We start from the raw sequence: 72089 nt of genomic DNA, 5'->3' as shown, positions 1-72089 counted from the left end.
TTCACCGGGGTGAAATAAAACGACGCCAAAAAAAAAAAAAAACCCGAAAGTCTTTTCACTGTCTTCGAAACTGCCTTCTGATTAAAAACTTATATGCTTACATTATATATATATATATATATATATATATATATATATATATATATATATATATATATATATATATATATATATATATATATATATATATATAATACGTAAAATGATTTAAAATGTTTATGTTGTCAAACGTTATAAAACGCATTAAAAATCGTGTTATTTAATTGCATTATATTCTGGAAAATATTTTATTTTGTCGGCTAAACGTTTTCACCCTAATTCAATCCTTCCGAGTTCCTATAGATAAATTAACGAAATTAGGTATCAATCATTATCGGGGAAATAAGATCCCCACGGAGAACATTTGATGTCAGATATCGCCTCAGACCGACACTTCCGAAAGAAGGGGTGTAACGGAAGAATAGAAAGGGTGTCCCCACAGGAGGAGAGGATACGCCGGAAATAGGATTTAACCTCAGGGAAACTATTTTCCCATCCCCTCATTTGCGGTCATAAAGGGAAATGAAGAAATATATGAAAAGATTGAAAAGTGAAATAGTTATTATTAGAATTTCAAAATCATTGTTAAATGTATATATCCGTGATTGGGGCTATTCACTGGAAGCGTTTGTAAATTTCTTTACGAGTCAGTAGTATCAGTAATTTATTTATTTATTTTTTTACTTCAGTGCCTTTGCTCTTGACAATACCAATATCCCAGAAAAACAATTTGTAATAGTCTGCCACGTGAACTTCTCTTGGCATTCATTCTGTACGCGCCATCTATTGGAAAAAATATATAACTAAGTGAAAATTTTAAAGAGATGATTTTATTTCAATATTTTCAGAAAATACTTTATTCCAATAAATGCATTAAGTAAATGGTTTAGAAAAATAATTAAAATTAAAACTTTAGCTCAGATAGTTAAATTAAGTCAATCCCAAGTTACTTAAATTGTTAAATGAAATATTCAAAAAAAAAAAAAATGCAAAATATGATTAAAATATCAATGATTTGGAACAAATATTTAAAATAAAAATAGCATAAATATTTGTTATTCAAAAAATCGTGAATTATGCATTTCTAATATTACCTCCAATAGTTTTTCGTTTCCGCTTGTAATGTTGTCTAAAGCTTCATCCCCCGTTGCTATTGCTGTTATCGGAAGAATAAACACAAAAATTCAGTAAGAAAATAAACCTGCCGATGTTTCGTAAAAAATTAGGAAGTATAAATTTAAAGTAGCGATTCACATACAGTTTTCGGCACCATAGGTTGAGACACTCTGGTATAACAAACAGAGGAGGCAGCAAGACAAATCCGACAGGGGGGCAAGCACGATATTTCTAATTTGGCTTCAAAATAAATCATAATAATACATTTAATTAAAGAAAATCAAGTATTATTTAGATTTTTTTTTATTCAGATGCTACTCGTTTCTTTCATTGTTAAAACTGTATAAGTATTACATTTAACTAAAGAAAACCAAGTATTATTTACCTTCTTTTATTTTATTCAGATGCTAATCATTTCTTTCATTGTTAAAACTGTATAAGTATTACATTTAACTAAAGAAAACCAAGTATTATTTACCTTCTTTTATTTTATTCAAATGCTAATCATTTCTTTCATTGTTAAAACTGTATAAAGGTATTTGTAAAAATAAATGTTCTGTTTCTTTTACTGAACATCAAGAAATTTATACAAGTTATAAGCACACACAATAGTAAAAGAGAAGTACTTTAATTTGCAATACTTTATAATAAAATACAAATTTATATTGGAAACATATTAACGCATGTGTATAAAATGTATTCACATTGATAAGCTGATTTCCCTTAAAGTAAATAATACATGCATATTCATTTACATATTCCGCAGATTACAAGGTGATTTTAAAAGAATATCCCAAATTTGCTGGTCTGTTAATAGAAAACAATCTTCTTATTTATCGGAATTCAAAAAAAAAAAAAAAAAAAAAAAAAAAAATTCAAAACAGTTATAATGTGAGTCCGTCTGGAAACTGGAAGGATATAGAAAAAGTACGATAACTCATCTACACATTTCTGCATGCACAGTGTGAAGATTTGAAACAAAGCGGATATGATTGATTTGATTTTTTTCCGGGACTACAACAAACTGCAGGTGTTTGTTCCCCCGCAATCAAATGATGTTCATAAATTCAAAATATGCACATCTGCAGGCTTTCAAAGCATGATATTGGAGAAACTGAACGGGTATGGGATGAGTTATCGTATCGTCTTGATATTGTTCATACTTTTGGAGGTGCTTCTACTGAACATTTATAACTATATTGTTTAAATTTTCAACTGCTATTTATAATTTCTGATGAACAAGATTTTACTTTTCTTCAAAAGCACCGCAAATTTGGAATATTCATTTAAGTATAAGAACTGGCCTGTATTATAACAGTAAACATGCATTATGTACTGTGTCATAAAAAATAAAATTTCTAGAAGAGATTATCGAAATATATTAGCCTGAAATAATAAGGCTTTTTTTTTTGGCCTATGTTTTCTGAAACATTAACTTGCAAAAAAATCATTATAATAAGTCTTTCTCTTTAAGAAGTGGTGAAGTTCTCCCATTAACAAACGTTGAACATCAGAGTCGTATACTACATTCATTTTCTATGATATGCTTCGGCAAATGTATCCTTAAAGAAATGGAATGAATATATTATATTACAGAAGTCACATGTGTACGGTTTCTCTTTCGTATGAGTTCGGAAATGTACTCTTAAATTTGATATAAAAGAAAATCCGTATTTACACTCACATACATGCGATTTCAATTTCGTATCCGTCAGTAAATGTTTCTCAAAATCAGCATACCGCAGAAATACTTTATTGCAAGTGTCACATGTGTAGGGTTTCTCTTTCGTATGCGTCCACAGATGTGCGTTTAGATCAGAACGCTGAATAAATGGTTCACTGCAAATTTTGCATGCATATTATTTCTTTTCCAAATGGATTATTAAATGCAAGTTTAATCCACGCCGCTCAGAAAAAACTTTATTGCAAATTTCGCAAACATACGGTTTCTCTTCCATATGGATTCGTAAATGTCATTTTAAAGTATACACTGTAAAGGCTTTGCCACAAAAACTCCAAACGTGGAGTTTATCTTTCGTATGCGACAGCAAATGAGTTTTTAAATATGACTGCGGAGAATATGCCTTATTAAAAATTCACATGTTTACTTTTTCTCTCAAGTATGCGTACGTAAATGTCTTTTGAAACGCCAATTTTCCGAAAAGGGTTTGTTACAAAATTCACATATATATGGTTTCTCTCCCGTATGCGTACGTAAATGTCTGTTGCAACTCCCTTTATCTGAAAAGGGTTTATTACAAACGTCACAAGTATACGGTTTCTCTCCCGTATGCAGACGTAAATGTACTTTTAAACGCCCAATCAGGGAAAAAGCTTTATCGCAGAATTCGCAAGTAAACAGTTTCTCTTGTGTATGCGTCCGTAAATGTCTTTGGGTTATCCCTTTATCCGAAAAGGATTTGTTACAAAATTCACATATATATGGTTTTTCTCCCGTATGCGTTCGTAAATGTCTTTTCAAATTCCCCACATCCGAAAAGGGTTTGTTACAAAATTCACATGTATACGGTTTCCCTCCACTATGCGTCCATACATGTCTTTTGAAATTCCCCTTATAAGAAAAGGATTTATTACAAACATCACAAGTATGCGGTTTCTTTCCTGTATGCAGCCGCAAATGTACTTTTAAATTCTGGCTGTGGTAAAATGTTTTTTTACATAACTCGCATGTAAACAGTTTCTCTCCCGGATGCGTACGTAAATGTACTTTTAAATTCCTCCTATTCGAAAACAATTTATTACAAAATACACATGCATATGGTTTCTCCCCCGTATGCGTATATAAATGTCTTTGGAAAGTCACCTGATCCGAAAAGGATTTGTTACAAAACTCACATGTATACGGTTTCTTGCCAGTATGGGTACATAAATGTCTTTTGCAATTCGCCTTATCCGAAAAGGGTTTGTTACAAATGTCACATATGTATGGTTTCTCTTGCATATGCAGACGTAAATGTACTTTCAAATTCCTCTTATCTGAAAAGGAATTGTTACAAAATTCACATGTATACGGTTTCTCTCCCGTATGTGTACGTAAATGTCTTTTAAAACTATACTTATTCGAAAAGGATTTGTTACAAATTTCACATGCATATGGCTTCTCTCCCGTATGCGTCCGTAAATGTTTTATCAAACTCCCCTTAGTCGAAAAGTGTTTATTACAAGATTCACATTTATACGGTTTCTCACCGGTATGCGTACGTAAATGTCTTTTGCAATTCCATTTATCCGGAAAGGCTTTCTTGCAAAACTCGCACGTAAACGGTTTCTCTCCTGTATGCAGACGCAAATGTACTTTTAAATGCCCATTCTGGGTAAAGGCTTTCTTGCAAAACTGGCATTTAAACAGTTCCTCTTGTGTATGCATGCGTAAATGTCTTTTGAATTTGGAAATCATAGAAAAGACTTCGTTGCAGAAGTTGCAAGGGTAGGATTCCTCGTGATGATGTTGATTCATTTGGCGACTTCCGCACTTTCGAAGATGACATCATTCGCTAATTTGGCGGCGACTAACGATCCATCCGAACCTTCTCAATGCTTTTGACACGGATCTCTTCGTCGTTTCGGATGGTACATCCAGACTTGATTCCGCTCCTTAAAATGCAAGATGTCCCATGGAGCCAAACATGATATCGCAACATGACTCTTTGGAACGAATTCTTGCCAGGATGGTCGGTTGGTCATTTTGAACTTCCTCCATCGAACCAATCGACTATCAGGAAGGTCCAACAGTGCCCACTGGAGTCCACTTGAAAGCCAGGGATTCAACTTTGTCGGCAGAGCTCTCACGGGAATACGCCCACCCTTTCCCGGTCCATTCTCAACACTCGAGAATTGTCCGCCGTCCCCCACACAGGAACTTCTGAAGAGCGCATCTGTCTTTGCGGGAAGGGTCCTTTTGCGACGACGTAGCTTGACCAGATACACAGGCGATTCTTCGGCTTTTATTTGCATCACACCACTTTGCAAATCCACAACAAAGCCGAATTCTTGAAGGAAATTGGGGCCAAGACTGCAGAGATCAGCGATTCGAGCCACGTAGTCTTCATCCGTGTCATTATGCAAGGAGACACTAAGAGGTTGTCCCATCGACCTTCGGGATGAATCCAGTCCAAACAGGGTCTCTTTAACACCTGCATTCATAGGCATTGAGCACGGGTCGCCACTAACAGACCCGTCCAAACAGAGTTCATCTTCTCCATCCCCAAGTGTTTGCACCTTCGATTCCACTTCAGGGGACTCGTTCGGAGAAGCCTGTTTCAGCCCTGCAGATATTTGACAGTCTCCCTGTTCGTGCATCTCCTCATTGAACTTCGGTTCACCCTCCGGATGGCTAAGCTCCATTTCGGTGACACTGGTCTCCATTCGATCTTCAGTCTTTTCTTCCACTTGGCTCTCGCTGTTTCCTTCAATTTCTTCTGTGATATCATGGACGTCTTCGGTTTTGTTACTTTTATTTTCTAAAATTTCTATCTTGAATTCATTCATCAATTCCTCTTGTCCTTTCTTTATCCCTGCCATCATGGCAAATAACAATGCGAATTTTTCATCCATTTTTCTGGTTCAAGGCATACACAGGAAAGTCCAACTAACCCCACTTCTGACACCAAATGTTACAAAAATTTTCTATACAGCAAAATACCGTCAATCAATCGTAATAGCGCAGCACATTTAATTGCTATAGTTCCGCAGCTTTCTTGCTGTCTAATCCTCCAGTTTCTCTACGTGTCGGCGACTCCGACTCCTCTCACACCACTTGTGACGATACACACGACGACTCGGACGATCCACACAACAACAACTTCGTAGCTTCTGAGCGCCCGTCTTTTATAGTTCCGGGAGGCGGGGCTAGAATCTTCTGACCAATCAGGGCGTACCTGGCTGCATCTCGGTTGTTAGTGGATGGATCTTGAAAGTTCTCGAACTTTCCGGTACTATCCATTTAGTCACCAAACTCGCCAAATTTATCGCCAAGCCGCCAAATGCTCGCCAAGTCTGTCGCCAAGCTCTAAGTTCATTGATCTCAGCACGTACAGGACCGATCGTACAACGGTCTTTCTTACGATGACTCTATTCGTGCCGGGTAGCAATATTATAGGTTCGTAACAATATATATAATTGCAATTGAAAGCAGCTATATGGAATGACATATATTATTAACTTAATGACAAAAGGTATTTTACAACAAATAAAAGTAATGACAAAAGTTCTTAATGACAAAAGTTATTTTACAACAAATAAAAGTAATGAGGAAAATTCTTTTAAGATTATTTTATTCTTAAAAACTAAAATATATATATATATATATATATATATATATATATATAATTTACACAAGAAAATGAACACAAACGCATGTTTTTTCTTCCCAAATCTAACAATAATTTGTCAATATTAATGTCTAATAATATTAGAAGAAGGAGAAGAAAGAAGAGGCGCAAATGGAGGTAAAAAAGCTAGTCAATTAAATGTCCTTCAGTTTTAATGAAACCCTTTCTATACAAATTAGTCACAATAAAACTTAAAAGTATCTCCTTCTTGTTTTTTGCTTTTATTTCTTAATCTGAAAAATATAATACAGTAAGAAAAATAATCAACATAACTTTCATAGAAAAAAAATTGTTTCAGAAAAAAATCAGAAAAATATTAAAAAATAAACAAATAAATGCATGGACAATATACTTTTTATAATTTGAAACTGCACTTAATTGCAAATATATATTTGTTATTTTAAATATCTACCACATAACATTTATCCCATTAAGAATTAAAAAGCTTACAAAATAAGGTAGTAGTTGAGATATAATCCTTATTATTTGATCAAGGATTTTGTTCTTTGTACATGATCACAAAAGAACCTTCATTTTTTAAATCAATAAAGATGAGTCATTAAGAGAACTGGCTTCATTAATTTGTGATTATTATTTCCCTTGAATATAGTATTTAAATGGTAGAAGATAGAGAAAGATTAAAACATCTTTTACATTAAAAAAATATTGTAAATCAAAATCGATACATGTGGTGAGACTTAAAACATGGAGTAGTCCATAAAAATTATTTGCAAATCTTTATTCTAAAAACAAATAGTGTAATTCTTTACAGAAAAAATAAAATTAAATAGCTAATAATTTTTCTCCTAATTTTATTTTAGATTTAACATTATAAGATCTAATTATTGGTGAAATTTTTCAGAACACAATGGTTCCAGTTTCTAGTAAGGTAAAAGTCATAGAGCCAAACAACCACAAAAATATAGAGCAACTTGTAATTTACAGTTTCAAAGAGACTGGATTTTACTGCATTCCATTCCATGTATTACATATTTGATATAGCATGACAATAAGTTTTTTTCAATTGACAGATTTGTTTTAGTAGTTTTAAAAATAAAAACCAAATCTTTACTGGCATACATAACCATAAAAATAATAAAAATTCTGAAATCGTCTAAAACTAAAAACCTGACAGATAAATGAAAACTTTCAAAGTCATTGCAAGTTTTTAGAATTCAATTTAAATTTCAAAATGAATAAAAAAGCAAGACAAAAAATACAAAATACAGCAGAACCTTCAACAAAAATGCCCGTACAGAAATATCAGGTATAAGTCAATGATTGATCAAAAGTTGTAACTTTTTTAATATGGTAATCTATTTTAAAAAAAATTCTTATTATATTAGTTTGGAGAGTTTTAATAGGTTTAACTAGAATTTTTTCTACCTTGACATAACAGCTGGTCTCCAATACTGCTGCTTTACCTATCTTCATCATTTATCGAATGCGCTAGTCCTATTTTATTTCTTAATTAGTGAAAGAAATATCAAAATTATCAGAGTGTGAAACAATTTTTATTATACAATATTATGTAACATTTATCCCTAGGGAATGGGCTCATCCAAAAGTGGAGAGTGAAAGAACGATCATGTAATGCTAACAAACTTCAAAATTTGTTGAATAGGAACTAGTGTCTTGAGTGCATGCTCACATTAACTGGAGAAAATAAGTTATATTCACTATGTTGCTAAGTGTGGACTTAGAAATATGAGTGCAGATTCTAGTCAGGAGAGTATCATCAGGATGAATATTTTTTTCGTGTTTGGAAATCAAAAATGTTTAAATTACTTTATCATTTTCAGCTCATAAAAAAAAGTAAAGATTTTTTCAACATGTTTTATGAAGTTATTTAAAACAATATTTTATAGCTAAAAATGTTTTGTAATTCAAACTTTAAAAGTAGGAATGATTTTTGTTTTCTTAAATATTTCAAGCTTCAATGAAACTTCCTGAAAAAGGTCTTAGTACTATATTATGGCTGTAAGTTAGGAAAGTATGGTTATGTCCCCCTCCCTTATTTTTTAAAGTGAAATGAAGGTCAATCTTAATTAATTAATTTTATTTTAATTTTAGTGATAAATTACTTGAACCTATGAATTTAGTATAATAATTTTTTTCTTTCTTTAATTGAAGGATGAGCTAATAAAAAATTACAAATTCTAGACTTTATTTTTGTAACAATTTGGAGGGTGAATATAAAAATACAGTAATTACATTACAACTATCATCATAATCCTGGTTCATAAAAACCAGTATTATTTACATCATGTTTCCTAGTTTTTCTAAGAATTTAATAAATCTGCCACTTAAAGATTCCATGTATTAATCAATCTATTTTTCAATTAAATAATCAGATCTATTTTTGTAATATACGTGCATTCTGTACATAATACTTAAAACATAAAAAGTGAAAATTTGATCTGAAACTTTTTTTTTGAGGAAAGAATTGAAGGGAATATACTTCTACTGATTTCAATCATTTCTTAAATTTTATTTGGGTCTAATAAAATATTTTAAAAATAAAATAATAACAGTAATGAATTATAGTTTTGAAATTCAGTTCTGTCAATGAAAAAAGGCGATTTTTCTAATTAATTGTGATAAACTTGAGCTATTCAGCAGCTGCATTTTTTTTCTTGAGGTGTAAGGATTTCCTTTTAAAATATATACACTTTTTGTTCTTGCATGTCTTTTAAATTTAATGGATACTTAAGTTTTTTTTATGGTAACATCAGAGAAAGATTACTGAAAACAAAATAAATCATCAGTCTAAATTAATAAAAATAAAATTTATCTACAGAGACAATGATAAAATTTAATATTTTTTCCTAAAATTTCTTGGATTCTTAAAAATCAACAATATTTAGATAAAATTTAACATGATTACTTACTCAAAAGGAAGTTAATCACAGAGTTACTTTATTTTGGTCATATCATTGTGAAAGTAAGGCAAGTAACTAAGATAAAACAGAAAATCTACATTTTTTCACCACCATGATTGATTAGCATTTATTCAAAACAAAATTAATCAGTAATCCAAGGATAACTATTAATCATTCCTTCTTTTAAAAAAAAAATCAATAAATTACTTCCAACTTTTGTCCATCCAGGACTACTGGTATAGTTTCCGGCATTTTTCAGCATATTTTCTTTTTAATTCAAAAAGTAAATACTAATGTTTTTTTTAAAAATTTTATTCATAAACATTTTAGTTTAAATAAAATTTTATTTTTTGTGTTTGAAATTATGAATTGTAAATATAAATAATTTTATATTTTTATAATTATAAAAATCTGATAAAATATATTATGTTGTCATGCCAAAATGTTTCAAATGTGTTCTTACAGAAAAATTATAAGAGATTTCTTAAATCATCATATTCATTTACAAAATTTTAAGCAATAAATATTTTGATATTTTCACTTTAATTTTTTTTAATGCTAAATGAAAGGAAAAAGGTATTAAAATGTTAAAACTGAATGAGAATAATAAAACAGAAAAATTATAAGCAATAATGAAATTTTTATTACAGATATCAGAGCTAACTGATTACTCTATACAAAATATAAGATAAATTCTGCACATAATTATAAAAAACATTTTTCAAATATCAAAATCAGAACACATATTTTTAAATTATAAAATAAATTATTTTGTATATTATTTAATGCAGAATTTACAAAAGTTTTACAATGTATTGCTAGAAAAGACAAGAATCAAAACGGGGGAAAAAAATAATTCTGTAAAATATCAGAAAATCAGGCAAAATAAATATAATTGCCATTTCATACAAATTATAAAGCAAAACAAAAGCACGAGTACAAAAATTCAAACAATATAATTGAAGAGATTTGGAGGGAAAAAAATTGCAGAATAGCACTAGAACTCCAGATTGATTGAATGATTTTTAGCAACAAAGGCTGTCATCCGAATTGATGACAGAGAGTCCAAAATAAAATTTATAACCAAATTATCAAATATACATAAAACATAACATACATTGTATCTGTTATGGCGGCGGTAGGTTTAATTCATTGTTTTTTTGTTTTGTTTTTGAGACTCGTTAACCGGAGGACGCTAGAACCGTGAATTCCAAGAGATGAACGCATGAATCCATCACTATAAAAAACAAACTCTGTTTCACCCTAACTTGGCAGTAGTGTATATTCTAGGTATGCCGAATCGCAGTCGTCGTCAGGGGAACAGGGTTACTTTAAAGTACAAAGTTTGTAGAAATGCAGATCGCTGGCGAAACTTTATCTCTCAAATTTTTCGCCAAATAGTAAATATTTATTTACTTTATCATATTATCACTTTATCGGAGAATTAGTTGTTTCCTTATTTTCATTATTTTTTCAATATTATTGACACATTATTTTAATAAATCATTAAAGTTATTTCCTTTCGTTTCACCGTTTCTCAAAAGAAAACAATATATCTTTCAATATTCTGTAAAGCGTAGTTCGGCTAATGTTTTTCGAAAAGATATCTGCATCATCGTTCACATCTTTTAAAACTTTATCTAATGTTGAGATCTCATTTCTGCGAAAAAAAATGCATGGATTTTTCGTTAAATACAGAATAATGTAAAATCATCATATTTTACAAGACCTGAATGTTTATCTACTGAGCATGGTCGCTTCTTTGCAGGGTACTTAAAGGATGCCTTTATTTCTTTTTTCAAAAGGAAAACTGTTCATTGCGAAACATCTGTAAGATGCGAAACATCTGTAAGATGCGAAACTTTATCGACGATTTTATTGATAGAATCTTAAGGGTTTTCTCGGAGTCGAGAATAAACATTTAAGATGTTTCTGCGTGCTACACTTTTTGTTGGTTTCACTCGTCTTGAAGGTGTGCACAGCGTAGTCGATGATAACACTTTCTCTTTTTCAAACATTTTAGAAGTTAATAGAAATGAAGAATCGAATAAATATTCACCAAACAAAGCTAATAACTACTAATGCGATTAATAGTATCAAAAATATCAGCTGCTAAAAAAGCGAGAATAAAAAAGTACGAAAGATGATAAAGGTTGCGAACTGAATGAAGTTGAGTTGGCGGAGACGTAAAAGAAAAGCGCGCCAAATATTTGACCTTGAAGACCGGTTCTAGCCAAAGTGGAATTCATTATGTCAATCTTTTAGTTTTATTCGTTCGCTTTATTTACAAAATACTTAACATATAAGCACTTCTAACTTGAGAATAATTTTAAATACATATTGATAGAAAAAGGATTTCTGTAATTTATGATATTATTTGATAAATTTCTGCTCATTTTAACTATTTTAAAGTCGGAATTGATTGGGAACTCTTTCCCAACGCGGAGCGTCACATTTTCTACCTTTTACAATACTGCCAAGTTAGGGTGAAACAGAGTTTTTTTATAAAAGTTCAAAAGAGGAGGGAGGGGTGGAGTATTGGAGGACTGGTTTCATTGCGGTAGTTATAGAAATGGGGGAAAGACGCAATACATGTATGGTTGCTTGCTGAAAAGCTTTTCTGCGCCAAAAGGTGAAAACCTATTTGCACGTCAAGAATGAAGCACATTTTTGGAATGCTTAGGCTGGTTACATACACAGCGGATTTTTCCGAAGCGATTAATTCACCGTCGCCGCCATAACAACAGTAGTGTATTTTATATTAGAGCTTACACATTTGGCGGAAAAATAAAGGCGCGACCGATTTGTCGTTCGCGTATGCTGTGCAGACGTCAGCAGCCACTGGCGCCAATGGAACTTTGATCGGCGTAGTCCAAGTACTGGCGCACATAATCAAATGCAAGCTTACACACACGGCGTTTCTTTAACCTCTAGAGTTGATTTTCCACAGTGCGTGAAACATAATTTTTCTTTTAGAATCAATAGATTTTCATTTATTAGAAACATGAGAGGGTTAAATATCGATAATGGAATTTTAATTGCTTTAATCCAAGAAAGCCTGTTTTTAGGGTTTTTAAAGACAGAAACGTAGCGGTAAACATGAAATTTTTAAAAACTTTGATTCATAGGAAGTAAAAGTGAGAAACGATTTATGGGAAATCCTTTCTTTCTCATATTACTTACTAGAAAAAAGATGTTGTCCCTCCCCCCAACTAGGGATGACGAATATTTTACGAGCGGTTATTAAGTAACCAATATCAATAAGTCACAAATACCAGTAATCAATACTTTTCAAAGAGTGGTGTGATTTAAATCCTTGATACGATCTTGCTGGTGATATTTCGATTACAGATTTCGGATCACGATAGAAAGTAACAATCGTACGATATCACTGAAATTTACCGGAGCGGTGACTTCACTGGAATGTAACAATCGATACGATCTGTCCAATGGAAGCTCTCGAACATAACAGAAAAGGAGAAATCTGTGAACGGACCGGTTATTAGAATCATCGTATCACTGAATTGCATATCACTGAAATTTATCGGAGCGGTGTGAAGTCGCCGCTCCACATCATAAGAGTAACCGGTCTTACTGGTATTCGTATGTATTGATGCACTGTTCCATACAAATCGTTCTTAATTGCTTGTGGTTTGACTTTGCATATATTCCATTTACTGCTGGCGCCATCTATTGGTAGAATAAAGAACTAAAGTAAACAATTTAAAGAAATAATATTTATATTTAATTCAAATTTTTCAGAAAATGGTTTACTCCAATACAGAAATTAAATAAACAGTTTTGAAAAAATCAAATTTAAGAAGTAAGCTGAAATAGATAAATTAATTCAATCACACTTTACTTCAACTAGTAAATTAAGTATTAATTACAATTAATAAATTTTATACTTAATATCAAATAATAATTATAAATTAATAATATGATTGAAACAACAGATATTTGGAACAAATATTTAAAAGTAACAATAGCAAAATTATTTGTTATTCAAAAAATCGTGGATTATCATCTCTACCCCCAACTCTCTCGGGAAAAGTATGACGTATGTTTTATCGTCAGCCATAAAATTGCCATGAGGCGCATCATGACTCGGTATTCGCGGAATACAAGGAGTAGCTTTCAGCAACAAAGATGCGCCATCTTGTTGTGTGTGGAATAAAGATTTGTTTTTGATATAAAATGGAGAGTGGAGATAAAATGGAGATATTTTTTAAGGATGTAAGCATAGAAAAGCTGTGTGTAAAAAGCAGGCATTATTTTTCAGGAATGACGAGAACATCTAATGCTTCAGCAATGGCTAAATTTCATGCAGTGAAAATGAAATTGATACGATGGATTCGAAGCGCGATTTTTTGAGTAGAGGAAAAACCAACATTTGAGGTGTGTTTGAGTGTTTTGGATGCACCAGTAGCGTTAATAAAATGACCGAGAAAGAAATTCCGAATGCATTCATTAAAATAGTTATTAATTTCAAAGAAAGTAGATTTTTATCTTGAAATTTAAAATCTGTAAGGAAAATTTTTGAAGTGATTAGAGTATGTCAATGGTATTTCAGGCAAGGTGATGCGTTGACTGGAAAATATGTACAAATTCTTGGGAAAAAACGAAATAGAATTTTTATCTTTGATACTTAATCGAATTTTCCGATTATTATGGGAGTGCACTGTTAAAAGTGCTCTGCTATTTGCTTAGAGAAAAATTGGGAAGTCAATCGCTTGATTTTCTTTTTTCAAAAAGAATTTTCTGAGAAGCAATTTTCAGGAGGACAATATTCGGGGTCCATTTTGAGTGACCTAAAGCAATTCTTAGAGCTATTGTTTGGATAGTGTTGCATGTTTTAAACTGAGTCACAGAAAACTTGTTAATAACGGTGCAAACATAGTAAAATATAAAGACAATGCTATTATTTGTGATATTGATATTATCTTTAGTTCTGGGGCCATGTTTTTTGATGCAAATATCTTCAGACCATCTATCGTTTTGAGTACGTGATTTTTGAGGACTACTAAGTTTTCATTCTTTTTGTAAAATTGTATATCAAGAAATGTAATCCTTTCATTCCATTTTAAAGGGAATCTCGCGTCAAAAACCCACGCAGATAAGCTGCAATTTTTTTCTTGGACAATTCAGTGATTGCACTTTTCTTTGGAGTGGTTTCTAGTTTCCAGCAATTACACTACTTGTATATGTTTTCCAATGTGTTAAAAAATTATTTGTAATGATTTACCAATGACTCTAAATGATGACTCTAAAACACAAAGATATCAACCACAATGAAAATACATTCAACCCCTTTCTCTATGGTTTCCTAGAAGCCATGCATAAAGATAACGAATAGAATTGATGAAACAACATTGTTCTGAGTTAAGCCCCTGTTCCATTTTTTGATGCTAGAAAAAGACTGCCTCCAGCGAACCTGGAAATTTCTGGGTTGAAGGAAGTTGGACTGCCCTGTTGCCCGTTATAATTATTTAAAAATAAGGTTGTCAATATGGATAGAATCATATGCAGTTTTCATATCGGGATTCACAGCAACGAAGTATTATTTTTGTTCGAAGTATAAGCTTCTGTGATTGTTGCCTGAATATTGTAAATTGCAGTTGGGTTATCATTGAAGGGTAGGAAGCCATATAACCTATTGTGTAGTTCTTTGTTACAAATTGTATAGTAAGTAATACGTTGAGTGAGAATGCGTTCAAAGACTTTTCAAAAAACCGAGTTCCGATAGGAAGAAATTTGGTTTTCTCTAAATTAGATTTCGGAATCGAATAATTATAGAATGTTTCCATTGTTTTGGGATCTCATCAGAATCAAATTGACGTTGATATAGTTTCAGGGTAATTTGAATTGATCGTTATTGATATTTTTGAACCAATTGCCTGGGTTGTTGTCAGATACAGGAGTAGAGTTTTTAGTTTTGTAGTTTGCTTTCTTATGTTCCCAAATTTCGAATTTGCTGTTGGGGAAGGAATTTATTCCAAAGAAATCTAAGGGAATAGTCTCAAAGTTTGTATTTTGATTAGAAAAGTTCTTTGCAAATAGTTCACGTTGATGTACTGGATCGCAAATATAGCGATTGTTCAGTATAATAATTTTGTTGTATTTAGAGTTCAGATTTGTATGATTCAAAAGTTTATTTATAATTTTAAGAAACACTTTTGGATGATGAGATATTGAGAAATTTTTTCTTAATATACTGTTTTCCTCTTTTTTAATGTGAAAACGAAACACGCATATTTTTTATGTTTTATCCAATCTATCACAAAAGTGTTTCTGATTGCTTTTTTTTTTTCTCGAAAGATCTTACTGAGCTTTACATAATTAAGGCAAGACAGAATCCAAAAAACAATCAAAATTAGTACTATTGTTATGCCAAACTTGAAGGACCATCTGTATCCCATTGCATCGGAAAGTCGGTGGGTTAAGTTACAACTTTCGTTACTTTTTTTTTTTTTCTTTTTGCCCCTGAGGATTTGTTTAATTCACCATCATTAAACATGATAGCAACGTTTTGCAGTAACTTATCAATAGTTTTTTTTTTTTTTTTTGAAAAATTTCGGTAAGTATATTTGTTTGCTGTTCTAATTTCTCCATAATACTTTTATCTATAACTTCAATTTTCTTTTTTTTTTTTGGGGGGGGGGGTTACAGTTTTCTCGACATCACTCACAGATATATTTGGTTTGACTTCATTTGAATAATTTATTTTCGAAGATTGTTGGGAGAGGCGTCTGTTCTCTCCAGTCGTTAAGTTGTTTCGACACTTAAATTCAAGCGTTTGTCGCTCTGTGATGTAATGGGAACAAGATTGCCCATCGTATTTTCCCACATATGTGACGGATTTGTTTGTTGAAAATTCTAATTGGATGCAAGGAACTGTGACATTTCATGCATTGTTTTGGTTTATTTGTAACTTTCTAGATTTTTTGGTTTACAAACAAATCTTAATGGATTTTGGTAACGCGGTGTCGAGTATTGTAACGAGAACAGATTAAGAATCTCGAGTAGAGTTAGATTTAACAAATCTTCTTATTTCAATAATTTCTATTTCGTTATTACGTGTTAGTTACCCGGCCCATTCTTCAAGAGGAGGAATATCAAATATCAGGAATTCGTCAGACACATTTTCCTCAATGACACCGGTCGAAACGGGGATATAAAAATTTTTTTATCTAAGCTTAAGATTTGGGCAGCGCACGCGAGATCTGATGTTGTGAAAATAATTTTTCCTTGCCTTCTGAATTTTATATTCAAAATATTACTATGCCGCTTTATGTAATGTTCTATATAGGCTTGAATTAGAAATAGGTTTGTAGTATATCTTGTAAGAAACATCTCTGTTGTACATAATAATGTTGATTACTTCATATAGTCTTTGGAAAATTTTAATAATGAGTTCATTAGTGTATTTAGTGGAATTAAGGAAGTTTTCATTAGAAGTAGGTGCATGTTAGTGCTCATCAAAATCTGCATTATTGGGGCGATATTTCGAAAGGAAGAGTTCTAAACAGTAAAGGTCAAGTAACTCAATTTAACAGAGTGCAGAATTTGCAACTTTTGTATATATATACAAGAAATTAGAGCAGATAATCTCACCTAATATCCAGAAAATAAAAATAAAAAACAGAAGAAAAAATTAATTTGAAAAACTAAAATTTTGGAGCTCACAGCACGATGAGTTGAACAAAAGTTGAATTCTAATCTATTCATATTTTGGTGTAAAAACTGTGCAAAAAAAGAAAGAAAAAAAAAAAATGTTTGCTCCTATCGGTAGCTAAGGAACTGGACTGCGCTTCCAATAATAATAATGGCAATATAAAAGTAAAAGAGTGCTATCTCGTAAGATCTAATTAATTTCTATATATTCATCGTTTTAATATATTTTTCTTTATTTCTAAAAAAAAATCGTTTGTAAAATGTTGCTGCAAAATTCATTATTTAAGTATACTTTCCACATATCAAGAAATAAAATTCTTTATGGTAAATTTCGATGCCTTTTTTTTCACAAAGATTATGATGCCTGGTTTGTGCATTTAATTAATACGTTTCATTACTTTTGTCAGAAGTTTGAATGTCGATATGGAAGAAATATATTTTATGATTCCAAAGTTTCACATTTTTTATGCTTTTCTATTATTTTGTATTCAAAATTAAGAAATAAAAAAAATATTAAACATTATTAATCAATCAACTGTACCAAAATAATGTTTAATCACTCTTTTTACTTTTTTTGGCATCATATGAAATTACATGATTTAGTAATTACATATTTCAACAATTATTATATGATAAGCTGAATTACGTTACTTTTTCGTAAATTTTATGTTAATGAATTACTAGATATTGAATTAAATAAGGAAATGACTTTTATTTATTTTTTATTATTTTCTTCAGATAATGAGATTAATTGTATATGTGTACTCAAATCACTAATAAAAATCTATAAATTCTTGTAAAAGAAAAAAAAAAATATATTCTCTTTCAAATTTTTTTAATAAAAAATAGTTTGATTCATATTTCTTATGAGTGTGACAAAACTGTATTGTTTTTCGATCTTTTGTTTCAAAATTACAGATATAGATATTTGATTTAACTTTTAATCCGGGAGAAATTAATAAATTCTCATAAATATTGAAATACGAGAACATAATGTACCTCATAAAAATATTTCAAACTTTTTCATAGTTCAAACAATTTTTTAGTGCTATGTCAAAAGTTTTAATCGCAGAAAAAAAGAGAGAGAGAGAGAGAAAGAGATCTTTATCTTCTTCCGAATCATAGAACAAAAGCAGTAGCTTCATTGTTTCTTTGATCTTTGAATTGGTTTTTACCTGCATCAAATTGCTTTCATTCTAAAAGCAAAGATCGCTAGCATAGTCTCTCTTCATAAAGAAACAAATCGGGCAAAAAAAATATGGCTCCGTAATGGAAAACACAGATGACTATTGTCCTCTTCCATGAAGCAACAACTACTCTCTCCAAAGGAATCGGTCGGATTATTAAACGTTTCGATATCATTCATTCCGGATTGCAATAACCATGTTTATAGTGACCAAACGCATTTCTACATCTAACATTCAAACTAGGATCCAATAAGGGATTCCAATACCGTGATACAGAATACCAGTATTTTGAGCCATTTGTACAATTTTGTAATACCGGTATTCACAAGTTTAAATACCGTTTTTTCGGTATTTTCTAGAAATTTTTTAAATTGCCTCCACTATATGTTCAGAGATCTTCAACATAGCAAAATAGTATACGTTTTTGTTTTTATGTCTCCCTAACGGGCGAAATTAATTAGACTGTGAATACAAAGTTGCATCGTACAATCAAGAGAAGTGATAAAATATTAGTATGGGAATCATCCAAGGAGCCGGGTCAAAATTATCCTATTACAGATCCGAGCGATACTGCACACGTTCTCAGGATTCGTAGTCTGATATTCGTATCTGTGAAAACAAGGTTGTAGTTGTGAAGAAAGTGCGTAATATTTCGAGAGTTTTTAAACTGGTTAGTTTGTTAATCACATTGTATTTGCATATCATATTTTAGGGTTCAAAATATTTTTCAGATTTATATATATACTCATAAATAATAATCCATAATAATGAATAAGAATAACTTTAGACAACATAAAAAATCAGTTGATAATACTTCGGTTTGGTTTCATTATTTATATGATGAAAAGAATATGGTGGCACAATGTAAAAAATTGTTCAAGAGTTATTAAAGTGAACGGAGTAAGTACAAGCGGACTCCATACACATTTAAAAACGGAACTTGATACAAATTTGTAAAAGAGGAAAGAATCTAATTGCTATGAAGATACAAATTTAAGCACAGTTTCTAAGCCCAAGCCATTAGGGATTTTAGAGTATTTTGAAGGAAAAAAAAAAGAATTTGGATGAAATTATAAGTAAAATGACAGCATTAAATAGTTTTCCATTTCGGGTGTTTTGCACTTCTACTGAATTAAGAGAATCACTATCCGCCAGAGGTTTTAAAAATCTAACAACATCGATTAACACTAGAAGAAGAACTATTATAAACTACAGTAACGGTGTCCGCAATTCTTTGAAACACGAGCTAATACAATATAAAATAAATGGTGAAAAATTTAGTCTTACATTTGATGAATGGACAATTGTAAGAAATAGACGCTATTTAAATATAAATATTCATTCTGAAAAAAAAATGGAATATAGGACTTACACATGTCTCGGGAAGTATGTCAGGCGAAAAATGTGTGTAAGTGCTTAAATCTAAATTAGGAGAACATGGAATATCCCTGAAAGAAGATATTGTATTCGTAACGACAGATAGAGCAACAGTTATGAAAAAAGCTGGAAAGTTGATAGGTGCAACAAATCAGCAATTGTGCTATGCTCATGGAATTCAGTTAGAAGTAATAGATGTATTATACCAAAAAAATAAGCAGAAGAATCCCAATACTGTGTATATAGATATTTCGGATTCCGACTTTGAAGAGAGTGAGAGTGCTATTGACAATGAAGATAATGACAATGTAATTGTTGAAGAAGATACTGCTAATGAGAATGAAATATTAATCCATCAAGAATTACTTCCTATAAAGTTCGAAAAATTGTTGATATTTAAACGTTCCCCTACAAAAAAGGCCATATTACAAAATATATACTAACTGAAAATAAAACAGAATATATGTTAATATTAGATTCTAAAACACGTTGGAACAGTTTACTCCTAATGATGGAACGATTTTTGAAAATGAGAAATCCAATCCAAAAAGCAATAATCGACTTAAACCTGTAAATTAATTTTTCAGATAGTGAATTCGATTTAATATCCAGAACTGTTTCAGCTCTACTTCTAATAAAACTGACTATTGAGACATTATGTCGGAGAGATTCTAATTTATTAACAGCTAATGCAACAATAAATTTCATGTTGCAGTCATTGAAAGAACCGCACACATCACTATCTGAAGAATTATATATTTCATTGAAAAATCGCACAGTAGAAAGGCATACCGAAAGAGAAGATGTCTCATGGTACTTACATAATTATAACGATTTTAAAAATGAAAAAGGAGAAAAGAGACTAACGAATTCAAATCTAATCAAGTTTATAGTAAATTTTCTTAAAATTTTTTTACCCACAAACCTATCCACATTCAGAAGAATTCGGTACAGTTATCGAAGATTATGATGTCACTACTGTCGATAGTGAAAAGGAATTGTCTTTTGAACAGAAATTAGAATTAGCGATAAATAAAATAATTTCAACGAACCAAAATACAATACAGAAATCAGCTATATCCAAAACCATGAGACGAGAAGATTTATTTGAAGATGGGAGATTTAGAGGTAAATATTTGGAAAAAGTATATCGCGCACTGCCGTGACCTCCGAGTGTTAAGGCCTGCTGGCTGTTGTAATGAGTCATCACGTCTAGGCGGACTCTCCAAGAAGGACGAGGATTGTATTGTAACTTGCGATGTATAGCGTTGTGCTTCCTCGCCAATTTTCGTCAATTCTCTAAATTATCAAAGAATTGCATAGATACTAGTAAAAAAATATTACTTTGTATTTAAAAAATTGACATTGAAATAATTACAATCGCGGTTCGAGAATTTCCGATATTGAAAATCGCAATTTCTTGACAACTTTCATTATTAAAAACACATTCACGGAATTATTAAATAGGTGCATAATAATGGCTAATTTACGAATTATTTATTATCTGTTTGTGTAAAATAGATGTTTACATTAAATTTTCTTTGAAATGGAAACTTTTTAGTTCTCAGGAATTTTATTTTTTTAAAAAGGAAGATAATTAACAGTAAAAGATTTACATCTAGAAAATAAAAATTGCTGTAAACAAAAAATTTGATTAGTAACATAATGAGATTATTCATTCATTTTTTATACTTTATATAAATACTGGATTTAAAATTTTTTACTAGAAATGTTTGTTGAAATATATATGAGCTGTACTTGTATAAAGAAATAACATATTTAAGTTAATAAATATGAATGAATTAAAAAATTATAAAATATGAACCAGATGAAGACACATATTAGTAAACATTTATTTATTTCAACATAATATCAATAAAAAAAATACAATTATTCAGAACTCGTACATATACAAAATAGAAATACTATTAAAATGTGATTAATAAACAATTATTTTTATGTACTATATAAAAAAATACAATTATTTAGAATACATATATACAAAATGGAAATATATTAGTAAACATTTATTTATTTCAACATAATAGCAAGAAAAAAATACATTTATTCAGAACTCGCACATATACAAAATAGAAATACTATTAAAATGTGATTAATAAACAATTATTTTTATGTACTATATAAAAAAAATGCAATTATTTAGAATACATATATACAAAATGGAAATATATTAGTAAACATTTATTTATTTCAACATAATAGCAAGAAAAAAATACATTTATTCAGAACTCGCACATATACAAAATAGAAATACTATTAAAATGTGATTAATAAACAATTATTTTTATGTACTATATAAAAAAATACAATTATTTAGAATACATATATACAAAATGGAAATATATTAGTAAACATTTATTTATTTCAACATAATAGCAAGAAAAAAATACATTTATTCAGAACTCGCACATATACAAAATAGAAATACTATTAAAATGTGATTAATAAACAATTATTTTTATGTACGATATGAAAAAATACAATTATTTAGAATACATATATGCAAAATAGAAATACTACTAAAATGTGATTAATAAACAACTATTTTTATGTACTATATAAAAAATACAATTATTTAGAACACATATACAAAATAGAAATATCACTTCAAATATGATTTCTAACAAAATAAAAATGACAATTTAAATTGTAATAGTCTTAAGCTGCACAGATTATAATTTTACTAATCTTAAACAATATAAATACATTTAATTTCACAGTTACATTCAATTAAATTTTTAAAAATAATTTTCACTTCATTTCTTCAAAACAAATTTTTCCTTCTTCTGTACTTATATTACAACAGGTACTTTTCTCTTTCCAATTTATCAATTTTTTAATAATTACACATTACATTTATTAATAATTTTTTAATAATTAATTCATTTTAATAATTTGTATAACAGGTAATTTTTAATAATTAATTTATAATATTTTACACCTAAAAATAATTGGAACCATTTAAACATATTAAAACGTATTAATTATCAATGCTAATTTTTGCTAACCTTAGAATTCTTTGTACTGGCAAAAATTTTTATTGGAATTGCATGCAGCCATTTCTCTTTTAAAGCCTCATCAGTGGGATATCCAAAAACAGCGACTTTATTTTCTTCATCATAATTTCCATGGCAAGCAGGAACTGAGCATTTATATGACATCTTTTTTTTTAAAAGAAAGAAAAGGTAAAGTTTATTTACCAAAAAATGAATGATTTAATTAAAATAAAAGTTCAAATAAAGTAATATAAATTTCTTTGTTTATAGATATTCATAGTGATATTAATTTACATTGTAACTTTAAAAATAAAACTTACTGTCATGATTAAAAATGCTTAAAAGATAATGCATGCAACTTTATAAAGTGTATGTAACTAAACAGTATTAAAAGATTAGCTTGAGATTAATTGATGAAAAAGTTTAATAAAGAACTTATTTAAACTGAATTTTTATACCAAAATTATGAATAAGAATCAAATAAGTAAGAACCCTGACAGGACTATCGTAGATAAACAAATGATAGTCTAAAAATCGATTCAATTTTTGACATAAAGTAATAGAGAATTTGTATAAATAGATCGCAGCTATTTATTCTTGTTTCATTAAATTCATTCTTAATCAACGCTACATCATTGAGAGAACAAATAATATTGAAAAACTAAATCGTAATTATAATTTGTTGTTAAAACGGAAGTGATGAACAAATAGGCTTAACAGTAACAGATTCAATAACCCTTTAAGTTTATATTGAGGATTATGAAAGAAATACACTTACCTTCAATAATTTGTATCCTAAACTTGCTTTTGCATCTCGTCCATTTCAATATAAAACCACCTTGAATCAAGAAATAAATATAAAAATAGAAAAAATGAAGGCTTATAAACGCCAGCCGTCGTTCACTTCACGCAGAAAACGTGCAGAGTGACAATTGTTAACCGGCTTCTCGATCGCCTAGCAGTGATGACTCATGCAGAAGCGAGTTGTAGAGCGAGCAGGCCTTGTCTCTCGGAGGTCACGGTAGATGCCGAAAGAGCGTTTTCGACAGCTGGTAATTTTTGCACAAAATTACGTTCCGGGCTTAATGACACAGTACAATTGATGCATTATGTTTTTTAAGGTCACATTTCAAAAATTTGTAATAGCACCACAGACTGAATAGTGATATTTACACTTTTTTGTGATTTAAATAAATAAGATGTTCCTTTACTTTTTTGTGATTATAAACTATTATAATTAATAAGTTACAGATTATTATTTGTGACATTTATACTCTCTAATAAAACTGGCAAATAAAACAAAGAAACACCTGTGTTCTTTCTTTTTCTAGAATTTCTACTACCGGGATTAAAACCCGTATCCCGGTATTAAGATCTAAAAAATACCTAATACCGGTATTGAACTTTTGGTCCGATATTGCAATCCCTAGATCCAATTAATCTAACTTGATTTGGAATTGTCTTTTCCAGTCCGGATATTGTTTCGGAACGGGCGTTCCGTTTGTACTTCCGGAACCGATGTTTTGATCTTATTTGAATACATTGTTCTTCTCTATGATTAGCGTTAACCGGAGGACATATTGGAGGATCAAGTTAGGTTCCAATTAGCGCCTGTAGACGGCGCCAATGAATACAGTCAAATTGCAAGGAATAAAATTAAAACATTGAATTTGTATTCGGAATAAAGCATCATTTTTAGCTTCTATTAAGAATTTAAATGAAATTTGTAAGTTCATTCCATTGCTTTGTGAAAACTTTAAATTTCATTTAACAAACCAATAGAAGATATAATTTAGTTCTGAGTTAACATAATAGTCTCTTTCCATTTCATTAATTATAAATAGAAAGCGCCTGTGGAAAATTCAGCTTCCCCAAGCATTCAGACACAGTCAACATTCATTTCTATTCAAAAATTAGATTCATAAAACGTAATTATGTGCTAAAATAAATAAATTATATCACGGTATTATCCTTTTATTAAGAAAGTTCGTGCATAAATAAGGTCTGACTTCGTCATAGATCCGACCAACAGTCGTCCCCACTCCACTCTATGCATTCCAAAAATGCGCTTCATTCTTGACGTGAAAATAAATTTTCACCTTTTGGCGCAAAAACGCTTTTCCGTAAGCAACCTTACATCCATTCCCCCATTTCCATCACTTCCGGAATGAATGTCCCGTATTAAATGTCTTGTCTGTATTCGGCATAGAATCAGGTGCCGCAACTAATCCTAAGAACAAAGATATTGAATTACGATTACAATTGAATATTAATTGAAATTAAGATATAAATTGAAATGTGAAATCTTATAATAATGTGATAATGTTAACAGACTGAATAATAATCATCGCTTATTATATTAAAACTATTAATTTTGGGACTCAATGCTGCTCTGGCTCGCCTCTTAAAGCTAAACTTACAAACCATAACATTTTTTTTTTTTTTTTTTGCGAGTCCACAAGAAGGAATGAAGAAAGAGGGAGATGATGAAAGTGTTTACAATAAGGTTATTACTAAATTTTCGTCATAATCACATCGAGTAGCTTAAACGTTTGAGAAAATCTTTTACTCAAAATAAATAAATTATGATGGCACAGGATGATTAATTTAATTCTTTAAATATATATTGCTCTTTTTTTTTGTATATTATTTAGAAGAGAGTAAATATATATATATATATATATATATATATATATATATATATATATATATATATATATATATATATATATATATATATATATAAATATATATATATATATATAAATATATATATATATATATATATATATATATATATATATATATATATATATATATATATTTCAATTTCCTGTAAACTCTATTTTATGTAAATTATATTTATAATAAAATCTGTTTTACTTTATTCTTATGTATATTGCTTGTTCTTTTACATACATATGCGTAATTTTTTTTAGATCACATTTCGGAATTTTACTAATTCTAAGTATTTATATCTTTTAATAAGGATTACTAATAGTTTTGCCGTTATACAAAAAGTGGATGTTACTCAACTGCGTGTGTGTGTTTGGCAATTGCTTTCTAGATTCTGTAAAATAGAATTTTCTAGATACTGGGCAATTTTCCCTGTGTTCATGCATCATCTTTTTCAGAGAAGAAATTCTTCAAAAAAAAAAAAAAAAAAAAAATTGTTCAATAAAATGTATTTTTCTGTGGCTAATTGGAAGGAATTGCTTAGTGGTATATTGGCTAGCATTTTCCGGATTTAATGGAGATATCTTAGATTTTACGCATCCTCAGCCAGGCAAACTTACTGATCCTGTATATGGAAAGTTGCGGGAGATGATTCCGTTATCAAGTTAATAGTGCAAAACATTTGGAATAGCACTTTTTCATCTGCTAGAATTTGATCTGGCATTGTTCTTGAGGATTGCGATATAGCGATAAATTGCGATGGAGCACGTTTCTGGACCTGTAAAAATCTCTCTTAAGCGAAGAACGTGGCGAAAAACGAAAGTGCTTACAATGCCGTGTCATACATTCAATTTTTGGTTTTTTATTAAAAATAATGTTGTCACGTCATACGAAATTTTTTTTCGGTGGTGCATAAAATTCACCATGTCAGTTAAAGAGAAATGCACCTCGACCGTCCATAATAACCGTTCAAGTCAGCAGCTATCTGTTAGAAATATAATCCTCAAAGGCGAAATGCTTTCTTGTGCCCCATTTGCAGTTTCTAGACGTGTTGTAAGACTCTGCATAGGCATGATTTGAAAATTACTCTCGTAAATGCGATATCTAACAATGAAAGATTAAAACTCCTCTAACCTCAATAGCATCAGGATATTATTTAATATTAGGGATTTTTTATATGTACAATAAGTCATTAAAAATAATGTTGAATGAAATTCTGGTAATACACTCTTCAACAATATATATCTATACCTTTATTGAAATGTTTACAGATTAACTATCCGTTTTCTTCTATATTTTAAACAATGTAATTATTTCTAATTTCAGAAGAATTTATGGCCTTTTTAAACCTTCCAGGAGCTCTGAGATAATTCAAATCTCAAAAGCGCCTTTTCACTCCAAATTTTTACTTTAATTTAATTTAATTTTTATTCAGCAATTTTATGTGGTAAATTTTGAAAACTGAAGTCGCAAGTCCCTTTCTAAAAAGCCCATTTCAATATTGTACAAATAAAAAAAAGTGCACAGTCAAAACGTAAAATCAGTTTTAAGCAAAATAACGGAAACAAAAGACAACTTTCTATAACACTCTAAATAATATTGTAAAAGGAGGGAATATATTTTTTAAATTGTAAAGCTCCAAATTTTTTAGAATTATAAAATAGCATAACGAATAACTTGTAAACCGAAATTAGGAATATTACTAAATTGAAGTTCCAAAATTAATTTAATTAATACTTGATTATGACTTGAATAAATCTGACTACAGGACCCTCTGCCATTAAATGAAAGTATAAAACTAAATACCATTCTACAACTACTAACAATTCAAAATTACCTAAATTTGCAACAATGTCACAAAAGACAAAAGAATGACACTGAGAATATTTTAAAATAATATTCAATACATTGCAATATTATAAAAATCAAATAAATAGTAAATGCGGGATAAGTTAAAAAATAGTGAAAAATGCTTTCTTACGTATTATTATTCCATTTCCAGTTGTAATGTTCCATTAAAATTTCCTGAATATTATTCTTAATTCATAAAATAAAATAAGAACTGTTTTAGGAACTTAAATAAGAAACTACCTGATAACATACGCACACACACACATAAAGGAGGGGGGGGGGGATTTGACTTTTAACACGGAAGCATATACTTTTAATTTCACAGATATCTCCAAAATTTTCGTTTAAAATTATTCAAAAATTAAAGTGTGGAACATTCAGACTTTAATCTAAAAGTTTTAATTAACAAAATAAGATTTTCTTCCAAGAATAAAAGTGAATGTATATATATGCGACTATCAGTCTATTTAAAATATAGACCATTGCACGTAGAGATACTAAATTTAACACACATATATTTGGGAGAAAGAAATATGCAATTCAGTGCATTTAAAAATATTGATACAAAAAATGTTATCTCTAACATAAAAAATTCATTAATTTTATTGGTTTATCAGTCTTTGTGCATTTTTATTCTGTAAAAAGAATACCGATCTTAGATAGCATGTATGTTTTATAGTCAAAATTTTCCGTTTATATTTACGTATGAAAAGATAAAATTTTTATATAAACGAGAATACTATATTTTTAAATATAAGATAAGATGTATTTTTATAACTATATCAGGCTTGTTAAGTTATTTATTTGATTACAAGAAATTTAAAAGATTTGAACAGATTTAATTTCAAATAGTAGGAAATTTATCAACTGTTAAATTCTCTTATTGACTTGTGTGCAATTAATTAGCTGAAATGCACATTTCAATAATCCACTTATCTTAAAAAAAATTGGAATCGTTTGTGATGGTAACAATAAAAAAGTTCAGGTGTAATTTTTTAGAATGGAATTTTTATTTCAGATCTTCTTTTAAAGTTTATTCATTTTCATTTCAGAACTATATTTAGCGTACTTTGACTGTGAATGAATAATGCAGAGAATTGATATGATTTGCAAGTAAAAACTATTTTTTACTGCAAATTTTTAGAAAGTTATCACGGAAAAAAGTAAATATTTGTCTTAATTTTTGATTAATTAAAATTCTAATTAAAAATTCAAAAAATCACTTTCCTACCCTCCAAAGTATATATTTGCCAAATTTGATAGAAAGACGGCCTGGTGTGTACAGAGCCAGCATATACACATAGAAGAAAAAAAAATGTCCTTGTGTTTAAGCATTAAAATTTAGTTAAAATAATATATTTTCTCGCTAAGTACTCCTGCCAACAGAAAACATATGTTTTAGCAAACCTAGACTAATTACTCCCTACCCCCCCCTTTTTTTTTCCCCAAAGAGTTACGCATGATTTATTGGTCTTTTATGACCCGTACGCACATGTCCAACTAACGTTCTCTTTATCTTTTTAGAAGTTTTCAATTATTTGATACATATCCAACTGCTCTTTCATATGCTAAAGGATTTTTTTTTCTTTCGTCAATACAATGATCCAGGAAGTTCTTTCAGTTTCATTTAAAATGTACAAAACTACTTTGATTTTTAAAATATTGGTTTCATCCAAACTCGTTCATCAAAACAGTGGACAAAACATATTTTGTGATCCTTCTGATATTTTTCATTCTCTGTTCATCCTTTTTTCTGTAATGAATAAAATCTGCCTTCAGTTGATTGAAATCTATTTTCTTTTATTGATCCAATTGATATATGTAAGTTAAACCACTCAGCCAGTTTTAAACTACTTATGTCATTAGCTTTAAAATTTTTACTGAAGGTAAATTGAATCAATACTAAATAATTTTTGGAAATTAGCCTTTCTTCACATTTTTGTAAGGGGGACAATGGAAGTTGTTTTAAAGTCTCCAATTGACTAAAGTCATATTCTCCAAGTTATTAAATTCCTATTGAACAAATGAATTCGCAGATGACTTGATTCAGAGATTATGATAATTTTTATTATTGATTCTAAATTGTAAATATTTTTTTTAATTTAACCTAAACAGTGTTAAAATTCATTATTCCATTGTAATTATCATTACTTTAAAACAATAAAAATTATTTTTCCATTTCATTTTTCTACAACATTTTTTTTCTATATCCTCATAGAAATTGTCTTTTTTAATAATTTAGTCAAAACCTTAATTTAAAAGATAAAGTAGGTATATAAACTAATAAGTTATATAGGTTTTAAGGATTTTCATCATACTTTATAATTTTTTTTTACACAATATCTCAGAAATATTCACCACTCGGTATTTATCCACTCATTTGAATCAATTAAAACAATATTAGTATAGCATTTTTTAAGGTGGAGCAAATGTTTCTTATTTTATTAATGGTTTGGTTAACTAATATACATTAGTATATTACAATAATGAATGCTTGTGAAGCAAGTCACTTTTATTTCATGAATTATTATTGAAAATCAAAATGAGAAGAAATAAAGCTTCAAAAAATTAAGAAAAAGAAAAATTTCTGGAAGAAATTTTTCTATAATATTTCTATTTTCTTGTAAGTGTTCAATAAAATATGACTTAAATATTATGCAAAAATTAGTAAATGATATTTTACAATTTAATTGAAAATTCTATTGACTAATTTAGAATAAACTAATATTATTATATTATATTAAAATTATTATTTTTATTTTTTGAAATTAAAAATTACATTCCAAATTTTCTTTAAAAGTTTTTACTTCTGTGCATTATTATAAAAGTAGAAAATTCAACATTTTGAACAAATTTATCCAAGATATTATAATTTTTAGTACATTTTTCCCTTTAAAATATTATTACACCAACCGTATAATTAGAAAGAATTTATTCTATTATCTTTTCAGATTTAGTTTGACTACTTTCAATCAAAATTCTGGTTTTTAACATTAAAGGAAGAATTAAATTGCGGTATGCATAAATAAATTTATTAAGCATTTATGAAACAAAAAATTCAGAATAAAAAATATATGTATTGAAAAAGTACTTTTTAAAATCATGTAATATTAATCAGCTTATGCATAGAATTTTTAAATCAATACAAATCATATTTCGACAAAACAAAAATTAGTTCATATTTGATCAAAAATTTAGATAAAAATTATATATATATATATATATATATATATATATATATCTTTACAGTGCATATTTTTACAAGTATGAATTATTCAATTTTAAAACAAATTTTAAACAATTTATCATGCGCATTATCAACATTAAAAAAAAAATGGACAAAACTGCAAGAAAAAGATTACAGATTTTTATTATTGCAATTTTTAGACCACAAAATATAAATGCTTTACTGCCAATACAAATACTAGTAAATAACAAAATCAAAGCATGCCTGCAGTTATAAAAAATGTTTTAAATGTTCTATAACACTAATTTATTACTTAATTAGGTAAAAAAAAATACATAATTTTTAAAAAGTATCATTTTTAAAAATTTTAGCTAATTTTTAAAAAACATTTAGCTTTGTACATTAAACAAAATATGAGCATTGACATTAATAGTATAAAAAAATTAAAATACTTTTCAATGAATACAGCCAAATTGCAAGAAATAAAATTAAAACTACATCGAATTTGTATTCCAAATAAAGCATCATTTTTAGCTTCAATTCAAAATTTTAATGAAACTTGTAAGATCATTCCATTATTTTGTGAAAACTTTAAATTTCATTTAACAAACAAATAGAAGATAGAATTTAATTCTGAGTTAACATATTAGTTTCTTGCCATTTAATGTATACTTATATAAAGCTCAATGTGTGTGTGTGTTAGGGATGACAAATATTTTACGAGCGATTATATCAAATTCAAAATCAATATCAAAAAATCACAAATATCAGTGATCAATACTTTTCAAATCATTGATACGATGTTACTAGTGATATTTCGATTACAGGTTTTGGATCACGATAGAAAGTAACAATCGATACGATATCACTGAAATTTACCGGAGCGGTGACTTCACTGGAAAGTAACAATCGATACGATCTGTCCAATGGAAGCTCTCGAACAAAACAGAAAAGGAGAAATCTGTGAAAGTGAACGTGCCGGTTATTGGAATTATTGTATCATTAAACTGCATATCACTGAAATTTATCGGAGCGGTGACTTCATTGGAAAGTGTGAAGTCGCCGCTCCACTTCATGAGAGTAACCTTGACTTTCCGATATTCGCATTTGATGATGAACTATTCCATACTAATCCTTTTTAATTGCTTGTGACTTGACTTTGCATATATACCGTTTACTGCTTTCGCCATCCATTTTTAGAATATAGAACTAAAGTAAAAAATTTAAAGAAATGACATATATATTTAATTCAAATTTTTCAGAAAATGGTTTACTCCAATAAAGAAATTAATAAATAGTTTTGAAAAAATCAATTTTAAGAAGTAAGCTGAAATAGATAAATTAATTCAATCACACTTTACTTAAATTAATAAATTAAGTATTAGTTACAATTAATAAATTTTATATTTAATATTAAGTAATAATTTTTAATTAATAATATGATTGATATTCGGAACAAATATTTAAAAATAACAATAGCAAAATTATTTGTTATTCAAAAAATCATGGATTATGCATCTATAGTGTGTGTGTGTTGGCGCTCTATAGAAAAGACCATTTGACCTTCAGCTACCAAATTTGGTACGTATATACCCTATAGGACGGGAATGTGCACCTGGGTTCCCTTTTTTCGAAATTTTAATTATTACTTAAATACTAACTTTCCAGCCAAAAAAATCTTCATTTCCCCATCGCGAAATGAGTAAGACTTCAGCATTTTTTCCCCACAATAATGAGGCTTAGGCTTAACATTTTTCGGCCGATTATTTCAAACGATTCTGTTTATTTTCTTAATGTCTGATGCATTTAAAATTAAACGTTGTTAATTAATCGACTTTCAGATTCATTCTTAAGTACTTTTGAATTAAAATAAAACAGAATAAAGGAAATTAAAAATTTCTAATCTGCATAGCGTTACACCAACTGGCGTCGAAAAATTCACGCATTGGCGTTACCATAACTGGCGTTGAAAATTCACGCATGCGCATTGTGTTCTGATTATTTACATCTATTTTCAAAGGAAGCGGACATGATTTAAATTATTTTTAGGTTAGTTGTATGCTTTTGTAATTAAATTGTATTTATGTTAGTTTCATCGTTTCTTAAGTTAAGTTCATTTATATTTTTCATATATATTTTTTGTATATGCTTATAGTTTTAAGTACATCGTTTTTTAAGTAGTTTTTTAAAACCTGTTTTCTACCGATTATTTCAAACGATTCTGTTTATTTTTTTAGTGCTTGATGCATTTAAAATTAAACATTGTTAATTAATAGACCTGCTCATGATGAATCTGAAAAATATTTTGTTGACAAATTCTTGAGATGTTACATAAATTAAAAAAAGATATTCTTTAATGCCCATAAGATTTAAATGCTCAGTGACTCTGTTTTCAGTAATCATATTAAAAAAAATGCTTTGTTTCAGTAAAAAATATTATTATATTAATTGCAGATTAATCATTTCCACTTTAATTTAAAGCATAATTTCTACGGGAGCTAACAGAAACGATTACGTTATGAACAACAGAAACGATTACGCTAACAGAAACGATTACGATAACAGATTACGTTATGACTGAAGACCTTTATAATATTATGAGTGAATTAAAATTTGAAGTTTTAAAATATTTTAATGAAGTAGCTATTAAAGTAGGAATTACATAAAATATTTAATTATTAAAATTTTAACGTGCATTAAGATTGGCGAACCGGCTGTTCGCCAAAGGCGGCTAGTTAATTATAAATAGAATACGCTTGTGGAAAATTCGGCTTTTCCAAGCTCTCACTGTTCTCAGCCACAGTCAACATTCATTTCTAGTCAAAAATTAGATTTATAAAACGTAATTATGAGCAAAAATAAATAAATTATATCACGGTATTATCCTTTTATTAAGAAAGATCGTGCATAAATAAGGTCTGCCTTCTTCATAGAGCAGACCAACAGTCGTCCACACTCCACTCTATGCATTCCAAAAGTGCGCTTCATTCTTCGCGTGCAAATAATTTTTCACCTTTTGGCGCAAAAAGCTTTTCCGTAAGCAACCATACATGTATTCCCCCATTTCCATCACTACCGGAATAAAACCCGTCCTCCAGTGCTACTTCCCTCTATCGCTTTTAATGCTTCTCCCCCTATGAACTTCTAGTGAGGGTTCAAGCGACTTGCGGATCTTTCCAATAGTGGCTCCCTATGAGATTGGATCAGTCTATTAAAATCGTAAGTGGGGAAAGAAAGGAAATGGTGATTGTGCGGTGTTCGAAAATCAAAACATATGGTTGGTAGAAACAGACGCGATTTTGATAACGTTTTTTTTTTTTAGTCTCTGCTTCGAATTAGCTAGAGGTGCAGATTTTTACACCAGCGGTTTGAAAACTAATGGTGTTTTAAAATTCTTTGGTTTCATCTGTTTTTTTCTTTCTTCTACTTCTTTTAAATTGTGTTTAATTTTTTTTTTTTTTTTTTACCCTGCACAAATTATGAATACTTTAGAACATGAACTGGAGTAAAACATTTCTTCCTTTGATATAAATTATGGATGGGGATAACAATATGGATCATTCAGAGTAAGAATTAAATCCGTCAGAATCATCTGGCATTGTTTTTTATGAGTGTGGCATAAGTTTTTCAGCCAGAAAAAACTTGTATCGTCACCAAAGAAAATTTCATTCAGAAAAAGAACCTTCCATTTTTCTGAACTAAGTTTGTCCTGTTTGTGATGTTAAGATGAGAATAATATAGATTTACATAAACATCTGACTAAAAATCACAATGGAATAAATTTGAAACCAAAACTTTTCATACCGATAATGAATTTAAAGAGTGGAAATCAAGTTTTGAAAAGGATACAGTTTCTTCTTTTATCTTAAAAGGCTCTTTCAAAGAAATGGATGGGACTGTATCTTACTATGAATGTCACAGAAGTGGCGCTTCAATTCTGAAGAATGACACAAAGAGATTTAAACATTCCAAGTGTTCAGGATCAGTTAAAATAGAGAAAACTTGTCCTGCTACAGTAAAAGTAACAAATCAGACAGTCTATGAAGCTACACAAATTATACTGGAATACCAGGTAACTCATGTGGGTCATGAACATGAAGTGGGAAAATTAAGACTGACAAATAAATAAAGAAAGAAAGAACAGGACTCGCTGAAATGCTACAAAATGGAATTCCATCCAGTTTTGTGCTTGACAAAGTCCAACAAGAATATTCCCCTACCAAACGATATGGACTGACAAACAGAAAAGATATACATAACATCCGAAGAGATTTCCGAATTGAAAAAAAAATAGCTCATAAAGAAGATGCAATATCCGTGGACATAATACTACAAAAAATGATAGCAGATGATTATAACCCCATCTTTGTTTATAAACCTATAGGTGAAACACTGTTTGATTTTCCACAAATTGGAGCAGAGGAGTTTTTACTTGGCTTTGCTACAGAGGCACAAATGAAACTTCTAGAACTGTATGGGGAAAAATGCATCATGTTGGATTCAACCCATGGTACAAACCAGTATGGATTCCAGCTAACAACTGTTTTAGTTAATAATACTGACAATCATGAGGGTATATTTGTAGCAACTTTATTTTCAACAAGAGTAGCCTGTGAAACTTTTGAACCATTTTTCAAGGCTATCAAATTGAAACTGAAAGAAGACTTTAAAACAAAATTAATCTTAACAGATGACACAAACTCATTTTGCAATGCATGGACAAACATATTTCAAGATGATGCCAAACATATATTATGCGCATGGCATGTTTTAAGAAATTGGCATTCTAATTTAAAGTTAAGATGAAGTTAAAGATGAATCTTTAAGACTTAAAATGAAAAATGATATGGAACTATTTTTACATGAATTAGATGTTGCAACGTTTGAAAAATATTTAATAGAATTTACTATTAAATACGAAGAAGAAACTACTTTTTAAAAATATTTTGAGGAACATTACATGAATAGAAAAGAAAAGTGGGCATATTGTCATAGAGCTCAATTGGGTGTCAATACTAATTATGAAACTTGAGAGATGGCACAAACAGCTGAAGTATGAAGAAACAGGTGGGACAATAATGAAACGATTGGATAAATCAATTCATGTTGCTCTGAAAGCTGTTACAAAGAAACTTCTGGGGAGAATAATATCAATTGAAAGGGGAAAATTAACACACAGAGTAAGCTTAATAAGGAAAAGACATCATATTGCTCAAAATTTAAATGAGAAGATATACTCTGTCTACAAGGTGAAAGAACATCAATGGACAGTGGCCAAAGTGGAAGGGTCATCCATATTCACTTATGATATCAGCATAGGTAACAGATATTAGAAATGTGATATAATATGTTCATACTGTAGGATATACATACATGCATTAACTTGCACCTGTGTTGATTATAATATCAGGTATGTTATTATGCAAGCATATTCTTTTTTTTTTTTTTTTTTTTTTTTTTTTTGTAAAACAGTTAACTTTTCCACTAAGACTGATGCTGCCAGTATCTGTTCAAATGCAGATGATGTTAATGAAGGAGAATTTGCCATTGCTGTAAATGAGCATAAAGAGCTGCAATCATTTGAAAAGTCTGCTATTGTCAATCAACTGCAGAGAAAATCAAGAACTGACATCAGTGCTCAAAAGGCTTGTTAGTTTACAAAATATTAGTAATCAAATACAAGCACTGGAAGCTTTGGAAGACTTAAATGTTGCAGCTGAACTTACTAAAACTTTTGAAATTTACTTATAAACAATTTCATCTAAGTGTTCATTACCATCTGTATCTGATGAAGTAAAAAATACACCTATTAATAAGGTAATTGATCCTCAAAGGAAATTTACCAATAAAAAAAATATGTACAAATAATCTTTTTGGCAATGCATTTTTAAAAATAATTTCTTATGTAATAAAAACAATTATTTTTTATTTTATTTTTTCAAACAACAAGTTTTCATTTGAATATTTAGTTATCTCAATTCAGTCTACAATTAGGTAAAAGTTAATTTGTGTTTATTAGCTTTAAAAATATATAATTTATAATATGGGAAATGTTTCCATCGTTAGAAAAATTATAATGTTACTTTATTGCATATTCAACCTATACTTATAATACATTTTCCCCTTATGCACACAATTATCATGTATAATTAAAAAAAGCTGATATTCCTGATTCAGCACAAAATTATTGTTTAATTCAAATCATATGCCTAAGTACTTGTATTATACTGTATATATTATGAAAAAAAAATCTGTTTTTTCAGAATATATATTGTTTATTTCATATTCTTAAGTACTTGCATTTCACTTTATATATTTATTTTGAAAAAAATTTGCCTGTTTTTGCATAATATGTATAGTTTCATTTGCTTGAAAAACTTTATTATTCTTTACTTATTTCTTTTGAAAAATTTACCTGTGTTTGCTTAATATGTATAGTTTCATTTGCTTCAAAAACTTGTATTATTTTTTACTTATTCCTTTTGAAAAATTTGCCAGTTTTTGCATAATATGTATAGTTTCATTTGCTTGAAAAACTTGTATTATACTTTACTTATTTCTTTTGAAAAATTTGCCTGTTTTTGTATAATATGTATATTTTCATTTGCTTGAAAAACTTGTATTATTCTTTACTTATTTCTTTTGAAAAATTTGCCTGTTTTTGCATAATATGTATTGTTTAGCTTATTTCCTATGTCTCATGAATTTATGTTAATGTCTTTTATATTTTAATTATTATTCTAGCTGCTGATAGAGAGTAAATGAGCAATTTAAAAATCTGTCTTAACATGCAATTTATAATTTTTTGGGAGGTGGGGGCTTGGTTAAAATTCTTAATTGAAACCTTTTTTGAAATTTTATGTTTTATTTTGACTATAAATGCACATTTTTTTTCCTTTTGGTGTTCTTTTTTAGCATAATAAATATATTTTGATTTATTTTATTTCATGTAGCTGATTTATCTGTGTTAATACATATTACTTTCGAATTACTATATACAGAAGGAATTAAAAATTCTAAAATTAAACATTATCTAGCATATAATACTGAATAATTTTACTAATAATCTTAAAATGTGATCATTGATTATTTATTCTTATTAGATACCTGTATAGCTCATTATAATACACAATTTCATCGGCTAACCAATTTTCCAAGTTTTATGTGCAATTTATTTTCATTTTCACATGAAAATCGGTTAGCCAATAAAATTGTGTAATATAATGAGCTATACAAGTATCTAATTAATAGACAATTAATTACAAGAATAATTAATAGACACAGTGTGCTATAATTTTATAAAAACCTCACACAGTAATTAATTAAAAATTAATGAAAAGCCTTGAATTGGAAATCTTGTTTTTTACATACTATTTCATTTGCATTAGATTGTATTCCATATACAGAATTTTCTTCAATTAAATCTGTTCTCAAAGAGTTAAAATTAATACCTATGAAAATCAAGATTTATTAAGTATAAAAGAATTCTACATTATTTGGCGATTTTTCGCTTGCGCCCAGATAACGGATTGTGAACCAAAAGCCTATTTGGCGGAATTCTACATTATTTGCCGATTTTTCGCTTGCGCCCGGCTAACGGAAATGTACCGAAATTTTTTCTTCCTTTGATATGCGAAAGACTACAGAATAATTATATGTATATATATATATATGCTGTGAAAAGAGCACTGCGATAGTTAGCACTAAGACTTAAAATGGAAACTTAAAACAATATAAATGCAGATTAAAAATTAAATTTAAACAGATAGTAACTAAAATTATTATACTTGCACTCTTAAGAATTAAATTTGGCTCATATTTATTTTTATATTTCTTTGACTCCGTACATCTTCTTTAAATTTACCTGCCCTGAATTCAACTTCATCTCGATGAAAATGAAAATGTGTTTAATAGAAATTTTGAAAACCCGATTCTCATCTCTACAAGTTGAAAATTCTAGCGCATGCCACATGCTCGCGCAATCTCCATTTCACTTCTTTCCCAGCCACTATTGGAAAGATCCGCTAGTGTTCAAGCGTAGAAGCGGATAGCGAGAGAACGATCATGTAATGTTAACAGACTTAGAAAATTTTTTCGGGAGAAATATCTACCAGGCAGCTTTAATCGATAATATTTCGCTAAGGTGCTTACTTTCTGCATCCATTTCACACTACGCACCCTGGATCAGATACAATATTATTTAAAGTTTATTATTGTATGCAAATAATTTTAGACTATTTGTTTTATTAATTCTGTAATTTTTTGCTTTGATTTAGATTTTTGTTTAACACTTTAAATGTGTCTTTATCTAGAATTATGCATATATATGTATAGATAGGGATATAAATAATTTTAACTGAATTATTTTACGCAAAGATTAAAATTTTAATTATTTGAGTGATTAATTTTATCAAATTTTTGAAACTGCAATTATTAAAAATCAAAATTTACACTAATATAAATATCAGCTTTGTAAAAAAATATTTTGTTTTATTATCATTTTCTCCTATTTAATCATATATATTATCTTACTATATATATATATATATATATATATATATATATATATATATATATATATATATATATATATATATATATATATATATATATATATATATATATATATAATAGTGTGTGTGTGTGTGTGTGTGTATATATATGTATATATATATATATATAGATAGATAGATAATATAAAATTCTTTATGGTTCTGCACTATTTTTCAATATATGCTTTATTAATCACATACTTTCACAATTACATGTATCACTTTCATTGTTATTTAATTTTTGTATATTTCTGATTAGTGCATATCCAAAAGCAATATTTTTTTTCTTTTTTTTCTTCTTCTTTTTTCTTTTCAATTATAACACAAGGAATATGATGATAAGGTTTCATAAGGAATATAATAATCTTACATATGTGATTTTAAATTGATTTATAAATTTTACATTATTTTAGATTCTCTATCAAGTCACTCATGTATTGCTTTAACCCTCTATATTTTGCAATTTTTTTAAACGTATATAATTTTAAATTTTCATTATATTGTTCTTTGAATTTTTGTATTACTGATTACTTCATGAAAAATAGCATTGTTTTTCAATAATGGCACAATGTATGTTATATTTTATGTATATTTGGTTGTAAACTTTATTTTGAACTTTCTATCTTGTCAATCTAGATTTCTATTACTATTCTGCAATTTTTTTCCTCAAAATCTCTTCAATTATATTGTTTGAGTTTTTGTATTATTAATTAGTGCAGAAGATTCAGAAGTTGTTATGCTTTTCAATTTTTATAATTTGTATACCATGGCAATTATATTTATGTTGCGTGATTTTCAGATATTTTAGAGAATAAATCCTTTTATTTTCTTACCTTGATTTTTATCTTTTCTACCTATACATTGTAAAACTTTTGTAAATTGTACATTAAGTTATACTCATAATAATTTACTTTATAATTTCAAAATTTGTTTTATGATTTTGATATTTGAAAAATGTTTATATTTATAACTTAGTGCAGTATTCATCTTATATTTGTAAAGAGTAATCAGATGCATTTTGTAGTTCTGATGTCTGTAATAAAATTTCAAAATTGTTTATAATTCTTCTAATTTATTATTCTCATTCAGTTTTACATTTCAGTGCACTTTTTCTTTCATTTAGCTTAGAAAAATGTCAAGTAAAAATATCAAAATATTTATTGCTTAAAATACATAAAATGAATATGATGATATAAGAAATCTCTTATAATTTTTCTATAAAAACCCTAACATTTTGGTGCGTCAACATAATATATATTATCAGATTTTTATAAAAATACAAAATTATTAATATTTATAATTTCAAACAAAAAAATGAAGTTTTTATTTAAATTAAAATGTTCAGAAATCAAATTTTTAAAAACATATTTGTATTATTTAAATATATCTAAAAGAATGAGATAGTAAATTAAATTATCTGAATTAAAAAAGAAATTGCCGAAAAATCTTAGCAGCTACACCAGTAGTCCTTAATGGACAAAATTTGAAATCATATGAGTTATTAAGATTTTTTTTAAAGAAGAAATGGTTAATAGTTATTCTTGGAATTATTGATTAATTTTGTTTCTAATAAATGCATATCAATCATGGTGGTGAAAACATGTAGATTTTCTATTTTATCTTACTTGCCTAACTACAGAAAACTATTTCAGCAAGACAATACCAAGATAGTTATTCCATGATTGACTCCCTTTTGAGTATATAGTCATGTTAAATTTTTATCTAAATATTGTTTATTTTTAAAAATCCAAAGAATTTGGGGAGGGGATCTTATTAAATTTTATTTCTGTCTCTTTTGATAAACATTTTATTATTAATTTAAACTGATGATTTTTTTTTCCAGTTATCTTTCTTTGATGCTACCATAATAAAAACTTAAGTATTCATCAGACTTAAATTATATGCAGTAACAAAAAGTGTATATGTTTAAAAAAAAAAGCCCTTGCCAATGAATGGAAAAAAAAAAAAAAAAATGCGGCTGCAGAATAGTTCTTGTTTATCACAGTTAATTTGACAAATACCTTTTTTTTGTTTGCCAGAACTGAATTTCAAAACTATAATTCATTATTATTATTTTTTCAATTATTTATTAAACTGAAATAAAATTTAAGGAATGATTGAAATCAGTAGAAGCATATTCCCTTAAATTCCTTGCTCAAAAAAAGGGTTTAAGATCAAATTTTTGTTGTATTAATAGGATGTAGATGCTTATTATATTTAAAATTATTATGTACACAAAGTACTTTTATTGCAAAAATAGTTAAAGTGATTATTTCCTTAAAAAATTCATTGATTAAATGGAATTTGGATTGATTACATAGAATCTTTAAGTGGAAGATTTATTAAATTCTTAGAAAAATTAGGAAACATGATGTAAATAATCCTGTTTTTTATGAACTAGTATTACAATGATAGTTGGAATATATAATTATTGTATTTTTTATTCTCATTTCAAATTACTACAAAAATAAGATCTATAATTTGTAATTTTTTATCAGCTCATCTTTCAATTAAAAAAAAAGAAGAAATTTTTTTAACTAAAATACTCAACAAAAGAAGATATGAAGAAAAAAAGCAGCTTCAATTAACATGCTGGTTGATACTTCCTTGTTGCTCAAAAGCCATTTTTAAAATGATTTCAAATGTTATTCTCAGAAATTCCTCCAAGGAAATAAATTTCTTTAAGTTATCTAAATTATTATATCAAATTCATATATATGGGTATTTGATTACTAATATTTTTAAATAAAGCTTTTATAAATTAAAAAAAAAATAAGGTTAACCTTTATTTCACTTTAAATATAAGAAAAAAAAAACATAACCATACTTTCCTAACTTACATCATCAATATAGTACTAAAGACACATTAATTTTACTGTGATTTTTCAGGAAGTCTCATTAAATATTTAAGAAACCAAAAATCAACCCTATTTTTAAAGTTTGAATTATAAAACATTTTATTTATAAAATACTTTTTTAATTAACTTTCAAAATACGTTGGAAAAAAAAACGTTCCTACTTTTTTTAATAGTTGTAAATGATAAAATATTTTTAACATTTTTGATTTTCTAAACACGAAAAAATTCTTCATCCTGATGATGCTCCTGACGTAAGCGCATAGCGAGAGAACGATCATGAACCATAAGGAATATTACTTATTTCCTCCAGTAAAATCGAAGCATGCGCAAAGACACTCATTTCTGTTCAGAAAATTTGTAAGTCCGTTAACATTGTATGATCGTTCTTTCGCTATCCACTTCTTTCAAGCGTCCTACAGTTAACGAGTATCTATTTTGAGTGTCTAAATTAAAAATGTAAATTTTTTAAGTAAGCTTTAATCAAATTCTCATTATAAGAAATGCGTTTTTATTTTTAAAAATTTATGCTGCATGATACTGAAATGAAAATTGCTTCGCAATCGAATAATTTCGGCATTTCTTTGATTAATCAAGAAATAAAGTAGGACTAACGAATTGGTTAAGTTTAGATAAATGATGATGGTGAATTAAATAGGAGAATCAGGTACCAGCTTTTACGTCAAGGCAGACAAAATTCTAGCCAAAATAATATCATAGGAATTTAAAAATATTACTGTATTAAAGTTGTATGCCATTCGCCGATTCGTACCTGATATTCCTATATGGACAGTTGTATTCAAAGTTCTGCTGTTTTTCGTATTTTTTATGTCTTGCTTTTTTATACATCTTGAAATTTAAATTGAATTCTGAAAGCTTGTACTCATTCACACGAGTTTGAAAGAATTCATTTATCTGTTTTTAGTCTTAGAAGATTTTAGCATTTTTTAATATTTTTATGGTTATGTATGCTAGTAAAGATTTGGTTTTTTATTTTTTTCAAGCACTGAAACAAATCTGTGTACTAAAGAAAACAAAAAAACTTATTTGAATGCCATATGAAATGTATAATATATGGAACAGGATGCAGCAAAATGCAGTCTTTTTGAAACTGTAAATTTCAAGTTGCTCAATTTTTGTTGTTGTCTGGCACAATGATTTTTGTCTTACTAGAAAATGGAACAATTCTGTATCGTCTTGTTTTCAAAAAATTCACCAACAATTAGATCTTGCAATATTAAATCTAAAATAAAAATAGAGGAGAAAACTATTAACTATCCAGTTTCACTCTTTCTGTAAGGAATTAAACTATTAGTTTCTAAGATAACTATGTGCAAGTCAATTTTAAGGCCTACTCCATATTTTAAATCTCGCAAAATAAATTGACTCTGATTTTCAATATTTTTTAATGTAAAACAAGTATTGATGTTTCTATATCCTCTACCGTTTAAATACTATATTCTAGGGAGATCATGATCAAAAATTAATAAAGACGGTTCTCTCAATGCTTCATCTTTATTCATTTTTTTTTGCTCCTTTGTGATAATATACAAAGAAAAAAAAATCCATGATCAAATAATAAGGATTGTGCTTGAGGTACCACCTTATTTTCTAAGCATTTTAATTCTTAATGTGATAAATAGGTTTGTGGCAGATATTTCATATAACAAATATATATTTGCAAAAAAACATGCAATTTTAATTTATAAAAAGTATAAAGCCCATGCTGTAAAATTTATATCTGATTATCAAAACATTTTTTTTTTATGTAAGTTATGTTTATTTTTTTACAGTATATTATATTTTTCAGATTAAGAAATAAAAGCAAAAAAAAAAGAAAGTAAAAGGAAATATTTTTAAATTTTATTGTTAATAATTTGCATAGAAAGAGTATTAGTAAAACTTAAGAACATTTAATTGACTAGCTGTATTATTTCTCCCTATTTGCACTTCTTATTTCTTCTCTCTTCCCTTAAATTCTTCGGGAATTTACTTGAAAATAGATTGCTTCTTTCATGAAAGCTTTATTTTCGTATAAATAATACAAATACTGCTGTAATTCATCAAAAACAATTAATTATTTAATGCAATATAGGTCATTTCAATTTATCATCTTTAGTAAAGATGAAAAGTAACATGTTACTAAAAATGAAGGATGCAAAGCACTTTTTCTTTTATGAATTGTATTTTATTTGTTAAATGCCCTAAATTTGCAGTTTAGAGTATCATATTTCAAAAAGATAATGTTTTTTTAAGTAGCCTTTCATATATTTCATAATGAATTTTAGTATTTTTAAATATTTCATCAATGTATTGAAACTTACTTGTAAATTTAATGACTTGTATTCCAGTGTGCTGATATTGGAAGATGATAAAGCAGAAAGAACATTTTGCATTTCTAATTTGTACATGATTTGGATTACATTTCTTTTACTATTATAAAACCTTTTTTTTCCTTTGGTAATAAATTCTTTGAAGACTTCTCAGATTATGATAAATGTCTTCTATTAGAATATGAAATTTGAATTTCTAAGTTTATCTTATTTTCTTTTCATCATTATCATTACTTTAAGTGGCCTTGTTGAAGTTTTAATTATCATGGGATATGAATATCAAGGCATTTCTTTTTATCCTTACTTTATATGGTATAGTTGAAATTTTATGCTATATATGTATCAAATTACTGTACCAAAGGAATAATTGCTGCTTTATGTTCTGAAATATTGCTTTACATTTCCTTACACTGTTTCTTTTTTTAGCACACTTTTAAATAGCTTGAACTATGAAGGTGTGTGACTGTGATCTCTTGAATTTGTTCATTCTTTCAATGAGTAACACGATACACAGACCAGCTGCTAGAAATGTGTATCTTGCGAATGTTTTTAATAAATTAAATGATTTTCATGGGTATTATAGTCTTTCTTATTTCATACCATTTATCCATTAGTGAAATATCCAGTTGTTTTATTTTTTTATATTATTAATATTTTGAAAATTGTATATTTCATTCATATTGCATCATTTATTTACTTTTGACATTATGTGACCTTCTATCTTTATTTAATTTTTGTTCAGCTATAGAGGTGATTAATGTTTTGATCCCAAGAAAACTAGTACTATAAGTACCTCCTAATTAAAAATTATACTAGTTTTTTTTAGGTATTCTGTATATATACCCTGTTGTATGCAAACTGAATTTACTGACTTAAAGATAAGTAACACTTGCTATTAAAAAGCGGTTTTGAGAAACATTAACATATTTAGTGAGAAAATAGAAAGTTAGTGTTCAATGGTATCAAAAAGTTTGAACTTCATTTGATAATAATTCAATGTAACGAAATAGTTTAGGTACTTATTAATGAATTATGTAGGATTGGCAATTTTTTGGCAGAAATACGATATTCTGCCTGTAAACTTTGTATAAACTGTGTTAACAGATGCTAGCTTTCTTTTTGTAATTTAGAAGCATGTTCATAAGTTGGTGCATTTCCTTGATATATTTCACGAGTTTTGACTCTTCCACCATTATTTAATAAATATCCTAGTTTAATACACTAGGTATATTGATAACCTGCTAAGATCAGAAAATTTTGCAAATAATACTATTAGACATGAATACTGACAAATTATTGTTAGATTTGGGAATAAAAAATATGTGTTTGTGTTCATTTTCTTCTGTAAATTAGATAAATGTGTAAGAATCTTTTTTTAATATTTAAAGAACAAAATATTTTAAAAGAATTTTCCTGATTACTTTTATTTGTTGTAAAATAGCTGTTTTGTAAATTAAGTTAATAGCCTATATCATTCCATGCAGCAGCTGTCACTTGTCATAATAAAAAAGGAATATGTTGATTGTTGGTAGATATTTTAAAAGGTACTATTATTACGCTAAATTATGTGTGCAGTTTTGAAGGTTTAATTCAATTAGTTCTTTTCTCAATACATAAACTGAAGTACTGAAGATTCAATTGATAACTTTGCATATTTATAATTTGTGAGCCATTAATTATTAATATTAAATTGAATCATTCATTAATTAAACAGTGTACAAATTATTTATACTAAATCATTTCTTGTACTCATGATCAAAGCATGGATTGATCCAAGAGCAATGAGAAGGTTCCCATTTACAATCATTATGTTTTAATGAAATTAAAATGTTTTAAATTTCATCAAAATCAAAAATACTCAGATGTGTATAAATTCAAAAGATGCCAAATTCTTTGATTTAAATTTCCATTTGAATGTTATTTAAATTTTATTATAAAATAATTTACTTAATTACATTTGCATCAGATCAGCTTTATCTCATCTTTTAAGATTCAATAAAAAAATTCAGTATAAGAGAATGAAAAACAAATATTATTGTAAGTACAATATATAAATGCAACAAATATTTATGAAATGATTTTGTTTTTATGTCTGACATTCTAATTCAAAGAGAATTGAAATATGTGGAACACACATAATCACTCTACCAAATATTCTTTTGAAAAAATATTCAAGAATATGTACATGAATTGTGCTTCTCAAATTAGAGGAATGTTTTATATTAACAATATATTCTTGAAATCCTAAGCCATTGTTGGAAATAGAAATGAAGAATAATAATATTCATCATGTCTAAACAAAATCTATATTATTGAAGATCTCATACAAATTCTGCAGATCTTGCTCATTAAAAAAATAAGCAAGGAATTCTTTTAATTATTTATTTGGTTTTGAACTTCTCTATTTCTTTGTACACTTTTAACTTTACTAACTGGTGCCTTACATACCTTAGGGGGAGCATATTGTAAATATGTAGAATTATTTAAATCATTAAAAATATGTACAATCTTAATTATTTTGAAAGAAGTTCCAGAAGAAGGCAAAGGAACTTGCATTCTTGAAACAATTGTTTTGTTATGTTTGAGTGAAATTACTTGAAAAAATTTGTTTGGAAATAGAAAAAATATTTTTGAAATAGATAAATATTTTTTCGATATATTTCTCTTTAATTATCTTTTAATATTTGTTAATTAATTTAGCACTGTTCAATTTGAGAAATGATTTCATTGATGGGCTCTTTCTAAATGAGCCATTTTTAATTAATTCTTATGTTATTATTTTTTCTAGATTTGTTGCTCACTAATACATTATTGAAAAGATTGCATGTAAGAGCTTTATGTGAAAGAATGTGACCACTCTTTCATTTGTTGAGTAAGTTATATTCTTTACTAACTGTAAATTATTTTCAGCTGTATTATTAATATAATTTTTTATTTTTTATATAAATAAAAGCTTTTCTTTAAAGGAACCGCAAATAATGAAAATATTTTTAATAAATTTGTATTAATTTACTTTTTTACTAGCCGCCTTTGGCAACCAGCCGGTTCGCCAATCTTAATGCATGCTAAAATTTTAATAATTTAATAAACACCCATTTTAATTCTTCTTCATTAAAATATTTTAAAACTTCAAATTTTAATTGTCATAAATCACTCATAATATTATAAAGGCCTTCAGCCATAATGTAATATGTATCTCTCTAATTTTCTATTAGCCCCCGTAGAATTAATGCTTTAAATTAAAGTGGAAATGATTAAACTGCAATAAATACAATATTTTTTTTACTGAAACGGAGCATTTTTTTTCAAATATGAGTACTGGAAACAGAGTCGCTGAGTATTTAAACCTTATGGGCACTAAAGAATATTTTCTTAATTTATATAATATCTCAAGAAGTTTTCAACAAAATTTTCTCAGATTCATCATGAACAGATCGATTAATTAACAATGATTAGTTTTAAATGCATCAAACACTAAAAAAAATAAAAAGAATCGTTTGAAATAATCTGTTGAAAACATATTAAGCCTTCAAAACCAAGTCCGTATCCGTTGTCAAAAATCAGAACACAATGCGCATGCGTGAATTTTCAACGCCAATTATGTTAACGCAAATGCTTGAATTTTCTACGCCAGTTGGGGTAACGCTATGCAAATTAGAAATTTTTAATTTTCTTTATTCTGTTTTATTTTAATTCAAAAGTACTTCAGAAAGAATCTGAAAGATCGATTAACTAACAATGTTTAACTTTAAGTGCATGAAACCTTAAGAAAATAAAGAGAATCCTTTGAAATAATCTGCCGAAAATTTCTTAAGCCTTTCCACTTTAGCGTGGGGATAAAAACTGAAGCTTTACTCATTTTTCGGTGTGGAAATGAAAAGATTTTTTTTGGCAGGAAAGTTAGTTTTTAATTAAAATTCTAATTAAAAATTGAAAAAAAGGGACCCCAGGTGCATATTCTCGACCTCCAAGTTATGCATGTGCCAAATTTGGTAGCTGTAGGTAGAACGGTCTGGCCTGTAAAGCGCCAACACACACACACACATTGAGCTTTATATAAGTATAGATAGATAGATAGATTTTATTTTTTATGTATGATTGATTTATTGAATATTCCATGTATGATTGTTTCTGAGTTACTGAGGAAAGACATTTAGCAGAAAGCAAATGATTAAAAATTAAAGTAGTTATGAAAATAAAATTAATTTGATAACAATTTGTTATCGACTTTATACGCTCAGAGACCGAGTTGATAAATTGAAATTTATACTGTAAAAAAAATCGCTTTTTAAATTTCCTTCATTTAATTCTGCATTTTAGAATAATCTTGTTAGCATTATGGTGGGCAGATGGACAGACTTTCCATAGATAAATTTTTGCCAAAATGTGATTGAAATCAACATTAAATAAGTTTCAAGCGCCATACAGAATTTCATCTTTCTAGCATACAGCACTCTTGAGATATCTAGTTCAGGTAGATTTATCTCATTGAAAGAATGATTTTTGGCTTTATAGAGGTTTGAAAGATGACAAAATCTTGAAACTGAATTTGATGATTTGAGTACCCTTTCTAGAAAAATGAATAATTGTATGCTATATATAAAAACATCTTAATGTGTATATCAGCTCTCGAGCTCTCTCTGTGTTGTAGTTGTTGTGCTATCTTACACTCGAACAAGTGTATAGGCAGAATTCCTCTGGAGGATTTTGCTCCAAATTTTACAGAAATCTACAAATTCAGTATAAAGACCATATATCAAATTTGATCCATTAAGAAAAAAACATTTTTGAGTTAACTCTATCACAGACAGATGGACATTTTCCAGAAAAGCATTTATTGAACCCAGGAACATCTAAAACGTGGATATTCATCAAAATTTTGAGCTCAAATTTTTTGACAATCAAAATACCTTCTCTTTGCTTTGTATATGAAAAAGTAAAAATGGAACAATGACAAAAAGTGGTTCACTGTTTTTAAAAATTATTAATTAAATGTATCAGAAATTTTCACTCTGATATATTTAATTTATAATTTTTCTAGCTCTCTCTGCATTGATATTTTTTTCCAAGTTACTGAGAATATATATATATATATATATATATATATATATATACACTCAAGATTTGAAAATGTATAAGAAAAAAAAAATATCTGAGGTGCAAATTTATGGGAAGTAAGAGCTGTTGATTAATATAATTAATTTCCAGTTGGATTTCACGCCTTCTACGGCTGGTCCGTTTTCCTGTTTGCGCAGCTAAATAAAGTTTGAAATTTTTTTTTTCTTTGAAAAATGTAACACCATTTGTATCTATTTTTAAATGCATAATGTCTCATGCAGAAGGGAAAGTTTGCAGTTATTGAAGAATTAGTCATAACAGGACATAAAAATTAATTCCGAAAATAATTTATGAATTTCCTTTTTTATGTATTTTCACTTAGGGATGAAGTGGAGTTGTATTCGATTTCAGATTTTAGACTAGATTGCTTCTAAAGTTAGCCCTGTGCACAGATCTGAATGTATGTAAAATTCGTTATGATGTAGCATGAAGATTTAGAGAAGGATATTTTAACTTGGGTATTGCCCTTTTTATCTCTCGGAGACATGAATGAATCAGTTCAGTCTCAAAATAGCAATCGTGTTTCTCGAAAGTCGGACTTATTTCACAAGAGCCGCCTTTGCCGACCAGCAGGTTCGCCAATCTTAATGTTCGTTTAAATTTTAATAATTAAATAGGTTGAACCGGAGTTTAACCCCCTTTTTCGCCAAGTTGCGATAACGCGCCAAAGCTGGCAATCTTTATTATGCACTACAATTGAACATCTGCTCCTTTGTTTTTGAACATTTCGCAAGGCCGTTGTTGGCGATTTTTAAAAATTGCGCAAGGAGGGGGTTAACCTCCGGTCGTACCATTTAATATTTTAACATTCCAACCTTAATAGATTCTTCTGCAAAATATTTTAAAGGTTCAAATTTTGATAGTCATATAATTCACTCATAATATTATAAAGGCCTTCAGTCATAAGGTGATATGTATCTCTCTAATTTTTTGTTACCCCTCGTAGAATTTATGCTTTAAATTAAAGTGTAAATGATTAATCTGCAATTAATATAATAATATATTTTACTGAAACAAAGCATTTTTTTTTAAATATGATTACTGATAATAGAGTCACTGAGCGTTTAAACTTTATGGGCACTAAAGAATATGTTTCTTAATTTATGTAATATCTCAAGAATTTGTCAACAAAATTTTCTCAGATTCATCATGAACAGATCGATTCATTAACAATGTTTAATTTTAAATGCATCAAACACTAAGAAAATAAAATGAATCGTTTCAAATAATCGGTCGAAAACAGGTTTAAAAAAACTTCTTAAAAAACGAAGTACTTAAAACTATAAGCATATACAAAAAAATATATAACTAACATAAATACAATTTAATTACAAAAGCGTGCAACTAACCTAAAAATAATTTAAATCATTGAAAACAGGTTTAAAAAAACTACTTAAAAAAAGATGTACTCAAAACTATGAGCATATACAAAAAATACATAACTAACATAAATGCAGTTTAATTAGAAAAGCATGCAACTAACCTAAAAATAATTTAAATCATCCGTTGATAATGGTTGCCATGTCAACAACCAGAACACAATGCGCATGCATGGATTTTCAACGCCAGTTACGGTAACGCAAATGCGAGAATTTTTCTACGCCAGTTGGGGTAACGCTCTGCAGATTAGAAATTTTTAATTTCCTTTATTCTGTGTTATTTTAATTCAAAAGTACTTCAGAATGAATCTGAAACATGGATTAATTAACAATGTTTAATTATATATGCATAAAACATTAAGAAAATAGACAGAATCGTTTGAAATAATCCGCCGAAAAATGTTAACCCTAGCCTCATTACTGTTGGGAGAAAAAAACTGAAGCCTTACTCATTTGGCGGTGGGGAAAATGGAAGATTTTTTTGGCGGGAAGTTAGTTTTTAATTAATAATTAAAATTTCAAAAAAAGGGACCCCATGTGTACATTCCTGACCTCTAAGGTATATATGTACGAAATTTGATAGCTGTATGTCGAATGACCTGGCCTGTAGAGCGCCAACACACACACACACACACACACACACACATTGAGCTTTATTATAAGTATATAGATGACTCACTTGTGTGGGAAAATTAATAGATCCTTCAAAAATCTTTTACAATGTTCGTATTTATATAATCTAATGTTGACAAATTTAAGATGACAGTCCCCACCCGCCCTAATTTTTAGCACTTATTCCTTGAATATCTCTAGACGAAAAATAAATAAATAAATACTATACATACTCTTTTATGGGTTTTCAAGGGACCACTTCAAATGACGTACTATGAAATCATGGTTCAAAGTGCTTTCTCTATTTATATAGAATGCATATAGCATGGTTAGAATGCAAACTTCCTCTAGCTGTGTAGTATAAAAGCTGTAATATTTTAGAAGATAGTGATAAATTTAGTTGATTAATTTGCTTATTATAAATATTATTATTTAATGTAACACTGCATTTTTTTTTTTTTTTTTTTTTAGATTCCAAAATTGCGTTGTCTTGAACCTAATGCCTTGCTAAGGAGAAAAGCTGATAAATCATCATATTTTTCGCAATAAAATTGGCTACAAAAAGAAAGGTTTGACTTTTGAAAGATCCATAATCCGAACTTGCAACATACAACATGTCTCGATGGAATCGAGAATCATGAAATAATAAATTCCCCAATACATCTGTTTAGAAATTTTTAATTAAGCTATAATTTTTATTATTTATTATTGCATATGAGTGAGTATTGTTACTGACATATAAAAAGGAATTTTATTCTTATGACCCATACCATAAAACATTCTTCCAAAAATTGAATTCAAAATTTTCCCTTTTGATTAACATAATGAAGAAACTTCTGTTTTGACATATATGGACAACGGCATTTAAATTGTGTCCATCATGAAAATTTTATTGGCAAATTAGAATTCAAGAGTTGTCTCGTGCTTGTGTCATATAGAAATAAATGTTTCAAAAACGGAATTTTCTCATTGCCCACCTAATGACAAAACCATACGCTTGAAAATTTTGTGATATTTTCTCAGCTCCCGAATTTAAAGAAATGTTTACTGGTGCATACTAAAGAGAAAACACTTACATATGACACTTGTAGTAAAGAAATTTTTCAACAATCACATTTAAAAATTTATTTAATGTCGCGTACGAACGAGAAATCCTACCCTTGCGACTTCTGCAACAAAGAATTTTCCGTGATTTCCAAATTCAAAAGACATTTACGGACGCATACGGGAGAGAAACCATATACATGCGTGTTTTGCAAGAAAGCCTTTACCCAGAATGGGAATTTAAAAGTTCATTTACGTATACATACCGGTGAGAAACACTATACCTGTGACATTTGTAGCAAACCCTTTACCGATAAGAGGTGTTTTAAAAGACATTTAGATACGCATACCGGTGGGAAACCGTATACCTGTGACATTTGTAGCAAAACCTTTACGGATAAGGGAAGTTTCAAAATACATTTACGAGCACATCCACAAAAGAAACTGTATACATGCGAGTTCTGTAAAAAAGCCTTTTCTCGGATCTCGAGTTTAAAATTACATTTGCGTCTGCATACGGGAGAGAAACCGTATGCCTGTGACATTTGTAACAAGTCCTTTTCGCTTAAGGGAACTGTCAAAAGACATTTACTGACGCATACGGGGGAGAAACCATATTTATGTGAAGTTTGTAACAAATCCTTTTCGCTTCGGGTGACTTTGCAAATACATTTACGTACGCATACGGGGGAGAAACCGTATGCATGTGAATTTTGTAATAAATTGTTTTCGCATAGGTGTCATTTAAAAGTGCATTTACGTACGCATACGGGAGAGAAACCATATTCATGCCAGTTTTGCGAGAAAGCCTTTTCCAGGAAGGGGAATTTAAAAGCGCATTTATGTACGTATGCCGGTCAGAAACCATATTCATGCGAGTTTTGCGAGAAAGCCTTTATCAGGAAGGAGAATTTAAAAGTGCATTTATGTACGCATACCGGTGAGAAACACTATACCTGTGACATTTGTAGCAAACCCTTTACGGATAAGAGGTGTTTTAAAAGGCATTTAGATACGCATACCGGTGAGAAACCGTATACCTGTGACATTTGTAGCAAACCCTTTACGGATAAGAGTTGTTTTAAAAGACATTTACGAGCACATACACAAGAGAAACTGTATACATGCGAGTTCTGCAAAAAAGCCTTTTCCCAGAACTGGCGTTTAAAAGTACATTTGCGTCTGCATACAGGAGAGAAACCGTATACCTGTGACATTTGTAACAAGTCCTTTTCGGTTAAGGGGGCTGTCAAAAGACATTTACTGGCGCATACGGGGGAGAAACCATATTTATGTGAATTTTGTAACAAACCCTTTTCGGAAAATTGGCGTTTGAATAGTCATTTACGTACGCATACTACAGAGAAAACGTAAACATGTGAATTTTTATTCTCAGCAGCCTAAACTCATTGACTGACGCATACGAATGATAAATTCCATGTTTGGAAATTTTGTAACAAAGCCTTTAATGCATTTAGTTTAAAATTATATTTGCGAATACATATGATAAAGAAACCGTATGTTTGTGAAATTTGCAGTAAAAGGTTTTCTGAGCGGCATGGATTAAACTTGCATCTCATGATCGATTTGGAAAAGAAATAGTATGCATGCGACATGTGCAGTAAACCATTTTTTTCAGCATTCTGATTTAAACATACATCTGAGGGCGGATATGAAAGTGAAACCGCATGCATATGACATCTGTAAATATACATTTTCTTGTATATAAAATTTAAAAGTTCATTTTCGAATGCATACGAAAAAGAAACCGTATTCATGTGAATTTTGTAATATAAGATATTTTCATTCTATTTCTTTAATGCATTTGCCAAATATCATAGAAAATGAATGAATATACAGATCTGATGTTGAACGCTTATTAATGGGTGAACTTCATTTTAAAGAGAAAGACTTATAATAATGATTTTTTTTTTTTAGCAAGTTAATGTTTCAGAAAACATAGGCAAAAAAATAAATAAATAAAGGCTATTTATTTTATTCATATATATTGAAATAATCTCTTCTAGAAATTCTGTTTTGTATGACACAATGCATGCTTACTGTTATTATGCAGGGTAATTCGTATACTTAAATAAATATTTCAACCATTCAGGGCTATTGAAGTAAAAAAAACAAAGTGAAATCTTGTTGTTCATCCGAAATTATAAATAACAATTAAAAAATTAACACAGTAATAAATGTTCAGTAGAAGCACTTCCAAAAATATGAACAATATCAAGGCGATACGATTACTCATCCCATATCCTTTTAGTTTCTCCAATATCACGCTTTGAAAGTCTGAAGATATGCACGTTTTAAGTTTATGAACATCATTTTTTAACGGAGGGGGGACAAACACCTGCAATTTGCTGTAGCCGCAAGAGAAAAAAGAATCAAGTGTCACCCGACACGCATATTCGCTACCTTTCAACGCTTCACACCGGGTATGCAGAGAAGTGTGGATGTGTTATCGTACTTCGATATCCTTCGCGTTTCCCGACTGACTCGCATTGAACTCTTTTAACTGCTTCGAATTTAAATTTTCACTTGTTATTTTTGATAAATAAGAAGATTGTTTTCTATTAACAGACCGGGAAATTTAGGATATTCTTGTGTAAATCACTTTATATTCCGTGAAACATGTAAATGAATATTTATGTCTTAATTACTTATTTCATGGGAAGTCAGCTTATCCATGTGATCATGTTTCATACACATGCTTTAATATGTTTCTAATAAAAATTTGTATTTTATTGAAAAGTATTGCAAATTAAAGTACTTTTCTTTTGCTATTGTGTGTTCCTATAAATGTATAATTTTTGTGACATTTTGTACCTTTTTAAAGTTTCAAATTTGTGATTTATTATTAGAAATATAAAATGTAATATGCAGAAGTGTGACTTTGTACGGATGTGTTTCAATTATGGAATTTATATAACATGTTTTCTTGCTTTAAATTTGCATCTTATATTGAACCATTTTGTATCGAATAGTTCTAAATTTTCCCTTAAATTTCGAATATAAAATTTTGATTAAAAAATTAAAATTTAGAATGGTCTGTGCTTCATTGTGCATTTGATTTTTGATAATGTAATGATATAACTATTAGCTGACCCGGCAAACCTTGTTCTGCCAAATAAATTATTTCTAATGAATATTTTGGTTGTTAATTAAAAAATAACGAATGTTTTTTTTTTTTTTTTTTTTTTTGCAAACTTGAAGCTTTTTGTGACACCTCGAGATATTTTTGTATTACTGCCAGAATTTTTAAATATTCTTTTTGAACTTAAAAGCTAACTTTTCTCGATTATTACCAAACTAAAATCTCAGAAAAAGTTTTAAAGACCCTTTTTTTAAAATTTTTATTAAAATTTTTTTTACAAATTTATTTTTTTTAAATTTTTTAAAATTTCAATTTTTTTGCGGCAATTAAAAGTTGCAACCAAATTTTTAAAAATTGCTTTTAACCTAAAATGCATCTTTTTCGCACAAAAGTTAAGTTCCATACAAAAATCTAAAAAAAATTTTAAAGGCCATTTTAAAAATTTCCATTTTTTTTCCAAATCTTAAGCTTTTTGAGGCACTTCAAGATAATCTAATATTTCAACCAAATTTAAAAAAATTATTTTTGAACCTCAAAAGCAGCTTTTTCGCACTATTACTAAACTAAAATTAAATAAAGAAATAAGACTATTTTCATTTCACCCTATTGCCCATTACAGATATTTAAATACATCTTGCATGATGCACAGAAATTCATCCAAATGTGAATACTTTTTAAAAATGTGTGACAGAAAATCTAATTGTTTGCATAAGGATATATCAATGATTTTTATACATCATCAATAATACGGTTGTGTAACGTTTCCCCTTTTTTCTCATATGGTAATTGGCATTCCGACGAGATGTAGCGTCACCCGTTTCCACACATTGTTAAGTGCCTACGGATCGCCAGATGTGGATCCATTTCACTAGTAGAGTCATTGTGTCTAGTCATTTGTTGTATGCAGGTAAGGGAACACAGATGTGCGTCCCGTCGTTTAAAATTGATCCATCATGTCTTCAAGAGAGAAAAATGTTAAAAAGTTCAAGTGCTAAGCATTTTTATTTTATTTAGAGATTCCTCAAATCATCAAGAAACGATCAATCACCAACAACCGTTGCTATTAAGTGTCAAACTCAAGTGCACTCCAGCCGATCTCAGCTGTGAATTGATTATAATTAACATGTACTTGAGAGGGTCGACCACAAACAGACACTCCCTCGATCGAGTCGAGACCATTGAGGAAGCGTTGCTGAACAGCTGTTGGATGACAGGGAACTCAAGTTTATCAGCAAGGAAACCAGAGACGGATATCTGATGGAAATAAAATGCTGTGCTTTTTCCCCGAAAAGACAGCAGAAGAGGAAAAAGCTTCGAAATGGAATTTGGAGAGACCTCAGTGTGCTGGGATTTTTTTATTTTTTTATTTTTTTTTTTTTTTTTATTTGAGAAGTTAAGTGTGATTTGGGTTTTTGTGTTAAGATGTATTCCTGGATCAGCCGTTTAGAGTTAACAGCCCGTTAGCGGTTTTTTGGTGACTTATTCTCCGATTTGTTCGAGGAACTATTTCGTGTTTGAAATGTTATTTGATAATTGTAAATAATATTAATCTAGATGAAAAATAAGTTTTTTTTCCCCCCTAAATATATAAGGTTGTAAGTAGAAGAATTATTTTGTCACGCTACTCTATTATTTGATCGGTCTTGATCAAGATACTACAGTTGGCAATGTGGTAAAAAACAGTTTCGTTTATTAACATTACTAAGTTTTTATTATAATATTCATTTTCAGTTTAACGTTTATTTTTCCTTATCGGAAAAAATTATAATGGTCGCATTAAAATTATTTAAGTAATTCTTGCTTATATTTCAATAAACTAATAAAAGAATATTTTGAATTGTAATGCTAAAAAATAAATTGCCACTTTAACATAATTTTTTTTTTCTAAAAATTATTTAAGAGGTACATAAAAGAGATGAAATCATTAGTTTCATAGACTGGAAAATATAACAATTCATAAATTTGACATAAAGTTGTTTGAAAAAAAATGGATAATCTTAGAGTCTGAAAGACGAAATTTCTGAAGGTTAAGGAATCGTTGAAATCCGCCTTTTGACTGTCAATCAACTATATTCCGGTGTGTGGAATGTCTACACGTTATTTTTATTAGAACTTTAATTTATTTTTTCACAGAGAGCTTTATAGAAGCAAACATAGAGTATATTTTTAAAAAAATCATAAAATTTCATTAATTACAAAATATTTATTATCAAAAAAAAAGTATCCTCAAATGACCATTTTTAAATGTTAAAATAAATGTTACATTTAAAAAAAATCTTTTCTAATTTTTTTAGCTAAATCTCATAGAAATTTTTTTTTTTACAAATTGCTATCGTGTTAAGTAAGGGCAGCAAATTGCAGTGTTTATGGGCCTCTGAAAACTATATAGTTTTAGGAGTTAAAAGAACTTAACACTAAAGTTAATAAATTATTTCGATAATATAATAAGAATTATATTTAATTAATACTTCATATTGAAAAGAAAAAAAAAAAAAAAAACGCTATAATTTCTAAATCCTGTTCAACAAAACCATAAAAAATTTTAAACATCGAAATTTGTAAAAGTCTCCTCCTCCCCTTTTTGTATTTTACCCTTTAATAAGGTAACAGCGGACCGGTTGAATACAATTCCATTAATATAATTTTCTAAAAAATATGTCTTTTGTTGCTTAACGGACCAAATATACAATATATAATAAAAACACATTATAGCGGTATAGTATAAGTGAAACTATTTATGGCTTGTTTATTCGTAAAGAGTGTAAAAATCGAGCTGAGTATATAAGACACTTTTATATAAACACATAACACATGAAATTAGTTGCGCTAATTTAACATATAAGTTAAATAATTCCCAAGATTGGTTTTTGCAAACAATTAAGAAAAGCTGTAATAAATCTGATGAGTTAAATACAATAATATTATTGATATATTTATTGTTCCCAAACACATTTCTAAAAATTGAAAGCTATTCAAACCAAAACTTAAATTGGTTAATAATATAATTCAGTTGAATTCAATGACAGAAAAGGTGTAAAATCTAAGAGATTCCTATTCCTGGAATATCAGATTTTATCAATATATGTATCAATAGAAAAGTGGTTTTTTTTTCCCAATCATTTACCAAAAAAGATAGTTATATATATATAAAATGATATTTTAAATTATAATTTAAAATCCAAATTAATTTCCACAGTTTTATCGCAATTCAGCCCATATTAACTTCATTCTAAATTATTCTCTTATTTCCTGATCCCATTACACTTTTTCTATCTAATTAATTCAACAGAAGCTTTGCAAAATTACTGAATCGGCTAAAAGCCGAAGTGTTCTCGTACTCCGATTGAAGGGCTAGAAAAATGTCCAGCAAGCACATTCTTTTAAAAGATTCCCTGTGATTCCCTTTTCTGGGTCGGCGCGTGTAGAGAAAATCCCTATCGAAATCTCATTAAATATAAGCACCTAGAAGAGATATTTTCCCTATCAATATCTGATGTCATATAAGACCAGGGATAAAATTTTCATGAGCTTTCCCTCATTTCGCTCTGTGTTGTGTGTCTGCTCGTTGCTCCTGCTTGCACATAATGCGTGCTTCCCCGGGATGAAATAAAACGACGCCAAAGAAAATCGAAAGTCTTTTCACTGTCATTGTATATATATATATATATATATATATATATATATATATATATATATATATATGTTATCGTCGATTAAAAATGGATGTATTAGAAGAAAATACGGATGACGTTATGTAGTTATTCAGGCTTTATTTTGTGCAACCGCTTTCAACGGGTTACAGCATTCGAATGTACAAGATCACATTTGTTGTAGGTGGCGCTCTTGCATGCCATGACGTAACATTCCGCCCGGCGTTGAAATATGCAAGATTTCAAAACACTTTTAATTATACAATTAGCTTACATTTTCTAAAACGGAATAAATAAACTATTCAGATGAAATATTTACAAGTGAACAACAAAATTGCAAAATATATATTAAATTTATATTAATTAAACTTATATATTAAACATGATATAAATACAATTATTATGTACATACAATATATACAACTATCTTAACTATTTTAATTTTCAAAGTTATCCCGTATTGGTAAGAGACAAATGTTTGAAATAGGGCGTGTAAAAATACCTGTGTTAGTTTTTAATTTAACAACTCTTACTCTGCCTTCATTTCCATAAATTATCTCTAAAATTCTAGCCATTGCCCATTTGCAAGGAGGCAAATCATTTTCCTTTAACAATACTAAACATCCGACCTTAGCATTATTTTTTTTGAATTGCCACTTATTTCTTTGCTGTAAGTGGTTCAAATAGTCAATTTTCCAGCGTTTCCAAATTGTTTGTACACATTTGGTAGTATATTGCCAGCGCGACAACCTATTGTCAGAAATGTCTACAATTTCCGGTTCAGGTATTGAAGTTATTGGGCGTCCAATGATAAAGTGTCCAGGAGTTAAAACTTCATATTCATTAATATTATCTGATAATGGAATTAAGGGACGTGAGTTTAGTAATTCAGATTGAAGGTATACTTTTGTTTCAAATTCTTCAATAGTTGTTTTACTGTTAGCTAAAGTTCTATAAAGATGGTGTTTAAATGATTTTACTCCTGCTTCCCATAAGCCTCCGAAATTGGGAGAAGGGGGAATAAATTTCCATTGGATTGATTCTGCGGATAGGTAATTGGCTAAAGTCTCATTAGCCTGACAAACTAGTTTTTTTAAGCGATTTAATTCTGAAGCTGCACCCTTGAAATTAGATGCATTATCCGACATCAATGTTGCAATGCGGCCTCTACGGGCGCAGAGTCTCTTTAAAGATGCTTCAGTCGTCAAATCTGTTACCGTTTCTAGGTGAATAGCTTTAGTTGACAAACATACAAAAATCGCTACATAAACTTTTGAATATATTCCCTTTCTTTGGTTTTTAAACTTTATTTGAAAAGGACCACAAAAATCTACCCCAGAATTTAAAAATGGAGAACTAGGAGTTACTCTTTCTGAAGGTAAATTTCCCATTAACTGGTCTAACAGCCTAGGCCTTTGCCTAAAACATCTAATACAACCATGGACAATTTTTCTTGCAATACCTTTACCATTTAAGGGCCAGTATTGTAGTCTAATTTGATGTAACAAACCTTGTGCACCAATATGTAGACATTTTTTATGTACATGCTCAAAAAGTAACTTAGTGAATGTATGCTTACTGGGTAAAATTATTTGATGTTTAGATTCAAATGGCAAGTCAGAATTTTTAAGTCTACCTCCAACTCTAAGTAATCCTTTTTCATCTAAGAATGGATCTAAAGATCTTAACTTACTTGTTTTTGAAATATTTTTACCTTTATTTAGTGCATCTATTTCTGATTTAAATTCACTCAACTGAGCTACACTAGCTAAATATTCAGTACTTCTTTGCAGCTCCTCAGTAGTTAAATACTTACTTATCTTATTACGAGACTCCTTAGCTTTAGTGTTGTTAATAAACCTGAAAATAAAGCTAACTATTCTAATTAGTTTTATGAAATTATTTGTATGATTAAAAAGTTCATCATAAAAATTTGAATTAGAGTCATTAATGTTTAGAGTCACAACACATTTTAGTTCATCAGCAAAAGCAAAATCCTGCATGGATTTATTGTCCACTGGTTCATCAGTAAGTTCATCTGGACCAGCAAACCACATTTTATTTCTTATGAGTTCATCTGCACTGCATCCTTTAGAAATAATGTCAGCAGGATTGTTTTTGCTACTTACATGTTTCCAATGACAATCTGATGTGAGGGTTTGGATCTCCGCAACCCTATTGCTGACGAATGTTTTTAGCTTATAGGGCTCAGTCTTGATCCACGCCAAAACAATAGTAGAGTCTGTCCACAATGAGATAACATCAATGGGCAATTGCAGAATTGGAACTATCTTTTTCACTAATCTAGATAACAGCAACGCAGCACACAGTTCAAGTCGGGGAATGGTAAGGTACTTTAATGGAGCCACTCTGGATTTGCTGCACACTAGACTAGTTTTAAACTGTCCAGATTGGGTGAAGCACTTTAAATAGACAACAGCAGCATAGGCACGTTCTGATGCGTCAGAAAATCCATGAATCTCAATGCGAATTGCGTCAGGAAGTAGAATAAACCTTTGAATTCTGAAGTTGTTTACTTCCGAGAGTTTTATGTAGAACCTTTTCCATTCTGTCATTGCATCAGATGGTAATTTTTCATTCCAGTCCAATTTTATCTTCCAAAGTCCTTGGATAAATATTTTTGCCTTTGTAATGAGAGGGCCTAAAAGTCCAAGTGGGTCATAAAGACTCGCTATTTCTGACAGCACTTCCCTTTTTGAAAAAGAGTCCTTAGGCTTGATCTTTACCTTATATGTAAAGCAAACTTCTTTTGGATCCCAAAACATACCTAATGTTTTTACAGAATTAACACCCTGTTCTTTCGAAAATGAATAGGATGTGGTAGACAGGTTTTGTAGTAAATTAGAGTTATTAGCGACCCATTTGTGAAGCTCAAATCCAGCTCTTCCGAGGAGTTCAGAAATCTGGGTTTGAAGATTTTTAGTATCTTCTAGCGTTGCATCACCTGACAGAATGTCATCCATGTAGAAATCAGAACAAATCACATCTGCGGCCTTAGGAAAGTCCTTTTTTTCCTCATCTGCTAAAGCTCTTAAAGTCCTGGTAGCCAAAAATGGCGCAGAAACTGTTCCATAGGTTACTGTAGACAGTTTGTAAATCTTCACTGGACCATCAGCACTTGATTTCCAGACAATACGCTGTAAGTCTCTTTGAGTGGGATCGATCAGTATTTGTCTGTACATTTTTTTAATATCTGCACTAAATGCATATCTGTGCTTTCTGAATCTACTTACTATGGAAAAAAGATCTTGCTGAATAATACCTCCATTTAGTAAAATGGAATTCAGAGAATATCCACTTGTTGTTTTTGCACTTGCATCAAAAACCACTCTTAAGGGAGTTGACGTTTTCTCAGGTTTATATATCGCATGGTGGGGAATGTAATAGTTCACATTGCTATCATCTTCAATTTTTATCTCCTCCATGTGTTCTAAACTCTCATATTCTCGCATAAATTCCTTATATAAGATTTCCATAGTATTATTTTTGTTTAATTTATTCCAGATACCATTTAGGCGCTTGATTGCATTTTCTTTGGAATTTCCTAGTAATGATTCGGCATTTTCCTTTATGGGTAACTGAACTATAAATCTTCCCGTTTTATCTCTTTTATAGGTTTTAACAAAATGCTCCTCACAATAAATTTCTTCTTCACTCTTTGTTATTTCTTTAACATTATACGGCAATGATTCCAATTCAAAAAATTGTTTAACTGCTTCATCTAAATTTGGTTCACTTACGAGATAACAATTGGCTTTTTGAGGTAACTGGGGAAGAATGCCTGTAACTAAATAACCAAACTTAGTATTTTGTAATATTACATCTCCATTTTGCAGACGAAGTTGCTCAGGTTTTAAAATCTCAAAAAATAGCTCACTTCCTAATAGTATATCAATTTGACCTGGTGTGTGGAAATTGAAATCAGCTAGTTCAATTGAACAGGGAATATTTAATGCAGATATATTTAATTTCGATACAGGAATCTCATCGGTTATTTTAGGAAGAATAGAACATTTCACCATGTGTGAAAATGAATAATCTCGATTTGATACTTCAATGTTAGCAGCGTGTTTAAAAAACTGCGTAATTCCATTTATACCAGTTATACCTTGTTTTATTGATTTTAGTTTGATTCCCAATTTTCTAGCTACATCTTCTCGAAAGCATAAAGTCGAAGCATTGTCTAAGATCCCTCTTAATTGAACTCTCCGACCATCTGCAGTTTTCACATAAATAAGAAGAGTAATATAACTGATTTATTCCCTTCTATCGCCTGTTTAGTCTCTCTCGGATTCAACGTCAAAGCAGATACTTCGGTTAGTGCGTTTAGTTTCGGTTTCGTTTCTGCATCTGTTTGGCTTTCGCTCGCCCGTGCCCTTGAATCTGAAGTGGTAGCGCGATTTTCAGCTGACTCATCATGTATGAGCGAGTTATGCCTTTTACCGCAACTTGGAATGTTGCAAGAATATTTTGATTTGCAGATCCCCGGGTGAGGTTTAAGACAGTTAATGCATAATTTGTTATTCCTAACAAAGTTCTTTCTGTCATCGATAGACATATTTTGAAAGGTAACGCATCTAAATAGTGCGTGATAGTTTTTGCATAAAATACAAGCTTTAGCATTGGAATTTTTATTATTAACTATAAGTGTTTTCGCTCTTTTAAATATGCTCGTATTTTGTGCACGTTCGTATTTACTAGGAATACGGTTAATACTTTCTAACAAAGAACTTCGCTTTTCTAGAAATTTCATCAAATTTTCAAATGTAGGAATTTCTGCCGTATTTAGAGAAAGCTCGAATTGCTTCCTTGTCTCTTTATCTACTTTCTGTAGAATGATGTTTACAAGCATTAAATCAGATAGCTTATTTTGTTCGAATGTAAGAACCTTTAACGCTCTGATGTTTTTATTAACGCAGTCTATTAAGGCACACAGTTCTTTAGCAGATTCGCTACGAATTTTCTCAAAATTTATTATTTCTAATATATGAGATTCTATCAATTGACGTTGATTTTCATAACGATCTGATAATGCTTTAAAGAGTGATTGAAAGTTATCACTAGACGATTCTAATAATTTAGCTTCTCCTCTTAAGCATGCACGGAGATAATACAGCTTTTGAGAATCATTTAATTGCTCATTGTTGCTAATTAAATTAACAAATAAATTTTTAAAATTTGCAAAATCAGCTATTTTTCCAGAAAATTCTGGTAATGGAATTTCCGGTAGTCGGATTTTAGTTACTGCATTATCCTTTGAAACAGGGTTAATTTTAAATTCATCTTTAATTGAATTTAATAGCAATTTCAGACCTACCTCTGTTTCTTCAATCCGTATATTTATGTGATCAATATCTTCTAGGATGGTTTCTGTATCTTCCGACGTTTCAATACCGCAATATTGTTCGGATATCTTGTCCAACTGTGCTTGCAATTGTCCAAGTTTCCTTAATTTCACTTCTAATTCCATTGCGTTAATGTCCTTGGAAGCTGACTTTTCGGCATTAAAACTTTCGATTCTTTTCAAAGTAGTTTTTATCGAGCCTTTCAGTTTATTTAGTTTCTTTTCTGAAACCGCTTCTCGGTCATCGCTTTTTTCAACTTTTTTATCCATGGTATTTGCTCCGGCTCGCTTTTGACCAATGTTATCGTCGATTAAAAATGGATGTATTAGAAGAAAATACGGATGACGTTATGTAGTTATTCAGGCTTTATTTTGTGCAACCGCTTTCAACGGGTTACAGCATTCGAATGTACAAGATCACATTTGTTGTAGGTGGCGCTCTTGCATGCCATGACGTAACAATATATATATAATGATTTAAAATGTTTATGTTGTCAAACGTTATAAAACGCATTAAAAATCGTGTTATTTAATTGCATTATATCCTGGAAAATATTTTATTTTTTCGGCTAAACGTTTTCACCCTAATTCAATCCTTCCGAGTTCCTATAGATAAATTAACGAAATTAGGTATCAATCATTATCCGTGAAATAAGATCCCCACGGAGAACATTTGATGTCAGATATCGTCTCAGACCGACACTTCCGAAAGAAGGGGTGTAACGGAAGAATAGAAAGGATGTCCCCGCAGGAGGAGAGGATACGCCGGAAATAGAATTTAACCTCAAGGAAACTATTCTCCCATCCCCTCAATTGCGGTGTCATAAAGGGAAAGGAAGAAATATATGAAAAGATTGGAAAGTGAATTAGTTATTATTAGAATTTGAAAATCGTTGTTAAATGCATATATCCGTGATTGGCGCTATTCACAGGAAGCGTTTGTAAATTTCTTTGCGAGTCAGTAGTATCAGTGATTTTTTTTTTTTTTTTTTTTTTCTTTTTACTTCAGTGTCTTCGCTCTTGACAATACCAATATCCCAGAAAAACAATTTCTAATAGCCTGCGACGTGAACTTCTCTTGGCATTCATTCTGTACGCGTTATCTATTGGGAAAAATATATAACTTAAGTCAAAATTTTAAAGAGATAATTTTATTCCAATTTTTTCAGAAAATACTTTATTCCAATAAATGCTTTAAATAAATGGTTTAGAAAAATAATTAAAATTAAAACTTTAGCACAAATAGTTAAATTAAGTCAATCCCAAGTTACTTAAATTGTTAAATGAAATATTTTAAAATAAATGTAAAATATGATTAAAATATCAATGATTTCGAACAAATATTTAAAAATAACAATAGCATAAATAATGGTTATTCAAAAAATCGTGAATTATGCATCTCTAATATTACCTCCAATAGTATTTCGTTTCCGCTTGATGTTGTCTAAAGCTTCATCACCCGTTGCTATTGCTGTCATCGGAAGAATAAACACAAAAACTCAGTAAGAAAATAAGCCTGCCGATCTTTCGTAAAAAATTAGGAAGTATAAATTTAAAGTAGCGATTCACATACAGTTTTTGGCACCATAGGTTGAGACACTCTGGTATAACAAACAGAGGCGGCGGCAAGACAAATTCGACTGGGGGGCAAGCACGATATTTCTAATTTGGCTTCAAAATAAATCATAATAATACATTTAACTAAAGAAAATCAAGTATTATTTACCTTCTTTTATTTTATTCAGATGCTAATCATTTCTTTCATTGTTAAAACTGTATAAAGGTATTTCTAAAAATAAATGTTATCAGTTTCTTTTACTAACCATCAAAAAATTGTCAATATTAGCGTCTATTCATTTATAGTAAGTACTCCTTGAGATTGTACTTCTCTGAGATCTAATTTTAGAAAGAATATGGTTATATTCGATTTTTTGATTGTAGAATATAGACAGAAAAACAGACTACGCCACAATGACGTGTCATGCTAAATGAGCAAATGCATGCTCTTACTACTTTATATCAGAAGCTATATAAATGAATGTTGAAACAAAAAGTTTTATAAAAGAAACTTTTTTAGAAATCCAGAATAATAAATAAAATATATTCGATGTTTCCGCCAAAAAAATCGATTTTTCTTCATAGTCCCCTACTTAAAACATTTGTTAAGTAAAGATTCAACAACGAGCAGGAATTCAGATGTGTTTCGAATCCGAGGAGAATAAGTGCGCGTACTCAACGAAAATTTACTATATTCCGGATACGAACAATTTAGAATGCGGAAAAGATGCACTGATGTTGTTTCTTAAAAAGGCTGGAGAAAATATATGTATAAAGTTACCATTTTATGTAAGATATGAAAAATGGACTGCTTAAACATTAGATCCCCAATGTATTTATTTTTCAATATTATATATTAACAAATCAATGCATTTTATTTTTAAAAAAACAATTAGATATCGAATAGGTATTCCCCTATCTTCATTTTTAGGCATGTGTTCTTATGGTAAAGTACTTTTTTTAATTCGAAGTTATTGCGCGATAATATTCCTTTCAAAAAGTGAGTTTTATCCCCTCACTTGCATGCGTTGGTTATTCTCAACTCCTTCGTATACAAAGACGAGTCTGACTCGCGTATGGAATAACTAGATTTTTAATTTTAAATCTGCAATTAAGTGAAAGTATTAAGTAATTTAAAATACAAAATTACTTGAAAACGCATCATTACCTCAAATGCCCTTATGTTATTCAAGGGATTAAATTAACAATAATTATCCCAAATAAGATCTGCCATCTAATTAGGAAGTTAAGTAAATTCGTATGTCAAGGGGTTAATGTATTATTTATGAATATTCTATGAATAACTATTTTAATCATCTTTTTATCAAGACATCTTTATTCAAAGTCTATTAAAATTGTAGAAGCAGCTGAAAGTATATAGTTTTTGCTGCGAATAGTAAATGGAAGAAAATAAAATAAAAACGATACGTTTCCCGATTACATAGTCATAATGCTGACATGTGACGTCTTATTCACTTGCCAGCTTATTGATTATTCTGCTAAAAATAGCATAAATTATATGCTGAATGAACATTATAATATTTAAATCAGATGACTGAGAATTTGAACTTAATGTCGTCGACATCCATTCGCATTGAATTCTTAGTCGACCGATCAAAATTTTTGGACAGAATGCGACGTGTCTTATTCACATGTCGCCTTGTCGGTTATATTTCGAAAAGTAGTGCAAATTAAAAATTTAATGAACGACATTTGAATCAAATGTAAGAAAATCTGTGGATATAGTCTTCGACATTCATCTTATCGGCCACCCAAAAATTGTCCGCAGAATGCGATATCTTATTCACTTGTCGGGTATATTGCCAAATCTAGTTGAAATTATAAGCTAAATGAACGACATTTCAATCAAATGTCTGAAAATCTGCAGACTAAATGTCATCAACGTTCGCCGCATTGAATTCATAATTGACTGCCCAAAAATTACCAGCATAATGAGACTATCACCTTATCGATATCTTATTCACTTGTTACCTTAGCAGTTATATTGCCAAAAGTAGTACAAATTATAGGCTTAATGAAAGACAATGTAATCAGATAACTGAATATTTGCGAACTTAACGTCTTCCGCATTCAGTTCTTAGTCGGTATAAAAAAATTTGTTCGCAAAACACGGCATATTTATTGACCTACCATTCTATCTATTATTTTGCCAAAATATATATAAAACACTTTAACCATTGCTTCGATATTTCGACTATTTACAATATATTAACTTTAAGGTGGTTTTTGAATAATCCCATTCAATAATGCGCAAATCTCTACTACCAACCTGAATTGGTGAACACTTTCACAGAGACTGCCGACAGGGGGCAATTGCCACCTGCTATCGCCTAGTGTTTAGAATGACAACAATAACAAGGGTGATACCACTCAAGCTAAAAACAATTATGCTAAAATGTTTGCTTGCTTGCCGCAACAGCAATAAAAAGTTACAACTTGGTGCGAATGTCCGCCATGTAACTGAATTTTTTTAGATAGCAAAAGGTTTTGAAGCTTGAAAAATGTTGAGCTGAAAAGAAAAAAAAAAAAAAAAAAAAACTATTGCTTTTCTAAAAATTAACGATTGCGCAATACAACAGTAGCGCGATAATCCATATCGGTTTAAACCATATATTTACAAAAAAAAACCTCGGCTTTTAGAAAAGCTTGACCAATTTTGGGAAGAAAGATAATCATCGTACTCTATATATCGATGCATGCGTAATTTGATAATCATGTATCTTATTAAAACTGGTTTAAACTGGCTTTTCACGAAACAAATTTTTTGAACTCGACTGATTTTGAGATGGTCAAAAACTATCACTTTTCCAAAAGTTGGTGATTGCGAAATATGAATCATGCGAGAAGATGTTTTTCTTTTGGATTAATACCATGTGACTTTAAAAAATAATGTTCACACATGATAACTTGAAATTTGAGACAGCAGATTTTAATTTTTTTTTACAGTCTTTATTTTGAATAATAAATTGTGTGAAAACTTATTTTTAAAAAATGGCTGTCATATAACGAAAGGAAAGCAATAAGTTTTTTTATGAACTGAAAAAGTTACTCTCAGAATGATATATTTCCGTGGATATAATTGAAAGAACAGCAGAAATAAAGTCTCACAAGTTGTAAAATCAGTGCTATTCATAATTCCATTAATTATTCAAGGTTAATCCAATATAAAATTTCCGCTCAGACGCACGCGTAAAAGTGGGGAGATTACGAATCCGAGAATGAACACATGCACAGAAAATTCAGCTTAAAAAAAAATAACCTTGCAATCAATTAAGAATGGAAATAAATATAAAAAAATTAGATTTAAAAAATAGCTTAATACGCTTCAAATTAAAAAAAATTACCTAATATATAATACTTTTACGTAATATTTATGACGTAAAATGCCAAGAGAAAAATATTTATTATTTTTCTGAAATTTTCTTAAAAAGAGTCAAATTAAATATTTCCATAGTTATATAATACCTTTATCAAAAATCACCTGAACAACAAAACACAAAACATATCAATACATTCCAAATTTTAAACTTTTATATTTGAAATTTCAGGAAAAATTTACAATAAGAATTCGACACAAAATGGTTTAATATAAGATGCAGATTTAAAACAGGACAAAATGTTATATAAATTTTATAAATAAAAAACATCCGTACAAAATCATACATCTTCATATTAGATTTTATATTTCTAATAATAAACTCAGATCTGAAACTTGAAGGTACAAAAAGTCACAAAAGAAAATTTAAACAAGTTATAAGCACACACAATAGTAAAAGAGAAGTACTTTTATTTGCAATACTTTATAATAAAATACAAATTTATATTGGAAATATATTAACGCATGTGTAGAAAATATATTCACATTGATAAGATGATTTCCCTTAAAGTAAATAATTCATGAATATTCACTTACATGTTTCGCAGAATACAAGGAGATTTTAAAAGAATATCCCAAATTTGCCGGTTTGTTAATAGAAAACAATTTTATTATTTATCGGAATTCAAAAATAACAACTAAAAATTTAAATTATACAGTTATAATGTGAGTCCGTCCGGAAACACGAAGGATATAGAAAAAGTACGATAACTCATCCACGTATTTCTGCATGCACAGAGTGAAGCTCTGAAACAAAGCAGATATGATTGATTTGATTTTTTTGCGGGACTAGAACAAACTGCAGGTGTTTGTTCCCTCGCAATAAAATGATGTTCATAAATTTAAAAATATGCACATCTGCAGGCTTTCAAACATGATATAGGAGAAACTGAACATGGGATGAGTTATCGTATCGTCTTGATATTGTTCATATTTTTGGAGGTTCTTCTAATGAACATTTATAACTGTATTGTTTAAATTTTCAACTGCTATTTATAATTTCTGATGAACAAGATTTTACTTTTCTTCAAAAGCACCGCAAATTTGGAATATTCATTTAAGTATAAGAACTGGCCTGTATTATTACAGTGAACATGCATTATGTACTGTATCATAAAAAATAAAATTTTTAAAAGGTATAATCGAAATATATTACGACTGAAATAATAAGGCATTTTTTTGGCCTATGTTTTCTGAAACAAACTTGCTAAAAAATCATTATTATAAGTCTTTCTCTTTAAGATGTGGTGAAATTCTCCCATTAACAAGCGTTGAACATCAGAGGCGTATACTTCATTCATTTACTATGATATGCTTCGGCAAATGTATCCTTAAAGAAGTGGAATGAATATATTATATTACAGATGTCACATGAGCACGGTTTCTCTTTCGTATGCGTCCGCAGATATGTGTTTAGATCAGAACGCTGAATAAATGGATTACTGCAAGTTTTACATGTATATTATTTCTTTTCCAAATGGATCATTAAATGCAAGTTTAATCCACGCCGCTCAGAAAACACTTTACTGCAAATTTTGAGAACATACGATTTCTCTTCCATATGCATTCGTAAATGTCTTTTTAACGTATACGCAGTAAGGCTTTGTCACAAAAGCTTTAAACGTGGAGTTTATCTTTCGTATGCGACAGCAAATGAGTTTTTAAATATGACTGCTGAGAATATGTCTCATTAAAAATTCACATGTTTACGTTTTCTCTCAAGTATGAAATGTCTTTTCAAACTCCAATTTTCCCAAAAAGCGTTTGTTACAAAATTCACATGTATACGGTTTCTCACTACTATGCGTCCATATATGTCTTTTGAAATTCTCCTTATAAGAAAAGGATTTATTACAAACGTCTCAAGTATACGGTTTCTCTCCCTATGCAGATGCAAATGTACTGAGGGAAAAAGCTTTCTCGCAGAACTCGCATGTAAACAGTTTCTCTTGTGTGTGCGTCCGTAAATGTCTTTGGGTTATCCATTTTTCCGAAAAGGATTTGTTACAAAATTCACATGTATACGGCTTCCTTCCCGTATGCGTACGTAAATGTACTTACAAACTCCACTGATCCGAAAAGGATTTGTTACAAAATTCACATGTATACGGTTTCTCTCCGGTATGTGTACGTCAATGTATTTTAAAACTATACTTATACGAAAAGGATTTGTTACAAATTTCACATGCTCATGGCTTCTCTCCTGTATACGTCCGTAAATGTTTTATCAAACTCCACTTAGTTGTGAAGTGTTTATTACAAGATTCACATTTATACGGTTTCTCGCCCGCATGCGTAAGTAAATGTCTTTTGAAATTCTCCTTATAAAAAAAAAGGATTTATTACAAACGTCACAAGTATATGGTTTCTCTGCTGTACGCAGACGCAAATGTACTTTTAAATGCCCATTCCGGGAAAAGGCTTTCTTGCAAAACTCGCATTTAAACAGTTTCTCTTGTGTATGCGTCCGTAAATGTCTTTTGAATTTGGAAATCATAGAAAAGACTTTGTTGCAGAAGTTGCAAGGGTAGGATTCCTCGTTCGTATGCGACATTAAATTAATTTTTGAATGTGACCGCTGAAAAATTTATTTGCCACATGTAAGTGTTTTCTCTTTAGTATGCACCAGTAAACGTTTCTTGAAATTTGGAAGCTGAGAAAATATCACAATATTTGAAAGCATAAGGTTTCTCCATTAAGTGGCAATGAGAAAATTGCATTTTAAAAACACTTCTTTCTGTATGGCATAAGCACGAGCCGTCTCTTT

The 72089-nt window shown here is 29.3% G+C and overlaps 2 protein-coding genes across 2 annotated transcripts; one reads left to right on the top strand and one right to left on the bottom strand.

Moving 5' to 3' along the window:
• Positions 1–3271: 3271 nt before the first annotated feature.
• On the bottom strand, positions 3272–5325 carry LOC129987738 (gastrula zinc finger protein XlCGF57.1-like). The gene is made up of 2 exons (XM_056095681.1): positions 4803–5325; positions 3272–4152 (listed from the first exon to the last, which is right to left on the bottom strand). The coding sequence occupies exons 1-2, from the start codon at positions 5323–5325 to the stop codon at positions 3272–3274; spliced, it is 1404 nt and encodes a 467-aa protein (XP_055951656.1).
• Positions 5326–44651: 39326 nt separating this feature from the next.
• Positions 44652–55359, top strand: LOC129989182 (zinc finger protein 569-like). Its single transcript, XM_056097553.1, has 3 exons — positions 44652–44671; positions 46886–46969; positions 51678–55359. Exon 3 carries the CDS (start codon positions 52338–52340, stop codon positions 53622–53624), a length of 1287 nt encoding a protein of 428 aa, XP_055953528.1. The 5' UTR covers positions 44652–44671; positions 46886–46969; positions 51678–52337; the 3' UTR covers positions 53625–55359.
• The last annotated feature ends 16730 nt before the right edge of the window (positions 55360–72089 follow it).

This window comes from Argiope bruennichi, chromosome 10 (assembly GCF_947563725.1).
Source record: "Argiope bruennichi chromosome 10, qqArgBrue1.1, whole genome shotgun sequence".
In the NCBI taxonomy this organism is placed as follows: Eukaryota; Metazoa; Arthropoda; class Arachnida; order Araneae; family Araneidae; genus Argiope; species Argiope bruennichi.
The sequence above is the reverse complement of the archived record's forward strand: the minus strand, read 5'-3'. Positions and strand labels throughout refer to the sequence as shown.

Coding starts and splice junctions, on each gene's coding strand:
- LOC129989182 (XM_056097553.1), top strand. CDS start 52,338: ATGTCGCGTACGAACGAGAAATCCTACCCTTGCGACTTCTGCAACAAA.
- LOC129987738 (XM_056095681.1), bottom strand. CDS start 5,325: ATGCCTATGAATGCAGGTGTTAAAGAGACCCTGTTTGGACTGGATTCA. Junction 4,153..4,802: donor GAGTCATGTTGCGATATCAT/GTTTGGCTCCAT, acceptor ATTCCTTTTCAG/ATAAGAGGAATTTGAAAGTA.